Raw genomic sequence first — 72,089 nt, 5'->3', positions numbered from 1 at the left:
CACTCCGCTGAAGTACAGTGTTAAACAGGAGTTTCAGTGACGTTTCTCCAGCACAGAGACTTAAGACTGGAGCAGCATTAGCATTAGCCACTAACCAAGCTAGGCACTAGCTCTTTCACCATTCAGAGGTATTATCAGCCTGTAGTATCAGCCTGTGCACCATGTTAAAAGAAGCTACATGGGACAAACCGCTAGCTAATATCGCCCTGGCTTTCTGGAACACCCAGGGTTTCTCAGTGTAGCGCTGACGGACAGCATTAGCCACTAATCGTGGCTAGTCTTAGTAAAAATCTGCAAATCTACTCTTTCTGTAAATAAACAGAAGCACTTTACTTACCCAAATAAACAGTTTTCAGGAGAGAAAAGAGAAATTTTAAAAAGAATTTTAAACAGTTTTCTTTACTTAGCTTAGCTTTACAGATCTTGCAACCCAGAGGCGACATCTGCTGAATTAGAAGCAAAACATGGCGATTCCCCTATCTTACTAGTGTCACGTAATGCACCTTATAATTCGGTGCACTTTATTTATAAAAATAGATCAGATAGACGTGCGAAAAAAACGGTAATCAGGTGAATACCATAGACTTTTAGTAAATAGCACATCAACCCTCTGTATTAGTGCATGCATGGTCTTTGCGGCATGCAGCCAACAGCCACTCTCAACAGTGGAGTGTGTGGTAACATGTTCTTGTAGCCTTTAACAGCGCAGCCACATAAGTTAATACATAAATACATTGGTAGAATTAAGTCAACACATAGGGTAGGTTTCATGGTAGGAGTTACTACACACTGAAGGTGAGCAAGTGGGAGAAGATGCATCCACTATGCAAATGAATAGTGCCAGGAGCCAATGGAAAATGTGTGAGATTTACTAATCAGTTTTGCACTGTAAATTTCTTACCAAGCCCTGAAAATGCTCTCTCTTAAGCGCAAGGGCGTAGGAGCGGGCTTGATATTGGGGGGGGGGGGACACATTTGCCAATATGAACCCAAGCCCACCCAATAGTTTCCTAGAACAACATTTGTGGAAATTACTTTTAATTAAAAGTAAATTATTATTATAAGGTGATTTTACAACCTAAACATGCTACTCCACATTACAGCTACTGTTGTTAGAAAAATTATGCAAGCAATGTCTGAGTTATCACCTAATATTTAAAATAATATAACAGATTATTATTGTTATTATTATTATTATTATTATTATTATTATGTATTGGCATGTCAATTCTGTTGTATATTTACATTTTCTCCTGCACTTTTATTTTTTTCTACTGAGAGCTCTTCTTAAGATGGTGTCCTTTTATGTAAAAGAATGTAACTTTACGTTTCATAGAGACTTTTATAAACGTCAGGATATGTGGTCTTACTGTGAAATACAAATGAACAGAAGTCACGTTACAGCAGTGTTTCTCAACCCAGTTCTTATATATTCTACTGCATATTAACACTGTTCTGCATATTCTAGAGCTTCCTCTGGTGGATATACATGATTAATTTAGGCTCCATAGGGGGCTAAAGGATTTTAACAGGTAAACTCAGTAAATGACTGTTTATTAGCTGATCAGGTGGAAAACACTAGTTTAGGGCAGTGATCGGGGTTAAGTAACTGCTTTAAACTACCAACTTAAAGTACTGTACGAAATTCTGGCGATCATCTACATCCAGCTTCTATAACTCAAAGTGTCAAAGTCAAAGTCAAAGTGGTTTTTATTGTCATTTCAGCTATATACAGAGTACACAGTGAAACGAAACAACGTTCCTCCAAGGACCATGGTGCACATAAACACAGTGTAGACAGAACAATAGTGCAACAGTACAAAAGTGCAGACAGACAATACAACACAATACAGACAAAGAATAATAAATAACAAGACAGTGTGCAAATTTTGCAGTGTGCAAAAAAGACCAGGTGAGGTAGTAATTACTCTATTACACAGTGTGCAATAGAGTCCAGTGAGGTAGTAGGGTTTTTAGTGCTTTCCATTTTCTGGGGTAAGTGGGGTAAGAGTGTGTGTGCATGTACAGAAAAAACATCAGTTCAGTCTCTGCAGTTAAGGAGTCTGATGGCTTGGGGATAGAAGCTGTTGCAGAATCTGGTCGTGCTGGACCGGATGCTGCGGTACCTTCTTCCCGAAGGCAGGAGGGAGAATAGTTCGTGTGAGGGATGAGTGGGGTCATTCACAATGCTGGTTGCTTTGCGGATGCTGCGGGTGGTGTAAATGTCCGTGATGGAGGGGAGAGAGACGCCGATGATCCTCTCAGCTGTCCTCACAATACGCTGGAGGGTCTTGCGGTCAGAGACGGTGCAGGTCCCAAACCAGGCAGTGATGCAGCTGCTCAAGATGCTCTCAATGGTCCCTCTATAGAAGAGTGTGAGGATGGGTGGAGGGAGACGGGCCTCCTCCGGAAGCTGAGACGCTGCTGGGCTTTCTTGGATGTAGAGCTGGTGTTCAGGGTCCAGGTGAGGTTATCTGCTAAGTGGACACCAAGGAACTTGGTGCTCTTAACAATCTCCACAGAGGACCCGTCGATGTTGAGTGGAAAGTGGGTGTGTTGTGCTCTCCTGAAGTCAACAACCATTTCCTTTGTCTTGTCCACATTCAGGTGAAGGTTGTTGACTGTACACCAGTCTGTCAGCCGCTGCACCTCCTCTCTGTATGCTGACTCGTCGCCTTTGGTGATGAGACCCAGCACGGTTGTATCATCGGCGAACTTGATAAAGCTGTTAGAACTGTGTTTTGCAGCACAGTCATGAGTCAGCAGGGTGAACAGCAGAGGACTCAGGACACTGCCCTGGGGGGCCCCTGTGTTCAGTGTGATGGTGCTGGAGGTGCTGCCCCCGAACCGGACTGACTGGGGTCTCCCCGTCAGAAAGTCCAGGATCCAGTTGCAGAGGGGGGTGTTGTGACCGAGCGAGCTTAGCTTCCTGGTGAGGTTCTGTGGGATGATGGTGTTGAATGCTGAACTGAAGTCTATAAACAGCATTCTGACGTAAGTGTCCTTCTTCTCCAGGTGGGTGAGGGAGAGATGAAGGGTGGTGGTGATGGCATCGTCCGTGGAGCGATTGGGACGATATGCAAACTGCAGGGGGTCCAGTGAAGAGGGCAGTTGTGTCTTGATGTTCCTCATGACTAGCCTCTCGAAGCACTTCATGATGATGGGTGTAAGTGCAACGGGACGGTAGTCATTGAGGCAGGACACTGTGGACTTCTTCGGCACGGGGACGATGGTGGTGGACTTGAGGCACGTTGGGACAGTGGCGCTGCACAGGGAGATGTTGAAGATGTCCGTGAGAACATCTGTCAGCTGGTCTGCGCACTCCCTGAGCACTCTGCCGGGGATGTTGTCTGGTCCTGCAGCTTTTTGTGGGTTGACTCTGCGCAGAGTGTTCCTCACATCCACTGCAGTTAGGCACAACACCTGCTCGTCCGGCTTGGGCATGGTCTTTCTCGCCATCGTGTTGTTTTGTGCCTCAAACCGTGCATAAAAGTTGTTTAGGGCATCAGGGAGGGAGGCATCACGTTCACAGGACGGTGGCATTGTCCTGTAGTTGGTGATTGCCTGGATGCCCTGCCACATGCGCCGCGCGTCACCCGTGTCCTTGAAGTGGCTGTGGATTCTCTGGGCGTGTGCGCGCTTTGCCTCTCTGATGGCTCGTGACAGGTCGGCTCTCGCTTTCCTCAGGGCCACCTTGTCACCCACTCTGAAGGCGGAGTCGCGGGTCCTCAGCAGCACACGTACCTCAGCAGTCATCCAAGGCTTCTGGTTTGGGCGTGTGGTGATGGTCTTGGAGACAGTGACATCATCAATACACTTGCTGATGTAGCCAGTGACTGATGCTGCATACTCCTCCAAATCAACAGAATCGCCTTCAGTAGCAGCCTCCCTAAACATGTCCCATGCAGTGCACTCAAAACAGCCCTGAAGGGCAGAGATGAACTGGTCTGGAGCGTCTGATGAGTGGTGTGTATAACTAGTGTATAACTAGTTAGTTAAATCAATATTCGTTCATTATAGCTCACAGTAAGTCCTGTAATCCTAAATGAATAAACAGTTTGAAAATTAAAGTGATTAGCTGATCAGGTACAGGGAAACATTACATATATATTTTATTTTTTTCCTTTAACCCTGACTCCCAATCTAGCTAATTCCAAAGATAAGCTTACACACTAACACAGCTGCAGTTTATTAATCACAGTGGGTTTAAACTGTGTGCTGATTCAGAGACGTGTATTTTTAACCAGCTATCAGAAACATATCATCACAGTTGAAGTGGTTAGCCTATTGTTACCTTTCTTTTAGAAAAATCTCCGTATATCCATATCTGTTTTAAAATCAGCTGAAGCTGCTGCGTCCCGATCCCGCTGCTAAATCTCACAGCGAGGGGGCGGGGCTTCCCCAACAGCAAACTGCCTCTGCTCCGTGCGCCGCAAAACCAGCAAGCTGATTGGCTGTTTCTACTGAGAGGCGTGACTTAATACCTGAACCGGCTCCGTGATTGGTCCGGTCTGTCTCCTCATTAATAGTACAGCTGACCTGAGCGAACTGATATCATTTTTGGGGGGGACAAATCCACCTGTTTCTAATATTGGGTGGGACATGTCCCACCCATCCCCCCCGGTTCCTACGCCTATGCTTAAGCGTCACAAGTGCATGTAGCTATCCTAGATTGACCCATAGATCTTGCTCTATGTAAAACCAACAGACACTCAAAACCTTTTTTTCTCAGTATGGGGTAGCTGTTGATGCATGTTTAATGGTAATAAATCCCCAGAAACCTCTATAAGGCATTATTATGTTTTATTGTTAACCAATAGTAAATTCTGTTGAAGTTCCTTGGAAACACAACAGCCTACGCATATCCGTTACTGTCAGTATCAATGTGCAACTGCATGTGAGAGAAGTAGGTCCAGTGCATGAAGGAGAAGTTGGCCCGGGATGTAATGTGAGACATTTGCAACACATTATCATATTTCACTTATATAAGCAGGTTAGAGACCCCACTGACCCATTTTCCCTGTCAAACTAGTCCCAATCATAAAATCAGTGAAGTGTGTAATCTCCAATACACTATAACTCTACAAAAAATGAAAAAACCTGAGAGAAAAAAAAACTGATTTTAACCTTAACTTCATTGCTGTAACCTTAGCTATAACCCAATACTTTAACAAAACCTTCCTAACAATCAAATGATTTTCAGCAGAAATTATGAAAATAAAACATTATAATAACTTGAACATCTGTAAACAATGTATAGATGACCATCTAAAAGATGTGTGATGAAAACCCGTCTTCTAGACAGACATATAAATACCCCATTATAGGCCAAAGGTGAAGACCAGTCTAATTAACCTTCACAGTAAGTGGGTTTTCACACAGTAAAAATCTGCTTTCAGAATTTTCATTCATCTTCAGACTCAAAAAAGTCTTTGTTTAGACAGACACCAATTTTCATCATTTTTGACCAAAAAAATCACTCACAACAGGTAAAAGTGGCCAAAATCTAAAGGTATTCAGTTTTACTCTGTTCACATCTTTTTAATGTGACCCATATGTGACATCTGTCACTGCATTTGGACAATTCATTAGGAACACAGCCTGACTGTGACACAGGCCTTATAATGTTATTGAAGTAAACAGATCAGTCCAAATATTTGTAAGGTCTGTTATCTCGTTTTGTTTGTTTGTTTTTTTAAATCTCAAAACACAGCTACTGTCCATTTTCCTGTCTACTCATGGTCACTTTACATGATTGACACTGTTGTTTTTGCTTTGTATGAATTCTGATTTGGCCGTTTAAACAGAGTCGCATTGCTGCAAATCGGATATATGTAAGATGTCAATACTACATATTGAAGTGACCCAAATCAAAATTGAAAATGTGAAACACTGCCACACAAATGACACACCTGTGTCATATATGATGTAAAAGATCGGATTTGGGCCACATTTACCTGCTGTGTGATCATAGCCTTTGCCCTCTTAAAAAAATGTAAAAAATGTATTTCATGTGTTTTTCTATTATCTTCTGGTGTAGTGAATAGAAAATGATTGCTACGGTTGTTATTTGAACTTCTATCACTTGTACATCACAAAATGTACATTTTAAATAGGCTATATATGTGATATGTGAAATGTGTTAGCTTGCAAACTTTTGCTTGGCTTTGTGCAACGCTTACAAAGTTAATTTTACAGGAAATATACTGAGGACTACTGTTATTCTCAGCAGTATAACAAGCCAGGAGGGAGTGACTACACACTGAAGAACCAACAGCAATCCTAATGACTCCCATAATAAAACATAAAGCAATGGCCCTTTCCCTGTTGTGAGCATAGTGCTGATATTCAACCTCTATAGCAATACTGTGGGCCATGGACAGGGAGCAACTGATCCATAAAGTGGACAACAGAAAGCTGTACAAGCCTATTTTTTTTACTTAGTAAGTACATTTTCCTTTTAGACATCTGCGGTTATAGCATGACATCTCATGTCAGTCAGAATCATGTCCTGTTGCAGAGTTAAATAAATAAAGCAAAATATAGTGTTTTTAAGTGGTGCCATAGATTAACCTCTGTAAGCACATGCATTTTACCTGTTAGCTTATGCCCACCCCCTCTCTAGTATGTGTATCAGATCTGGTCTCTTAAAATATTTACAACAAAGTGTAAACAGAGCCTAAGAGTAAAAAAAATCTATATCTGTGATCAAACTCAACAATGTTTGCTAAAAACAAGCTTATTATATACTAAGATACATCATTCAGTAACTACATGGACTGTGTGCAAACTGATTGAGAGTATTCTTCAGTTCTAGAAGGGTGTAATGACATTTTTCCCCGAATGGTGAAGGGGTTAAAACTTTGATTAGGTTGAAGAGCGGCATAACCATTGGCCACCATGTGATCAGGAGATTGCAATCACTGATAATTCCACAGCCAGCTGTGGCTGGGAGTCCAAATGAGCTAAACTGGCCACATATGATGATCATTCTCTCCTCGATCATTAAGTGCGTGTGATTCTACAGAACACAACAGAATACTGTAGGCAAACAGGATTCTCCTCTAAGCGTGTTGAGGTGCTCATGACAATGCAGTTGGAAAAGCACATTCTACCCTTTATGCTCTTGCTTTGGTGGTATTATGTGATAATGGGAAACCTAGCTTGTAGGTGGGATTTGAAAACAACAGCAACATAAAAAAAAAACAGAGAGAAAATGTCCTCCAAAAACGTTGTGTTACAAGAGATAGTAATAATTTAGGTGGAAATACTGAGGAAACTGACTTTCTGTCCAGGAATTCTCTGATCATGTATGAAGAATATTTAATGCAGAGTCTTTTGCCGTGGCCCTTCGCAAACTATGCTGTCTAGCATGTAAAGACAGGTTTAAAATGTACAGCATCAGCACACTGTAACGTGGGCTGGGTGATGTGGGTGAGTCATATGTCTTGTCTTCTAAAAGATTTTCCTACCAATGCTTTTATTAACTTTTAATGATAAGTAGGCCACACAATGTAAATCAATGATAGAATTTAAACAATCTGTGTATGAAGGAGCTCTGCCTTGCCGATCATGATGCAGGAAAGACAGATTGGGCTGTGTGTGTTTGTGTGAATGTGTGTTGTTTTGCAGGGGCTGCAGCTGGAGCAGACCCTGTCTGATGTGAGGGTTTGAGGGACAGTATGGAATGTGGCACGCCGCATTCCTGCTGTGCAGAAACTGACGGGGTGGCTGTTTTTACTGTCCTCTCTCATTAATCCAGGACACGCTGCTTTTCACCACAGCTACAGGACTACAGTACGCCATAGCAGTCCGTTACCCGCGCCATTGTTAGCCGAGATCTCGTCTCCTGCTGTGGCATCATAGCTGTGCAATGGAGGAAAATGAAAACACTGTGCAATAAAATGTACAGTAAAATTTCCTTTTGTTTTTGAAAGATACTGTAAAATGAATTTGGTTTACAGTCAACAGCTTAATTTTCGAACAATTCATGGAATGTCAATATTTACACTTTCCAGTGTTCTTGGTTTGAGCCTACACAAAAAGGTAGCTAGGTTAAAAAATCAATATGACATAGAAATATATGTATTCATTTTCTTGACTTAATTAAATTTAGTATAGGAATACTATGGAGCCCCCTGAAGGGACCTGGTGTATTTTTTTTTGTGATGAGCACCAGATACTAAATGGTTAGCACCAGATAGTTTATTCACTTTTCTGTACAAGACTTCAAAGACTGCTATGTTCACTTCTAATAAAAGTTGGCTATCATTAGCTCTGGGCTTATAGCTCCCTTTAGCTACATAGCTAAAACATTCCACACTGAAATAAAATAGTTGACATTAGCTACCCTAGCTAGCCAGCTAACATCTTTATTTCACTGTGGAACATCTACTTAGCAAGGCAGGTTGTTGTAAGTTGTTTAAGCTGTCTGTCAGTTTTAACTATAGCTACCATTATTTCCTGTTTGGTACAACTACCTGCTGGGTTTCTTAAACTGCAGATAAGTTACAACTTGCTTAGACGTGGCTAAAGACACTACACACAAAAATAAGCAAAGACATTTCCCAGACATGCCTATTCCTAGACTAAACTAAAGAAAAATAGAATATATGATGTACTGAACTACTGCACATGCATGCAGTAGTTGCAGTTCTCTATCTCACTTTATGTAGGCAAAGAAAGTCTGTCATGTAAAACTTTTGTATCTCCAATACAGAAAAAGAAACAGACTTTTTTATTTTGGGGCGTCAGTGTAAATGAGTACATTAATTTTTTTTGGAGCATTTCCATTTTTGTCTATTCATTATGAAATATGGTCAAAAATGCAATTACAACAAATTGAAGATTCAAGTTAGCAGAATCATTATCAGTCGATCAATATTTGATTAAGTTCATGATGATTGCTTTTATTTACAATGCAGTATATTTAAAATATGTATATTAATTGCAATTATTGTTATGAATTATAGTACAATTTAGTGGTACATGTCGATCAAATTTAAATAATTCATTAAAATGCTAAAAAACATTTCAGCACAGAAGCTGTTTAGCTATTTCATAGTTGCATTTAGACAGTGAATGTTGAGTGTTTTCCAGCTCTTTTGAGGCACGTGTGGACCTTAATGAATCTCACATGCCCGTGTGTGTGGCTCCTAATTACACAGATGGCGAAAGAGGGTTTTGTTAACGAGGCTTTTGTTATTGGGGAGACCTCATCATCCTCCCCTTCACTGCCATGTGAACATCCGAGCAAAACACTCCTGACCCCCTCCCGATCCCCCCACCTTCCCGTCTGACAACACGCCGAAGAAAAACAACGGCCTTCGAAAATATTATGCAACGTTACTTACATAACGGCCAAAACAACCATAAAGAAATCAGACGAGCGGAAGAATCAGAAAATTCTGCACGACTGCGCCCGAGCCGAGGCGCTGGACATCCGTTAGCTTTTGTGTGGAGATGATGTTGCTGTCATTGTCAGCTTCTGCCATGTAACATTACACTGATTGTCCTCCACTATGTGCCTATACCATCAAAGACAAGAGCAAACAACAGGAAAAAAAACAATGTGTTCCAGGAATCTGTAGGAAACAGGGGACGTCTTCATTAGCAGCACAGGAGAAGAAAGAGGAACACCTGGGAGTGAAATACACCACTTTACAGTAAATAGTGACAAATGATACTGTCTAGGATTCCTCAGAAAGCTCTGATCTTTAAGAAAACTCATTCCTGTGTAACTGTGCTTATCTTGCCAAAGGTTAACAATAGTTGAGAGTTCGATGCATGAAAATGGTATACCATGAACTTTCAAAACCAAATCAGAGCTGTAAAACAGAAGAATTTTAAAATCCCAAAACTGATACATCACAGTCTAGACTTATAAAACATGATAATTAGTTTCGAAGAACATAGTGTTGTTGATACTGGTGAGCAGCACATCACCACCAGACTCCAACAGCTATGTATGGAAAAATTATTTGTTTCCTGAACTAGGTCTTACAACCGCAGCTTTTTCTGTGCAATGCGCCAAAGTCAGAGCGTATTGACATGCTGATTGGTTTATTGCATTCTACAACCAAAACACATCCATGATTAATTAAGAGAATGAATGCATGTCTTTTACTCTTGAGCTGCACAAGGCAAACTTTTCCCTGCGTGGTGGTCTGTCAAAGGATCGCTAAAATAGGATCGCTCAGAGTGTTTTTGTTGAAGCAAAATAACAGGGTTGTAAAAAGGCTTGTTAAACAATATTTCCAAATTTTGCAGCACAGCCAAAGTTATACACTTATAAATTAAAGAACAACTGAAAAAACTCCTTATGGGCAGTGATGCCCCAGTGTACCAGGTTATCTATGAGAGGATTCTCGGTTTAATACTGAGGTATGGTAAGCTGCCACTTATCGGCACTTGAGCAAGTCCCTTAACTTGAGCAAGTCTCGACCACTGCTTACTGGGTGCCACAGCAATGGCTGCCCACCTCTCCAGGCACGTGTGCTTACTGTATGTCACTGTGTGCATGTGCTCACTAATGTGTATGTGTGTGTTTACTGCATAAATGGGTAAATGGTGGAGGTCAAATTCCATCTGTGTCCAGCACTGTACTGATGTGACGACTGTATCTTACAGGGATTTACACCAACAAAATGCGTGGCTCTGAATCTTACATTTGTACCTTTGTTAGTATTGGCAGATGGGCAAGAGTATCCTATGTGCCAGACTCTCACCATGTATCCAGCTTTAAAACCTGTATGCTTACAGATGTCAGAGGCAACAACATTGTTTATGCTTTACAATGTGGTTTGTCTATCATGTGAAATACAGTCAGAGGCGGTTATTTACTTGCCTAGGGCCTCAACCAAATCTGTCCTCCATAGGGGCCCCCAAATCTGAACATCATAGCTACAATAAATACACCAAAAACAATGTTAATTTGTTACTTATGTAAAGTAAAGAAAAAACATATTTATATTAAAAAAACAACAGAAATATCAGTAGAATACCGAATTAATGTCTAAATACTAATTGTCCAAACACACATACCCCCCTCCGTTGCTTGCATTGAACTAGTCCATAATATGATGACGTAGCAACGTGCCACACAACGTGACTTCAAACCAAAACAGCGGGAACTGTATGCGACTAGAGTGAGAGCTGTCACAGTGAAAATGTAGCAGAGTTATGAAAGTGGTTCTGCTAAACGAAAGAAACGGGCAGAGAGCAAAAGAATCGCAGATGCACTGCAAAAATTCACCTCCTTTTTTACACCTCCTGGACCGATCAAGGTTTTTGGGGCCGATTCCAATCGCCGATCGTCTTTCACCACGATGGGCCGATCGCCGATACTGGGCGGGGCCAAATGCCACATTAATGCCACACAGGTGCCAGGCAAACCTTGTACAGATTCCCCTAATTACATCCACACCAAAGCAAACACTGGTAATTTACACTGATAGTAAATAAACACGAGTGTTACTGACCAAAATAAACGCTTTTCAGAAGAGATATAAGTTATGTGTAAATATTTATAAGACAATACCTGACAAAATCTGTTTTAATGACGTTAATAAACATCACTGTGACAGCGCTAGTCGCAGTTTCACCGCAGCAAAGGCTGAGGACATGAATCACTTATCTAACTACCTATTACTGATTTCTGCCCCCAATAACCCTTTCAATAACCTCCAATAGCCTTTAATAGTCTTCAGTATCCTTCAACAGTCTAACCTTGCAGCCGTGGTGTGTCCACTAAACTCCGTAGTTATAAACATCATGAGGTTAGCAGCGCGCTAACTGACCTGTTTATAATGTAATCCGAGCAGTGACTCCGTGACGGCTGCTCTAAACTGCTGCTGTTAGCTGCTTGGGCTGAAAGATGAACTGTAGAGAGCTGTATTATCCGGTTAGTGGGGTTAAAACCTTTATTTCCTACACAAATAAACCAGACTGGCTGAGCCCTGTAGCCCGTGGCTGGGCTGTAGCTCTGACTGAGTAAAGACAGCGGGGCTTGTGCTGCTGCTGCAGCTCCTGCTAGTGGTTGGATGAGGAACTGCAGCTTCCTGTAAGTGAGCAGTTTCACCGGTTTCACCAGTTTCATCCACACACAGCTCTGATAAACTGCTTAACCCTAAACTCCTGAATCAGATCGGCTAAAATCAGAAGAATATCTGCCGATCGCGATACCGTATTTTGGCTGAAAATTGGCCGATACCGATACACTGCCGATCGATCATTCCATCTCTAGTTATTTGGTTTATGTGTGTGTTTTAAGAATGAGGGGCCCTTGTTTATATTTTGCCTAGGGCCCCAAAATGGCTAGATCCCCCCCTGAATACAGTCCAGGATTAAATGTTAAATGTTATTTCTTCTTTTCTGTTTTATTTCTGGCCAGATTGTCCATTGTTTTCTTCCTTTACCCCTAAGGAAATTACAGACAGAATTACCCACTGTTTTCCACTGATCTCACTAGTTTTACTCAATTCACTCTACACTGAGAGATCGTCAGCAGTAGGAGAAACTGCTAATGATTGTGACCTGCAGCATCTGGGTAGAATTGTGAAACAGACAGGCAACAGAAATCACATACAGAGTCAAGGACAGACAGACAAAAAATAGAGAAAAAATATCATGATTCCAAACATATCAGCTCACCTGTGAAATATAGTGGAGATAATTTATGACTTGGGCTTGCATGGCTTCTTCTAGTATAGGTTAAGTAATCTTTATTGATGTACAATAAACGTATAAGTCTCAGACACAATGTGGTCTTCTAACCTGCGTATCAGATCCAGGTTTAAATACCTGGAAATAATAACTGAAATGTTGATCTTTTAATCAATCAGCCAAGCTAAAATAATGAACACATTTTACTTTGAATGTAAATTAAAAATAGATGTCATTTTAAGCAGTCATATTTTTGTTGTTACATAAATTCTTGTTGGTATATAACATTTAAAATGTTCAGTTGAAAACCAAAAAACAAAATTTGTCATGCAAAATCTTGTACCTCCAAAGTAAAGATGGGAATACATTTTTTATTAGAAGTCATTGTGAGAGATTTTATTCTAAGTATGGAGAATTTGTATTGTTCAAGTTAGCATGATATTGTGAGACAACTTAAAATACAACTATGCAAAAAATATGCAAAATCCAAAACAAGGATTTAGATTTATAGCAATAGGTAACACTTTACAATAAGGATACATTAATTAACAGTTCCTACAACAGAATGTCTCAACTAATTATTAATTGACACTAGTTAAGATTTTTACTCATTACAATGTTTTAAATGAATGTCTCAATTCATTATTAATTACAATTAAAAATGAGTAATGATTAATAGTAATAGTAATGTAATAGTAGTACTGTCTTAACTAGTGTCAATTAATAATTAAATGAGACATTACTAACTCATTTAATGTTAATTACTGTCGTAATCACTGTTATTTGTGCCTTATATTGTAAAGTGTTATCAAACAATATGTTAGAATGAAGCAATGAAGCATTTTTAATGTGTTTTAATGTGTCTTTTGCACTTCGCACAGTCCAGTCTTGTATTTGTAATTGTATATTTGATTATTGACTTCCCATTTTTTATTAATATGCATTTAATTCTGATTTACTGGAGGACTCCTCTAAATGAGCCACACAATGTAAGGGAATTTAATTTCATTTAGAAGCGGCTAAAGTGAAGCAACTACAGTTTTATTTTTTATATATCGGATCATCCAGTAGCACCCCTAGTGACATTTGGCAGGGCATAACATGCGGCGTGTCGGCTCACTAATGGCTAATGGTATTTTTGGAAGGGGTTTACCTTGGCTAGAATGACCCAGTTCATAAAAATAGGCTTTCATCAGAGAGCATGGAGACGGACAGGGAGATGGGCTGGAGAGTGGAAGAGGTGCAGTTGATGAATTCGTTTCTTTTAAGACCTGCTTAGAATGCTCTCATTTCAGAGCAGTTCACACAAGTATTCACTTGTTCGGGGAGGTGTCGCAGCAGTGCTGGAGTGCTATGCCTTCTGGCAGAGCCTCTGTATGTTTCACACAAGCATAACATACCTTCCCTTTCTTGGACAATGTCTTGGTCCACTTATTTTTTACACTTTTTTCCTCCAAGTTATTGTTGATTTTAAGACACAAGAATAAGCAGAATAAGCTGCATTGGAAGTGAACTTGTTGACTTGTTGGGGAACATGACGCTCTGAAAATGTTGTGTATATATATCATACTCTACTGTGGCAGCTGTGACGCCTTATGCGCGAAGATGTCTTGAATGAAGAGAAACGGCCTGTCAAGTGTCAGGAATAGTTTAGTTAGGGCAGGCTTGTTCTCTTTGAGGGAATTTACTAATGTGTCAGTGTACAGGTGTGTGCAGGGTTTTCAAGTATACTGAATAGATTGCTGACTGCGTAGTAAGAAAGTGTTTCACTCATCAAGACTTCACTAAAGTAGTACAGAGTTTGTTTATGGTTCCTTAGTAAAGGTACTGGCCCAACAACAGACCATGCCGACTCAAAGAACCATCTGAATGCTTGTATAATTAAAGGAATAATCGGTACTAAATGAGAAATGTGAAAAGGCTATATCTGTCCAAATTTCCAAACACTGGAGAGTGTTGTCTGAAAAAAGGAGTAATAAGGCTATTTTAAAATGTAAGGGGTAGAAAGTACAAATAATTGCGTGAAAATATAAATAGTAGAAAGTAAAATGTTCTCTGAAAAATAATTACTCAAGTTAAGTATGGATAACCAGTATTTCTACTTAAATAAGGTAACAAAATATTTGTGCTTTATAACTTCTGACACCTCTGACTACCAGTCATACTCTGTTAGCTGACCAGCGTATGTCTACATTCGCAATGTTTTATCGTTTGCACATTATAAACCAGCTCATGTGGATTTTATATAACCCTGTTAGCTTAAAGCACCATGGGCTGCGTTAGTCAAAGACCATTATTCCTAACAAACCAACTGCTCTAAAATAATACACTTTGGGTTTGAAGTTACTGCTCCAGGATTTTGGATTCTGTTGTATATTTCTGTCACACTGTTTGCTGCTGAAGTAGTCAACAGCTGTCTGTTGTGACTGATATTAGTTCATGTTAGCATGAGGTAGAATGCCGATGTTAACCAGCATTGTTCGGCTCACTTTATCTAGCTATTTCAAGTACTAACTGGCTGCCTTGGTAACGCTGACAGTTGTGACAGTTGTACACTAACTTATGCTCCAATGACCAATGTGGAAATGACTTAAAATGCCCATCTCTACTATGCTAGTGGTGGTGGTTCATTACCCAGTTATGGTTAGTGAACCTTACTGAAGCTTAGTGATTACCTGTTCAAAAGAAAAATAGCCAGCTCGCTTGTTTCCACAACTGCAGCACACTGTTTTCATGCTGTTGTTTTCTATACCTGGCAACCTGGGTTGAGAAGATGGGACTGGGAGAATGGCGGTGGGCAAGTTCGGAGGCTAAACCCCACACAGATTACCGTGACATACCGGACAGTTCAAATTTGTACAAACTGGCTAAAACACAGCTGTTAAGAGCTGCCAGTCCTTAAACTTAGCATATTTCTTTAATATCTGATGATACATCCTAAACATGTTACAAGTTACTACATAAAATATAATCCTTAATGGTCCTTTAAATGGTTCTTCTATCCCAGGAGATCTTAACCATTTTCACTGTGCAAACCCTTTTTAGGATTCAAAATATATTAGCCCCCCCCTCACACCACACAAACTTCCATCTCCCCTCACCAATACTGCTTAAAAAAAATCTTAATCTTATTATTTAAAAAAAAAATCACAAAATATTCTACATGTTTCTTGGCAGGGGTCAAGAGTGAGCCCTGTATTTGTTTGTTTTTTTATATTTGAGTGCAGAAAATCCTGATTCGCAGATAAATTCTGGAGTCAGGCGTTTCTGCACATTATCTTTTGCATGAGTCGAAGACTCTAGCAGAATATGAGAACCGCCTTGTTTTTTTTTATATCAAATGGTTTATACTAATCATAAAGTAGACAGCTTTGCTAATTCAACATTCCAACTATTCAGAGCTACTTTAGTTAACTAGCTTTCCAATCCAACATAAAAAGTGTCTCAGAGTGTATTTATAGAACAACATATACAATCATCATGAAAAAACAGTTTCATTCAAAAGTCAGTCAACGTTAAAAGAGCCAGATTACAATAATATTTGAAATGAAGATAAAGGTCACGATGAAGAATGAATGATTTAATTTATTTAATGATATTTATTGAGCTACACATCATACAGTGTGTAGCATGTGTAATGCAACAATGGAAGATGTCTCAGGATAGTGTTGTAGAGGTGTTGTAACAGTGTCCTGTGATAATCCATCCCATGCAGTTTTATTATTTTTGCAGAATTATGTGGTAGGGGTGGAGCTTTTAGAGCATCTCCGATAGCATTCCACACATTTCTAATCAAGGATAGGCCTGGTGAAACTGCTGGCCATGGAATACTCTCTTGAGACAGCATGGTATGTGGATGAGCATTGCCCTGTTGATATCGAACATCAGAGTGTGCATTCAAAAAAGTTCAGAACACTGGTTGCAGGCTTGAATTTAAGTTTGGTTGCTGCAGTGCTTATCTTTCACTCTTTCAAAGTCCCTCATATCTTTCACCTTAAAGATTTTAGATCTAACAGCATAACAAAAGAACTGCAACAGTTATATATATGATTAAAATGATTGGCTGTAGAGGGCCATTACTGCAGACCCTTTAAAATAAAGGTTCCAAGCTTTAAGTGGTATCAGAGATTTACATTATGTAGACTTTTCTTAAACATTTAAAACATTTTTGCTTATTTTTAAAATGATCTTTATTAACCTGTCTCTTGGTAATCCAAAGTTTTTATGGCATCACTGCCAATTACCTGCTTTGCATGTTTTTTATTAGTTTTGAATGTCGTTTGATTAATAAATTGTATATGAATAAATCAAACTCAGACCTGCTGTACAAGTTGCATTCCATGATACTGTGGCCAAGGATAGGAGTATTTGCCTGAGGATCATCTGTGTCCTCGCTCTCAGTACAAAATGCAGTGCCATCTAATCTAACAAGGCCTTTTCTGAATACCCAGCTGTTCTTCCCGTAAACTCAATGGGCAACATCAAATAGACTGTGATTATTCTAATTACTAAACTATTCCTACTCCTTCTTTGCCAGGTATGCACAGGACAGAGGTGTGGAAATCCCTCCTTGTGCAGCTTAACCCTTTAAATGCCTATTTGTGAGCCCATATTTTAATTTCATTGCCTTTAAAAAAACATTTGTTACATATTAGTTTAACTGTAGTTCTGAGATGGTTTATAACAGTGGTGTAAATGATTAGTATTTACTTAAGAATAGCTCTTAAATTAAAACTCAAAAATATCCCCAGAATTTAAGGGGTTAAAGTGTGATTGTATTTAAGTAAATCCTGATAGGAATTGTGCTAACACCTGGAAACTGGAAGTACATCTGGAAAACTGTGCTCTCGGGTGGTGTGACTTTTATAAATACCGTAAGACAGACTTGATACAGATGGATTAGGTATCTAAATACAGACAGTAGGACAAAAGCAAGAGCCTTTTATTTTAGGATTTGTTAACTTAATTATTAACAAACTATGCTGAAAATTAGTCTCGCCACAGCATTAGATTCAGGGTTTGGGCTTTAGACCAAAGTTAAGTATAGGAGCAGAGTTAGGTTGGAATGCAGTTTTGTTTGTGGTTAATATAAAGTTTAGAAAAGAAAATTGTGAAGTTAAATAACAATTTACAAACAGACAACTTTATTAAAAGAAAAGAAGTTGAATGCAGGTTAAGCAAATCCTTATAGGAAGGTTGTGTTGACCATAGAGATATGAGATACAGTAGCATACAAAATTAGCTTAAAGCCTTGACCTTTGCCTGGTTGTGGACAACAACTGAAAACAGATTTGCATTTTACTGTAATGACTGTGACAATTTGTGATTTGAAAAGACTGAGGCAGCTGCTTAGTTTCAGGGAATACAATAATGTAAGTAACTCAGAATGTTTGGTGCTGTTATAGATACAGTTACTTTTTCTTTGTTCACAGTGGTGATGATAATGCTAAAAATCAGGGGTTGTGAGTCAACAGTGTAAAAACAAGTAGTCTGAATGACATTGTTTACGGCTTATCAATGCAATTATGCAAGAGGATTCATATTAAGTAGACCTAAGACCCATCACATATTCAAAGGTAACATGAGCTGGAACTTGACACTTATGCTGCTGACAATGGAAAATGAACCAGTGAGATGTTACAGCCATGTTGCTTTTAACTTGATCACGTACCACCCCATTAAAATTAAAACTTTCTTTTTGTAAACTGCAAATTACTAATTATATTTTCTGGGCAATGTCAGAGACAAATACTATTATACTATTAGATCTATATGTCTCTATAGCATTCCATTAAACCATGTTCAGTCCTACTATTAATCCTAATGCAGAAACTGTTGGGAATTCAGCATATAAATATTAAGTTACAGTAAAGACTAATTCATCTTTTGTACACTAAAGAAAGAGAGATGATTGGTTTATTCACACAGTTTACCATTAGCTTGGTCAGCAAAAGTGACAGACACAACATATTGTATATTTTCTTAATAAATATCAGAACATTTCACATTTAAACTAGGGCTGTCACATTAACACATTTATCTTGATTCATTACTCACAGAATATTCATTAATCACACTATAAAAATGTACCTACGGTTCTGAGAGATATACAGAATTTACATCTGATACAGACTGAGGTTCCTCGCAGGGAGCATAAATACTATGCAAATACTTAGTTTATTAATCTGCTCCTCAGCTAAGATTTAACTAAATTGTACAGTTTAAAATATCTTGACAATGAATGTAATTAATGGCATTTAAATCCCACATTTAGCTAGGAACAGGAAGGCGATATTTTTGATGCAGCATGAACTGACTGAGTTGTAAGGTAAACACTTTCTAACCTGGCTGGGAATCTAAACAATGTAAAATATAAAATATTAATGTATGAATGGAATGTTCACAATCTAATATTTTGTTGGACCACCCTTAAATTGGATTGCAGCATGCGTTCACTGCGTAATTACTTGGATAAGCTTCTGCAACGTCACAATATTTATTTCAATCCAGTGTTGCATCATTTTTTACCAAGATCTTGTATTGATGATGGTGGAGTCTCACCACTGCACACAGTCTTCTCCAGCACATCCCGAAGATTCTCAATGAGATTAAGGTCTGGACTCTGTGGTGAACAATCCATGTGTGAAAATTATGATATCATGCTCCTTAAATCACTCATTGTCATCTTGTAATATGGCTGTCATCAGGGGAAAAAAACAATTGATGGAATAACCTGGTCTATATTCAGTAAATTCAGGTAGTAAGCTGACCTCATTCTTTCAGCACATAATGTTACTGAACCTAGACCTGACCAACTGCAGCAATCCCAGATCATATGCTTAGTTAAATCCAGGTAGTAACAGTTTTTTGTTGGCCAGCCATTGTATATGACATTTAGCATAAAAAAGTAATTATAAACATACAGCTCTGGAAAAAAACCCACTTAAAATGATGAGTTTCTTTGATTTACCAAATTAAAAACCTCTGGAATATAATTAAGAGGAAAATGGATGATCACAAGCCATCAAACCAAGCTGAACTGCTTGAATGTTTGCACCAAAAGTGGTGTGTAAGCCTGGTGGAGTAGAACATACCAAGATGCATGAAAACTGTGATTAAAAAACAGGGTTATTCCACCAAATAGGGGGTTCTTAACTCTTAAATCTTGAATTTAATTTATGAATATGAACTTTTTTTCTTTGCATTATTTGGGGTCTGAAAGATCTGCCTTTTTTAACCATTTTTCATTTTCTGCAAATAAATACTCTGAATGTCATGTCCTGGTCTTGTCTCATGTCTCTGTGTGTTATTCCCACGTTACCTGTGCCCCTCTGTGTCTCCTGTCAGTATTTTTCCACCTGTGTCAATTTGTAGCTCCGCCCCCAAGCCCCAGGTGTTTCCACTTCCCTTGTGTGCTATAAAGCCTTCCTTTGTCTCTTGTCCTTCGTCGGTCTTTGCACCTTCCCCTGTTGTTTTGTCTCTCTGTGTTCCATAGCTTATCTCAGTGTTTCCTTGTCTTCTATAGCCTTAGTCATTTGTTTCTCGTTTATTTCTTGTTTTCTTGTTTATAGTTTATTTCCTTGTTTATTTCTAGTTTCTTCCTTTATATATATATATATATATATATATATATATATATATATATATATATATATATATATATATATATATATATATATATATATATTCCCTGTTTATTTATTATCTCTAGTTGGTTTAGTTTAGGTTCTCTGATTTGTTTTGGTTATTGGTTATTTGGTTAAGCAGCAGTTCCAGTCTCCATACCAGCACCAGCTCCCGCTGCCAGAGTCGCCGCGCCGCCAGCACCAGCTCCCGCTGCCAGAGTCGCCGCGCCGCCAGCACCAGCTCCTGCTGCCAGAGTCGCCGCGCCCCCAGCACCAGCTCCCGCTGCCAGAGTCACTACCCCACCGGTTCCTGCTCCCACAACTTTGTTTGGCCCCAGGGCCCGTTTACCCAGGCAGGCACAGAGGCCCCCGGACTTTCACTCCAGAACTGTGCCCAGGCTGGCTCCTTGGACTTCAACACAGACTTTTGCCAGTCCTGGGCACCCACCTATGTTTTTTGTACCCCTGTCTCTCCCTGTCTTGGTCCCCGTGTCTGTGTTTGTTCCGGTTCCCGTCCCTGGTGGTTTCTCCGTGCCTGTCCCTGTCACTGTGTTAGTGTCTGTCCCTGTAAATGTCCTCGTCCCTGTTCCCATGTCCAGTCCCGTCCAGTCTCCTGTCCAGTTTCATGTCCAGTCTCCTGTTCAGTCTCCGTCCCCTGTCCAGTGTCCTGTCCAGTCTCCATCCACCGTCCAATTCCCTGTCCAGCCTCCGTTCCCTGTCCAGTCTCCGTCCCCTGTCCAGTTCCCTGTTCAGTCTCCTAGCCCTGTCCAATCTCTCGTCCAGTCTCTGTCCTCTGTCCTGTCTCCGTTTCAGTCCCCGAGCTCAACTCCTGTTTTCCCTGGCCTCTCCCTGCCGCCAGCCCCCGGGGTTCGTTTTTACGCGCCTCTGGAGCTGCGCGTTTAGGGGGAGGCAATATTTTTGACAATATTTTTATTTGGAATTTGGTGGAAACATTGTGCGTAGTTTATAGCATAAAACAACAATGTTCATTTTACTCAAACATATACCTATAAATTGCAAAATCAAAGAAACTGATTCAGAAACTGAAGTGGTCTCTTAATTTTTTCCAGAGGTGTATATGTTAAAAAACAAACACATGAATGCAACCAAGTTGGGTGAATGAGTTTCACCTCAGAGAAACACACCTTTTGAAATGCATTTGAATGTAGCATTATTTTTGCATTCTAATTAATTTACTGAAATAATAATCTATAATAATCTAAAGATAAATTGACCGCCGAAATTATAGTTCTTTGCAGCTCTATTGGGAATTGTAAATTTCCACAGGGCTCTAATGTAGGGCCTGTGAAACTTGATAATAGTAGTTAATAGTACTGTACTTATGAGATTGAAAACCTATTTCAATTATTAATATTTAAGTTATTTAAATTTCTGAGGTAACTTGGCGTACACCAGTGTGTTTGAGAGACTCTAAGGTAAACTTGGTTGAGTAAAGAGAGGGGCGTTGGTTAACCCAAACATTACCATAGCTAGGCTAAAGTTGGTTAGCTATGTGAGTGTCTTGAAGACAACGCCGACAAGTAAATAGTCACCATGCGCTCAGTCAAGCTCAGTTAGATAGCTATGTGTCCCTCAACCACGAAAACGACGCTTCAACAGGCGACCCCCGGCCAGCTGGTCCCACCAAGTGCCCCCAGCCTGTGGGTGTAATTTGATGCTCGAGGAGGGCTGCCATCACATGGTGGAAATTTCCACGGTGGCTTCCCTGTTAAATGGGTATGGTCTAGAAGAGCGAGGAGCAGAGTCGTCCGCCTCCTTCCTGCATCGCCTCTCAGAGAGATCTGCGGTCATATCCTCGACCAAACCAGGTGGGTACACTCTCTCTCTCACACACACACACACACATATACAAACACACAGTCAGAGCGCGCGCTGTTTATGATGAGTGTGATCAGATGCACATGTTTATATTATCTTATATATAAACGTTAAGCTTGGTGGGTTAGTTATACTTCAGCAGCCACATGCACGAGCCGCGCTCCGCTTTATTACAGCTCACCTCTGGAAACCCGTTCAGAAACTGGTAATAGAGCCCATTTAAACCAGTTTAAACCACCTGTTAGCGGAGGAGAACCTTCTGGAAAAGAGGTGATGTTTATGTGCTGAGGTTTACAGCCATGCTGCACGATGGAGAGAGAGAGAGAAAGAGGGGGCTGAAGATACTGAGTGTGTGCCTCCCCTAACAAACCACAACACACACCCTCTCTCCCTGAGGGTCTCCGCTCGACTGTATATACACACACATATATGTGTATGTGTTTGTATTAATGAGAGATACCCAATAACTGATGGTTTTCATGCATTTTCTCAATTTTATAAGATAAAAAAGCTACAGCTCTTGTTGTTTGAGTGCAGGTGAGAGCGCTGTATTAGCTGTGATGTGAGCGTGTTGTTTGTGTGTGTGTGTGTGTGTGTGGGCGCGTGGCGCGGCGGAGCGTCGTTAGCCGCCCTTATAGCTAACTATATGTGTTTTATGTAAAAAGAACTGTTCACACCTAAGGGTTTATTTCTGCATTTGACAATAGTATACCAGGTTTATCCTGAATGAAAAGAAAGGAGGAATATTAAGTCTGACAGCGTTTGGCGCCAATGTAGCTCCTCTCTCTTTCACACACTCACAGAGATACACAGAGACACACGCGCTCACGGAACAGCGCTGTGTGTGTTTAGCTAGCTTAGCTAAATATGGTCTACTTCCGCGGTAAAGTCAGGTATCGATGGAGTTTGGGGTTTTAAAGCTACCAGAACCGCCTGAGGCCATGTTTATGTAGTGTTTTATCCGAGTTTACTTTAAGAGGACATGTTTATGGGGGAGAATGAGGGTCTTTGCACTTTTACCTCAGAGTAGATTTAGCTAGTTAGCACGTTTCTCTGTGCGTAGGTTCACGTATTTGTGTGTGAGAAAAAACACACCTCAGACAGGTTAACTAAGTTTTTTTTGTTTAGTTTTTTTTTTGTCACTGGAAGCATGTTTAAAGCTCTTATTACATAAATAAAAAGCGGATTTAAATAACACAAATCTTTCCAAGGAGAGTTGAAAACTTAGTTCTGAAAACTATTTCTCTCTTCCACTTTTTAACGTGTGCCGTAAAGTTTAATCCCAAACTGATTCATGGTTGGTAAGTTAGTTTACACTCACTCTTGTGTAATAACCATTTCTGTGTCTCTCAATAAATAAATTAGCCATAGTTAGCTAACCTAGCTACATTTCCTGTGCTGCTGATCTTCTGGAGAGGTGTTGTGATTGTGAAGATCTATTCTAGAACATTCAGTAGGAGAGGAGGAGTCCCACCCACTGCCGAGAGACTTCAATACACATAGGCTCTCAGAATAATCTTTAAGTCTCTCTTTTTAAATATTTACATATTCTCATTCACTGAATCAGCTACTGTTTTGTGTTATCTCTCAACAGTACTATATATATACAGAGAAAATATGAGTTTTTTTGATTGTACTAAACTGAAAACCTCTGAAATATAACCAAGGGGAAAATGGAGGATCACAAGCCATCAAACCAAGCTGAACTGAAATGTTGTCTGAATGTTCATTTTACTCAAACATTTACCTATAAATAGCAAAACCAGAATCTAATTTTTTTCCAGAGTTGTACATTTGTGATAAACCCTGAACATTTCCTGAAATAAATTAATGGAAACACATACACAGAATCGTGCATAGTTTGTGTAGTTAATGATTGCTCAACAGATGTGTTCCGATAGACACAAAACATAAAACTTAAAAAAGACAATTAGGAGAAGTTGGTTGGCAAATTTTTCTAAATTCTGGATGCATTGCTGTACTGTCTACTGTAATCACTCCTGAGCAGGTTAACATGTTTCTGATCCAGAACCATCAGTTTAGATATTAGGCCACATAAAAAGTGTAGCAACAGTTCTGTTTGAGGAAGATTGCTGAAAACAAACTGAGTACATGAACTTTACACTGAGGCCCCTTAATACAAACTGACCCGAACGCACGTCATTGTCTGTCATCTCTGCTCATTCCAACATGAAAATCAGTAACTAGCCTCATGCTTTCCTCCACAATTCAGTTTTTTTCAATAAAATATATACATTATGCATCAGTATATGTTGTAAGTTTAATAGTTTCATAATACTGAATGGTAAACAGTATAAACTCTAATAAGATTTTTTTTTATTTATTCAGTTTCTTTTTGCCATATTATTATGTCTTTAAGATTTTGTAAAACTAGGCTCACACTCCTGCTTATTCTAAAGCATGATGACTGATTAGTAACTAAAAAAAACAAAACAAAAAAAAAACATGCAAAAGGCATGTCTTTAAGGTACCATATCAGAAAGGAGAAGGGCCTTTTTCAAAAGGTTTCCAAAATAATGAAAGCCTACAGAGGAACAAAATGTTCCAGTGTACTGAAGTGTTTACATTTCCCTTTACTATAACTGAGGGGTCTGGGCCAATACAAAAAACAACTCTATAGCATTATCCCTCTTTCACCAGTTATCTCAGTGCCGTCTAGCAGGTAACGTTCACCTGACAGGCACCAAACTTAGACTGGTCCATTCAGACCAGATAGAAAAGAGGGATTTATCACCACTTTTCTACTGCTCCAGTGTGTAGTAGTGTTGTGCTTTACACCACTCTATCTGATGCTTGACGTTGTTTTTGGTGATGTAAGGGCTGAATGCATAAAATATGCTTATTTATTTTATTTTTTAAAAAATCCTTATAATGCAAAAAGATTGCTTTAGTAACACAGAGACAGACGCAGAGACAGCAACATACACTACTTAGTAGTAATAAGTAGTAGTAATAACTAGTAATATACAACAACATACTAAAAACATACAACCTAACTCACATTTTTAAGTAAATCTAAGCTCTGTCAGTAAGATATGAGCAATTTCTACACAGGCTCTGTCTCAAAGCTCTGTTACAACCAGGAAGAAGGTTTATAATCTATGCATTAACATGCTACTTCAAATAACTGGTCCTGTGAACTTGAAATGTGAATCATTGATAGATGGAATGAAATTGTAATTCTGATACAGACTCCTCTTGGTTATACAGCAGTTTGATAAATTAAAAGTATTTGCATTGTTTAACCTCACAAACAGAAATGTTTAACAGTCCTGTGTATTTATTATGAATGAATACAAGTAGTGCTATTTTTTAAGCCTGAATTTTGTTTTGATTGAGCTAAAGATAATTCCCAAAAAACTAGCTAAAATGCTTGTTCATCGCCCGTGACGGAGCCTGATGCAACACCCTCACATTGTTGCCTAACAGGCTTGTTCTAGTTCTGCATGCAGCGTAATGTGCACAGGTAACTCATGTAACACAATTATCCCGACTACTTCATGTGTGTACTGTATTCTTTACACATCCCACCACCTAATTGTAGCAATTGTGAGACATTGTATTGAGGATAGTTCATTTGTCTGTGGTTTATTTGTGTGTTTTGATGTTTCATTGTGGAGAAGACTACACGTTGTGCTTCTTTGTAGCAGCTCTTGATCTAAACCCTCACTCAAAGCTCAAACCAATTAAATAATACTTTAATCCCATTAAACCTAACATCTCACCTGCAGTCCTCTCAGTGACTTTGGCAGTGAGCCCTTTTAACTTATTAAATCTGAAACCAGAGGTGTTCCAGCGTGTGCAAGTCCACGTTGACTGTAGTAAAATGGATGGCCATGTGGAACTGGAGTTTTTTATGTTACTGTGATTTTATCACCACATAAAAGACACTTTAGTCTTCCTTTGTAGTTTGATGCACTGTGACGTTTTTCAAGTTAATTGAGAAAGAAATTTGAATCAGCCAACCTTTATTATTGTTTATTGTTTAATAAGAGGTTGATGATTGAGGTGGGATTTTTCTTAGGGATGTCAGAAGTGTTGTGTTTTCTCTTTCGATAATGACATAGAGTGTCAATAATGTTTTAAAATGATGACAATCTTGTATATCTTTTCAACATAAACATTTTTGGTCCTATCAGTGTTTTTGAGATCAACAGCTATCAAGGTATTTCAGCCAGATTGGCCAGTTATCAATGATTGATTGAGGGCATGGCTGGCAGGGCCAAATGAAACTTTCAAGGCAAACATGGCAAAGCATCTTTGTGCAGAGCTTATGTAATATTCTTAATTGACGAAATCCACTTTTTTGGAAATGCAATTTTTTTGGAAACAACCAGATTTAAAATTTTAAAAACCCAAGCATCAGCTAAAGGTAATGGAATGTAATTTCGAAAGAGGTATCCAATAAGCGGTGTCCTACATTAGTTTTTATAAATGTTATAAGTATCTGAGTTCGAGTCAGAAACAACAGTAAGCCAACAGACTGGTTCTATACACATTCTATCCACACACAGATGATTTAAACACTGGCTTTCTTGGGGTTCTGCAGCTGTGAGCAAATTCTGTTTCATCTTGCATTTGCATAAGGAGCTGGAGCTTGCAGAAGCAGAGGGACACCCATTAGCCATATTGTCTGTTGCAACTGACCGCACAATACAGATTGCCACAATTAAGAGAGTGACAATGGTTGAAATCTATCTGATATGTCATTTTATGTGTAGAATTGGAGATGCTATGCTAACTTTGCTAACAGGCCACAGGAGTGTTGCCTAACACAGCTCTGTAAATACAACAAAAATCCTGTAGTAAAACAACATAGCTGAATTGGATTAGAAACATTTCTGGGTATGCATTTAAAGAGATAAGAGTCTCTAAGTTCAGTGTTTGTTTGCAGCATAAGCCTAGCATACAATCTAAACATGCAAACTTCAGAGAAATCATGTTCATATGATTTTCCACCAACTTGTTCCTTTAAAGTTGACCTATTATGCTTGTACACTTGACTACCCCACAGAAGAACCACTTCTTTAACATATCAAATAAACATTAATTAAGCAATATGAAGAGATATTTCTTTACATTTTGAGATGGTCTTAAAGGAATATCTGAGCTGTCTATGAAGGATGTACTGGTGTGAACTAATTGCAGCTGCAGATGTGAACTGGCTGCATTCAGAAAGTATCGGTTTACGCCGGCTCATCCAACCCAGCGTGCCATCATGGAATCTTCAGTCTCTGTAGTGTGCATTGTGAAAGGCTATAGTTAGATGGCCATTTAAATCTGATTGATTTCACATGTCCAATGCATATTTCATTTGTAGCTCAAAATACAGACTGCAATAAGATTTCATGTGATTAAATTGGTTCTGATTGCATTTGCTATTTGGCAAGCGCACTTACATAACTTGTACATTTAAACAAGTAAAGCCCAGTTTTTGAAAAAATATGTCAGCGTTTTTGAGCCTGGTCTCTTATCTGTGCCCATCTGTATCATACGTTCAGTTACAAAAGACAATAATGCTGATACTACCTCTATACACGCTCATAAGAGAAGCCAGCATGCAGTTATTTGGAATCTAGGACCTGCTGGGTAGATGCAGTCTCAGGACAGGAGTGGTTATGTTGCAACTATAGCAATCCTGTCCTCAGGCCCTGTGATGAGGAACCTGAACTTGAGGTTACCTCTGAACATACTGCCTTTCTGGTAGGATGTGGAAATCTCAAGCTGAGTGAATTCTAGTGGCAATGGCACGATTTTGCCCCATTATCTTATCTACAGTTGGCACAGACATCAATCAAATTCCAGTCTGATCTTAATGAGATAGGACAGCATACTGATGTGAAAATTGCGTTGAAATTGTAGCCCATGGGAGTATGTGTTCTTTTATGCGATGGTTTAGCTTCCTGTACTGAAACCAGAAATCAGATGGTTCAGTTATCTGTGTATAGCAGCATCTTCTAGTCTTATTGTGGTTGCATGTCTGGGGTCAAACAGTTTTGCTATGGTTACTACTGTTAATGCATAATAGGCATAAAAGACGTGACATGCATCACACTGCTGTGTATCAATTAAAAACAATAAGACACTCTTTTATTAAAGGATTCTTTATAACATGCTGTGTTTCTACATATAACCACAAGCCAATGCCTAAATTGTGCTTTTCTTAGATAAAAAATTCAATCAAATTTGTGGAAAATCTAATAAAGATTTTAAAAAGGATTTTAAAAAGTACTAACAGTTTTTAGTACTAATAGTAATAGACACATTTTTGCTAAGAGTGTTCTCATCAGTTGAACGCTGTTTTTCAGGGCATATTTACAGTGTGTGTAATAGTGTATTTTTAACATTTTTAACATTTTTTTATTTTAGAATAGACAATGCTTAACTGGATGAGCTTCTTCTAAAATGCCCTTTACTTACAATCCTGTCTTATCTCATTTCTAATCAGTGGCAAATACCCGTGGGAAAAAAATCCGCTCTTTCTATGTTACTGTATTTGTTTGTTTATTTAATGACGAAAAACTCATCTTTCTCAGTTAATTTATAGGCACACAATTGTTACTAGCCCTGCACTAGGCCAGTCAGTTCACTTGGTGGCCGTCTTTGCAACGTGACTGGGTGCTTATTTCAAGTCATGCAAGACCAGCTTTTTATCTGATTGAATAGAGAGACAAAAATACTGGAAACCCAATGTCAGATTACTATTTCAGGAACATACCTAAATCACTGATAAAATCTGATAAAACATTAGGAACAGTTTATAGTGTTTCAATAATGCTTCAAAACCGTACTGCGCGCATCTCCACACTGAGGGGGGGCTCCTCACCCACCTCTCAAATCCACCTGCAAATATGCATATGAGCTCTCAGGATCAGCTTAATTATCAGCTGGATGCAGTTCACACATATGCGCTGAAAAACAGCTGATACTGATACATAGCTGATAAATCCATCCATCTCTAAAGCAAGTCCACTACTGCAGTAATGATTAACATATACTGTACAGTATGCAGTACAGTTTCACCTCTGCCCTGTGCGGAACATCAGAGGACATTTCCTGTTTCAAGGCCATAACAAAATTTCCCCCAAGAGCTGTTCGTTTTTTATGTTTTTTTTTGTAGATTTGCTGTGTCACTGATGTCCCAAAAGATTAGCAGATCAATAAGTTCAGTAAGGTCACAGACAGAGTGTTTGCAATCAAGGATGTGACAAATTAGTTGTAAAAACAGATTTTCTTCACTTTTCCTTAATCTCACTTTTTATTTTGCACAGAAGCCCTCCCTTTAGACCTCCACTTGAGCAAATGTACAAAAGTATTTGCATTTAATGAAGTACTGAAAGTATAAAACACATGATTTATAATGGCCCTAATTTCATATTATAATTTTGGATAATAATATTTTTTTATAAAATTTGTTTAGGGGAAAAGACACTAGTTTCTCTCTTGGTTCAACACAGTGAACACAGGTTCAACTACTTACCTTTCCAACATTTTATTAATTCATTTTTGTAGGCATAGCAGGGCTCAAAACTTTTTTCTCAACCCAAACTGACACTGTTGTTTTTTTGTGTATTTTTTAGACTTATGTTGTATCTATTTGTGTATTTTTCAAATTCCATAATGTATTCAGTTTTTTAAAGTGCATTTGCTCACCCTATAAGTTGCATAGTATCCCTGATTAGCGTTGTCACTTTTGTAGCTCCCCAGTTGAATGACATGGAAATCCAGCAACCATTTTTATTTCCTTTAGGGCCTTTCCCCATTAGTGCCACATTGACCCCACTCCTCTTGCGGTGTTACGACCAAAAAGTGCTCAGAAAGCGATTTAATCTCATTCAGTCTGTGTGCTTTATTTAACAGCCTTGGGACAGTGGGATGGGGTTAGTTTGAAGTCATGGGCATAGGCACTCCCAATATCTTACACTGTTGCACTAATGCTGAACCATAAGCTTGCACTGAGTAGCTATATCCAACAAGTCGAAACAAGTGCAAAACAAACTGTACACTCTACCCTGATTAATGAGCTTGCTTCACACTTCTTTTATGCACACATACCAGCGAAAGCACTTTTACTTGATGCATTTTTAAATGATGCATTATGTCATGGAGTAAAAAGTTAGATATTTGACTTTGAAATGTAGTGGAGTTAAAGATTAAGTCACCTGAAAATTACACTTTAAATTACTAATTTATATAGGAAACAGCTAACCAATTACAATTGCTACAATCCACCACTGTTAGTGGATTCCTATATTTTAAAGTGCTACTTCTTCTATAACTAGTGTCTAAATTCACATATACAAGCATAGCTTGCATAGCCTCACCATAGGAAAACATTGCATTGGCTTTCTCTGCACATTGATCTGCACATGAGCCTAAGGCTACATTCACAATGTAGGTAAATGTGACCCAAATCTAATCTTTTACATCAAATGCCATCTCTGTGATAATCCCAGCTGTCAACCTGCACTGCTTTTAGCCTCTGTTGATTCTGTATAAAACTGAAACTTGATGCTCAGCAATGACTTTCAGGCAGATGAGCAGCCAAAAATAAACATCAGATTTGGTCATAGACTGTATATAAGTATGGACAGGATGTCTCTATTCTCTCTCATTACGGCATTTTGAAGCCAAAAGATGACCGAAATGGAAGCTGACATCTTGCGTGCCTTTGCGCAGTAGCCAGCGCATCAATCACTACATCGCCACACCCCCTTAAATATTTGAAATAACTCCTATAAAACGCATTACCTGTCAAAAAAACACTCGGGGTTATTAACACAGGAGGGGGGCTTGCAAAATGTACAGAACTGAACTTCCAAAAAGATTACTGGATGTGTAATTGTAGACTAAAAATTCTGTCATCTCCCATTCAAATAAATAGAAATAGGCGAGGTTAAAAGTTGTACTGGAGCCAGCCACCAGAGGGTGTAAGAGACATAGTAGCTCCAATTTTCAACCCTGTCGTCCGGTCCATACCTATATACAGTCTATGGATTTGATCAGAAAATCTTGCTCTGTGAACGTAGCCTGAGATCACCATGTCCAGCAATAAAGTGGAGCAGTGAACTGTGTTAACTATGGAATTATTGCAGTCCACTCAGTACCTGTGGGATTGGTTGTAGTGGTGTTTAGATTCTAGAGCCATTCAGCATCACTAATGTTCTGGTGATTGGTGCAATTAGATCCTCACAGCATCGTTACAACATCTAACGTGTGAAAGCTGTCCGACTTTGATCAGACTGCAGGCAAACTGGATTTGTTACTCAAATCAGATCTTGTGAGATGACCATCTAAAATGTTATTTTTAAGTGATCAGATTGTATTTGCATGTCTAGACATCACAAACGTGTCTGTTAGACGCATTTTTTTACAGATTTGTTATAATCACATTTAAAATAACCAGTTTAAATCAAATTAGCAAAAATTGCTGAATTATTGCTGACTAGACTATTAAAATCATTCTGAATAACACCTAGATATGACAGAAATTGAATTTGGATTGGCAGTTTCAACATAGCTTTATTGCAGCAATGGGGTGTGAGCTCCTTTTCATATCCCTGTTTATTTTTTTCCTGTATTAATTTATATCACTAAAGATTCTTGTGCAGAAGTACTAATGAAGAATATTTGCACTTAACTTCTCAATCTCTAAGAATCGATTTCCCGGTCAGAGATTAAGCCTAGTCTATATAGACTTTACTGTATTTTTTCTTAACATGGAAAATCTTCATTTAAAACACTGTGTAGTCTTTGACTAGACTTAATCCTTGTCTGGGAAACTGCCCATAAGGTTCTGTATATAAGCCTGCACTACCCATCAGCTTTATCATAATTACTGAATAATTTATATCATGTACCATGTGATTTACACCAGTTACATAAGATTAAACCAGAGGATTCATTAATGATTAAAACGCTGGATGCTTAAAGGGTTAAGGACACCCCTAACTGAGCCGAGCCTTCTGTCCAAGCACAGACAGAGGTGGTGCCTTGAGCAATATTTGCATGTACACTTCAAACTTACGCCAGCGCACATGTACAGACCCGTGTGAACGTGAACGTCATCTCTGTTCAGAACTCTTTAAGTAAGGGTCTTAACACAATTGCAGTGAGGTTTTGGGGGTCTCTGTGCAGCTAATTAAGAATGAAAAAGGTCCATTAATGTTATGTAAGGGTTCTGAAAAGCTGTACTTTCATGCAGGCATTTCTACCATGGTTCTACCTGGTGCAGATCTGTCATCAAAGCTTAATGTGGCTACCTAGAAGAATCTAAAATATAAAGCATATTCTGGTTTGTTTAACACTTTTTGTTTACAAAATAAATCTGCATGTGTTCTTGTATAGCTTTAATATAGTCTTCGGTACTAAATTTATGATGTAAAAAATCATTCAAAGAAAGAAAACACATTGAATGAGAAAGGGTGTGTCAAAATATTGATTGGTACTGTATATTATATCATATGTGAAATAATATATGTTCAAGTAATATTAGAAGTTTATTTAGATATGTTTGGACTGTATCTAGAACAAAACAGGACTATGTATACTTTCATGCAGATGATCTGTGTTCTAGGCAGATATTTCGACAAGAGCCTCAATATGCCAAGAAAATCATATTGTTATTTTATTGCAATAACACAATTTACAACAATACCAAGAAAATGTCATTATACTGGCCATCTCTGGATTTGTTTTTCGCTCATTAAACAGCAAAACATATTTCTTATAGTTTAACTTTGGCTGAAATAAATGCTGTGTCATATTTAGCCCACCCAATATTGTTTTGGGGTTTAAAAAATGATTTGCAATAGTTTAAAATGGAAAATGGGAATTATGGGGTAACCTAAGCTTGACCTTTGCGTGGCATGTACCATCCTCAAGCAGGTATGGAGGGGTGGAGTGGTGTGGAATGTTACATTACAGCGAGAGAGAGAGGGTGGGTCTGAGGCTGTGTAAATGCTAATTAAGATTTCTATGGCATTTGAATCATGTAATTTTGAATGAGAATATAATGGTTATTATTTTGAATCAGTATCAGAAACTGAAACTGAAATCTGAAATGAATCTGAACCGAGCAGTATTAAATCTGAGCTAAATCAGTACTGGAGTAACCCTCAGGAACTAACTACCTTTTGGTTATTACAACATTCCATCCCATACCATTTCGTATTTTTTATGTATTTATTTATTTTGTTTTTAACATAATGTTACAAGGCGTCTTATACAACGTCCAATACAAGTGGCTCATGTGTAAAAAAAATTACATTTGGCTGCTTACATTCCTACTATTCTTACATTCTTTTTGTAAATGTACTTAAACAAGTTTTATTTTTTATTTGTTGCTTTTAGGCAACATTACATAGATCACTTTTATTTGGTCCATTATAGTAAAGAAAGGATGATTAAAATAATCTTGTATTCAAAATAAAAAAATGGTCTGAAAAAAGTTCCTAAAGAAAAATCTCCCAAATAGTGATGTGATTTTTTTTCTCCTCAGAAATATAATTAATCCCATAGAGGGTTTATCCAAATTCTACAATTGTAAACACACCTTTTGTAAACATGGAAAATTTTAAGATTTTTTTAATGACATTTCAGCGTAGTTTAATTTGAGAAGCTGTTTAAATTTAGATTTTTTTTAATTTACACATTCACTCCTTAGATCTAGTCTAGTTTATAACTCTTGTAATGAATCTAAACTATACTCTGTTGATAGAATAAAAGGAAATATTGGTTATGTAATTGTTATACAAAGTGCTAAAAGATTAAAGAACAATGTGTAATGTATTTAGACTTTCGGGTATTTGACAAACTCAGATAGTCACAGAATTCAGAAACACTTGTCTGATAGTGCTGTAGCTAATGCTCTTGTGTAGAACACCTGGCTGGAATGAGGGGCAAGTTATAACCGGATCCACTTGCAGAAACCGGATTAGTATATTATCACTGTTTGTGTTGTCTTTTAAGTGCTAACATTAGTGTTAATCCAAGCAGAAACTCCACCCTGTTGCTACTGATTTGTACACTCTTTCCTGCCTTTAAACCACACAATGATTTTTGATGAAGGGATTTTGTTGGTGGTTACGGTTAAGACTAATTTACTCTGGAAGGGAATCCTCTTTGAACACTTTAAAATCTTAGAACACCTTCCATATCTTATACCAGTGTGTTTCCAGTGTGTTTGATTCCATGATATTTAAACAGACATATACAGAGGCACAAATCACTGTTGGTTGCTGTGTAATTCAGGGACAGAATAATGATTGATAATTTAATTATTGTTTTTTTTTTATGTTTGTTAAATGTAGGGTTGTACCACTATTATTAGTATTCAGTGTTGCAGAGCACAGCAGTAAAATCACAGCATTAAAATCACTGCTAATTGTCTGAACACCAATGGTCAGATTAACTGAAAGAGGTGCTAATAGTGAACAGTCGGCTGACACTTTGCACCAGTGGGGACAGTCTGTTTAAAAGGTTAACAATTGTAGGAGCTCACATGCAAATAATCACACAGTCTCATAATTAGCATATGAGCAGAGCTATATAAACCTCTGTTTTACTCACAGACTATTTGGACGGAAGCCCATTTCAGCCAGGTAAGAGGAAAAAATAGATTTTATTTTTCTGTTTTTGGTCTGTTTCACTAGGTCAGAATATTGTCTTTTTTACAGAATTTGAATAGAATAAATATATAATATTTAAGAAATTTTGATTGTGTGTCAGAATAATGTTTTAACACAAAATGATATATGTTTTTTAGAAAAACAAGAATTTTAAAAATATTAACAATTAATCATTGATTTTACTCAAATGCTGGCCTGAACTTGAGGTGTCCAGTAAAAACAAACACTGAAAATATACCAAAACTTTGTAGAAAATTGCAAATGTTTGTGTTGTAGGACTTTGCTTTATATTAAAAAACAATCTCAATATTCTTTTATTATATTATTTCGATTTTTAAATCTTACATATCTTCAGTTTTGTATTTGTGAACAAACAGCACAATTTAAAATGATTTAAAAAAAATGCTTTTGTTTCCTTTACATTACCTTTCATTTTAATTTTAATTTTATTTTTACGAATAGTAAGCAGCCCCTTTTTAACCTTAATTGCAGCTTTTATATTAAACACACTATAAACATTACATAATGGGCTTGTATTTCAGTTAAGGGAAAGTGTACAATATGAAAACCACTGCCTCAAAAAATATTCCTTACAGGTTTCAGACAGAAGCAAATGTCTCTCTACTGAGATTCTTTCTGGTATCTTCTGTATGTAAAGATGTACAATCTCCATTCAAAAAATTATTAAAACTAATTTGTTTAATCAAATAAATTAAATTAGTTGAATTCAATATTGTGTTGTTTAATTCTACCGATGATTAGATAATGCAGAGCTCAAGGTAAGCTTTTACCTACATGCAGCACAAAAATCACAGTTGTGACATCACACATCCGGCTGTAGTAATAGAGTTACCATATAGTATCAGAATTGCCTCATGAATGGACCAATAAAAAAATTCAAATGAACTTATAACAACATATAAATGTTTTTTTACATTGACTTCTCTTTTTGGAGAAAAGTAAGTATGGTATTAAATTGTGAATTGCCAGATTTTTTCTCACAGCTCCAATACCGCTAGATACAAGCATGACATGTGTGACAGTTTTCTTGTTTGTTTGTTTCTCTTCTGAAAGAGTGAATATATGTTTCTTAAGGTTTCATTAGAATTGGAGCTTTGTTAACACTTGGTTTTTGGAAGCGTGTGGGCTGCTATAGCTCCAGGGAATGATTAGAAAACTGACATTCCCTCAGATGTGTCCATATGGGAGAGATGTTTGAGCTTGTTTTGGTGTTTAATATTTGCCCTCTCTCAGTTCCAGGTAATTGAGCTAGCCTGATTTGGTCTTTCTGTGTAACTGATGTGGGCTGGGTTGTTTTTGTCTTATTATCAGTTTCATTAAGTGTGACCAGGTAGGAGCTTTCCTTTTTAACACAAGAAATATTGTGATACAAGAAAACGATGAAATACATTTACACCTTTTTCACAATGTTTAGAAAATTCAGCCTGTTTTAAGTACTGCAACTGAAAAGGTAAAGGGGCAGAGTTGCAGTGCATTCAATTATTTATTTAAATATGAGTTCTGTTAATTAAGCTACAGAAATTTTATTTTTTTGTGTGTTCAGTACAGTAAACAGTTCCAGGCTGGTAAACCAAAATTAGACTTACTGGTAATCAGTGTGGAGAAACAAATTCAGTCAGTGATTTATTGATGTAGTACGGCTGCACAATATTGGAAAAATACTCACATTGTAATATTTTATCTGCTATATATGTGATATAAAAAATACAACATTAGTTTTGGCAAAAGTCAATGATCGTACATGGCATGATATTATTAATTTAGTCCATTTATTTAATGTAAGAGTAAAATAAATTATACTAGGTAGCTAGGACTTGTCTATGGTAGGTATATCATGGTATAAAATGTGATTTTTCCTTTTTTTCCCTATTTTTGTAACAATCAGCAAAAAAGTTATAAAATTGTGTTGAATATCATTTAAATTGCGCATGACTAGGTTTTATACGATAACTACGTTTGTCTGAACTGTATATTGTCCCAGAAAAAATGTGTGTGGGGATAAAAATCGGACCTATTGCTAAACCTGCTGCTAGTTGAGGAGTGTGAGCTTGGTGAAGAGGTGAAGGGCGTTTATGTGAACCTGGTGTGGGTTTTAGCTTGATATCAGGGTGAAGTGTAAAATTCTTTGCTTTGTTTTGACCCTTGAGCCAAAGCTGGTGATTGGCTCTGTGGGTTTAACTGCGTCCGTCTGCGAGGGGTCACTCCATATAAGGAATGACCCCTCAGCCCAGGAAAGCTCTTTCTCCTTGAGATGAGAAAATGCATCTGCGTGCAGACAGTAAGAGTGCGCTTATTTTGATCACATTGGGTTTCTGTTTGATCTCAGTGAATCTCAGTGGAAGGGAATGAAGATATGCGCTGGAGCTGTTTGTTATTGTGAGAAGCTTTAGGGGCTTTTGTGTCATTTGACTGATGATGCTCTTGTATTATTGTAATGATGTGTGTGAAAATTGCAGAGTTTATGATGTCAGTTGGTGCTTTTTCGAGAGAATGGTGGACTTTTTTAAAGCTGTAGGCTAAATACATGTGTCAGGTTTGCATAGCTGAAGGCCTAAGCTCAGAAGGTAATCTGTGGATTTGATTTAATTTGATCCAGTTATAGCTATTTTTTGTTCTTTTTTCAGCTAAATTATGTTAATTACAGCATTTTTTTCAGAGCCTTAAGCATCTCTTACATCTTGTCTGAGGTGTGTGCTGTGATTTGGGAGGATTACCTCTTGCAATACACTTGAGTTGTGATTCAAAAGGTCAGGTTAAGTGTTTGTGTGTCTTATATCTTGAGCAGACACTTGCTTAGACCTCTCTAGTGTACATTATTAGCCTTACAGTATGTGTGTGTGAGCGTGTGTGTGTGTCTGTCAATGAGTTTGAGAGGTGCTGGCTCTGCCCCCCAACAGCCGAACAGCTGCTTGTGGAGTGCATGTCTGCAGCTCTCTACATGTGTGTGTGTCTCTGTGTGTGTGTGTGTGTGTGTGTTCTAGTTTGTGTGAGCCTGTGCTTTAGTGCAAATTGGGAACAAATATCGCAAAAAAAGTGATTGACCCATCCGTCTCATCCCAGAAGACCAAACAGCAGTTGATGCAACAATATGCGTTATCTTGTCTTTTAGAATCCTGTGTGCTCTGGTGACGCAGATGGGGAGGGGTAGGGTAGTTAGTGGCAGTAAACGCTCAGAGCAGAGCGGAGAGCCCTGATTGGCTGCGGATGGCCCTCCCTCCGCTCATAATAGCTGCCACTCACCTGCAGGAGTAAAAGCTTGCCTTCTCCCTCCTGCTGTCAGCACGGAACTGTATAGCCAGACTGTAAGTACTCGAATGCAGCATGAATTAAGCGCACTTCATTTACACCACACATTTAGGGCCACACACACTTTGTTCTGTGCTAATTTTAGTCATTTTACTCATTTCAGCGTGTAATTGATCTTGTACGTGCAGGTCAGCATTGTTGTCTTGTTAGCGACAGCTGTGTTTACTGGTGGTCGGGAGTTCATTGAGAATGTGATGCTCTCTTTTGTCAGTGTCAGGACTGAGCATGAGTGCGGGATATTAGTCTTAGCAAAAGTTCACTTTGAAGCCTGTTTTTCCTGTCGTAAAGGGTTCGAACCTCACCCAGCTGTCCTGCAGTGTTTGCAGAGTCACAGTGTTTGAGGTTCTTCTGAGCATGATTAGATTTTCTCCTGTGGAAGTTTGTCGTTTTGGCGTTTTGATGTTTCGTTGAGTATTGAGTTGGAGTCAGACAGCCTTTTAAAGCAAGACAAATGCATTCCACAAATAGGGTTGAGGAGTACACTCTTAAAAGTGAGGCACTTTTAAAAGTAACCACAAAGAGTTCTTTAAGCGATGCCATAGAGAAACACATTCATTTAATGTAGATCCATGTTGTAGATCCACAACAACAATGTCTTAAACTTGGTTCATGGTTCTATAAGAAGCCAAAAGTGGTTATTCGGTGGCATGGCTTAAAGACCAAAGGCTTTGTCGCACCATTATTTTTAAAAGTGCTGATAAAAACAGGAGATGCTGACTGGTGTATTACAGTGACGCACTCAATGACATACAGTTATACTTAGACTTTTTTTTTTAAAGGGGCAGTTTTACAGACACAAATTGAGCCTAGTTTAAGACAGGGCTGGGAGGTTAATCTAATTAGTTTGATTAGTTGAATTACTGTTTTAATGTGAAAAATGGGATAATGGAGATTGTACATCTTTACATATAGAAGCTACCAGACTGAATTTTAGTAGATTGACATTTGTTTCTGTTAGAAACCTGTAAAGAACTCTTTTATGTGGCAATGCTTTTCATACTTTATACTTTTTCTACAAAGAGGTTATGTTTGCATCGTGTTTAATATAGAAGCTGATTTTAATGTTTAAGGGGTTACTTACTATTCATACAAAACAATTACATGTAAAGGAAACAATAGCTCTCTAATTTAAATGGTGTTAAATGGCATTTACAAATAAGTTGTGTAAGAACAAAAAATCGCAATTGAGAATCACTTATTATATTGAATATCAAGGGTTTCTAGGAAACTGACACTAAACGTCTTGTACTTTATTAATAGACCAGCTAATTTGTTTTTCATTTATTGACAGTTATGTTTAATCAGTCGTGATTGTAAATCTTTGTCAACTTTTATAACTAAGAACTGAGAAAAAAAATGAAAGCAAAAAGCACAGTATTGCTATGGTTGACTTGCTGACTGCTGTCACAGGGTTTGAGATAGGGAAAAGTCATGGGAATACTTTGTCACTCATATTGGCCAGACCGGTTCAACAAGTTTCACTGAGCCTGAACACAGAATGTCAAGCTCACACATCTTTTTAAAGAATTCTTTTGTGTGCGTTACACGTGTTACGCTATGTATACACGCCCTAAATATAAATCTATTGGTAAAAAAAACCCAAAATGGTTTCATACATTTGATTTTGGTAATGTTTTGTTATCTGTTGCATTAAAGAGGTTTGTAATTTGGCGTAAAATTAACATACAAAACGAGTTTGAGTTGCTCTGGTTCAGATGGCAGCCTTACTCAGCTCTCTTCCCGTTAACATGCTCGAGCCAGGAGTGCCTCAGTGGAAAGTTTTCAGCTTCCCATTAACGTGTATCTCTGGGTCCCAAACAATTCTGCCCATGCTCATTAAACCTATCAAAGAGGGCTTTGTGTGAGGATGCGGAGAATTGTGGGTAATTTAATGTACGAATGGTTTTGGCAGTGTTGTCTTGTTTGCTGCTGCATGAAGTGTTACATAATACTGTTCTCCACACTGGAACAGAGGGAAACCTTCCTGGTAGTCCAACAGTGTGCCATTCTGCTGCAGATCTAAATAACTGATCCAGGACCTGGTTTCAGAGGGGCTCTGAAAAAAGCTACTGACTACAAGTGAAGGTTTATTACTTTTTATTTACATCTTTTGTCACATTTAAGTTTGAAGTTCTGTTGAAAATCTGAAAGCCCTCTCATATATCCTCAGATGAGTTTCTGTTGAACTTGACAGTCAAGAAGTCAAGTTCATGACAAGTCAAGCATAGTGGGGTTGTTCCTACAGGACCCTGATGGTGCAACATGGAACAATACATTACAATACAGACTAAACAAAGGCCAAACAAGCACACATACATGTGCTGCCTTAGGTCTAGAACAATACATAAGCAATAAGCTTTACTCGAGTGGAATGTAAAGATAGTTGATAGACATGTAGTTGTCTGACCTGTTCCTCTGGCAAGAAAATGCACTGATAATGTGATTTTCTGCTTTTCTTTGACTTTTTTTTTTAGAAAGTGCACAGCTGCAGTTAGACAGCTTCATCATGTTCATGTTATCTGCAGAACAAAATGAAAGTTAAAAAGCTAGACTTTAAGGCAATTTCAGGGTTTCAGGTATGCTTTTTTTAAATAAAGTGGTTACACTTCATGTTGAATTTGCTAAAACTAACTAAAATAAAAAAATCGTATTTTGAAGTTAAATAAAGTAGCAAATAAATTAACTACAAAGTTGAAGCTTCAAGAAGAAGCAGGCAACTAAACGCCAGCTTTAGCTTTATGGCCCCAGAGACATTATAATAAGATACAAAACATGATGGTTCAATTTCTGGTTTAAAAGTAAAGGATTTAGAACCGTTTGAGGATGCTTCTGACAGCAATTTAAGGATTTTCTGTATGTTGTGGGGAGACAAATCAGTGAACTAAATATATGATCCAGTAGAGTTAAAGACTCATCATACTGATGGAACTGAAGTATTTATGGGTTCAGACCAAGCTATCAGCATGTGATTACTGTTATGGTGTGGTAGGATAACACAAGACTGGCAAGGAGGGAGTTCTGAGAACTTGGGCTGGAGTTCAGGCAACTTCTGCTTGAGATAGCAGGCTGGATGCCCCCCAACCCACCACATTAATACATGGAACTTGGACTGAGTTAAAGGGAGGGACAGGATCGTAGTGGAGAGAGAAATGTAGAGATTACAATTGAACAGTATCCTTCCAAACATGTATTATTTATATAATATTCTGTATCTCCATTTTAATTGAAGTTTAGTTCAGATTAGAGCTCTATATGAAAGTTTGTCCTTGTTCTGGGTTCTGTGAGACTGTAATAGTAGTTAATTTACGCTCTTTGTGACATTCTAAAAAAAGGATTTGTTCATGGTAATTCAAATCTTACTCCATTGTCCTCTATCTGTTCTTCATTTAAACCGATATTCACTTTGGCTTTTACTGTTTTGGGATTTTAAAGCAAACTTGCGTTAAAGTTTGCCGTGAAGCAGGTTCACGCTATGGTGAACTGTATTTCTTTGTATACATATAACAGATTGTCAGGGTTAGTGTGCAGTGTCCACAGATAAGAACTCCACACATAGCGCTGTTATCTTTCTCACCTGGCCTCCCTGCTTCACTGCTATTACCACATAGGCCCGAGCTGTAGCTAAATATCTGCAGACTGCAGTGTGCAATTGAGCATCAAACCAAACACTCAGTGTTTAATTGTGCGGCATGATAGTCTAGGGGTGGGGAATGGAGGGAATCACAGTATTTGTTATGATTTCCCTGCTTAAACACACAGAGCAAGTGAAGAAAATCAGGAAATTATCAGTTGATAAAAACAACAACTGTGGAGCAATCCAGTCCTTCAGATCAAGAGTTCTCTGTCGTTGATTTAGGTCAATCCAAAAATTATATATTTCCAAAATAGCAGCTTTTCAGACTTTCTTTAAGATTCCGTGGAAAACAGGCTCTGAGTGGTCCAGTAGACTACAGTGCTGCCTCTGTGATCGGACGATCGCTGGTTTGAATCCTGTTTATGTAGCTTGCCTTCAGCTACCAGAGCCCTGAGAGAGCACAATTGGATTTGCTCTCTCTGGGTGGGTAGATGACTTTCTCTTCCCACATCACTCCAAAGGGTGATGTCAACAAGCACAAGGCGTTTGTGAGCTGATGCTTTCGTCTGAAGAGTGCGCCGTGATGCTACTCGGCAATGCTGCATCAGCAGTAGTTGAAAAAGAAGCGGTGGTTGACTTCACATGTATCGGAGGAGGCATATGCTAGTTTTCACCCTCCTGGCATTATTAGTGGTAGGGGAATGGGTTGGGTAATTGGCTTTTTAAATTGGGGAGAAAATGGGATAAAAATTAGAATAAATGACAAAATAAAAAATACATAAATCAGTGAAAATCAGTGTAATTTTTGAGCATTTTTGTTGGTCCATTAATAGTGATTTTTTGATACAATGTAACCACAGCCAGATGGAAACAAGTATTGGGACACATTAGACTTATAGTAGCTCAATCCATTGGCCTTAGTAGAAGCAGCTCTGTAACCTGACATGTTTGACACGTTTCTGAATAGGTGTGGTCCTTAAACACTTTTACTGACTATTTGGAACAGTGGCTCCTTATTATAGTACCATGGCTGGTATTCATTGAGCTCCTTGGAACAACCTATTAGTTAGGTGCTTAATTTTATGCAATTATGACAATGGGCCTGAATGAAACATCTCAACTCAGTAATTAAGAGATGTTTCCCTCTATTTTGTCAATACAGTGCATGTCAAAATGTCTAAAAAAGGCAAAAATAAAAGATTGTTGTTTGACAGTGATGATAGAAAAATATCTTGGTGACAATATAACTGTGTAAAATAGTATTTTGTATTTCATATAGCAAGATTCTTTCTACAGAGACTCACAAGTAACTGAAAGGAAATGCTGCTCTTAGCATTTTTTGGTGTAGAGTTTGTCTACATTCTGTGGCTGTGTCTTATCTTTTTAGTTTGTTGAAAGTCTCCCGTGCGCTGATCTTGCTGCTTTAGCTGTTTTATTGTGAAATGTTTTCGAAGTCCTTCTGGTCATACTTCTGGCGCTCTCTAACCCACTTCCCTGTGCTTCTGTTTGCAGGCAGCGTTTCCCTGCATTGTCCTGAGAAGAAGGTACTGTCCTGCACTATCCTGCCAGTTTAGTCTTCCATCAGTTTAAGCACCATGGACCGTATGGAGCTGAAGCCTGTGAGTACTGAGGCAGATGATGAGAGCATGGACGAGCGCTACCCCACTCCCATCGAGGAGAAGACCCCCATGAGCAGGTCAGCAGCCGAGAGCCCACACACACACCAGCTCACAAGGCCACTTCACATGTATCTTTTTCTGTTAATCATTCCTCTGCTGTTCTGTCCTTTCTGGCAGAAGGTGTAGTTTGATGTGTCGTCTATGCAAAAACTATAAACTAGTTAATTAACTATGTAACATCACTTACAGTGGAGCTGGTGGTGGCGCATATTAAAGGAGAACTCGGGGTGTAGTAAAACCTGAGAACAAGTACAAACTTCTGTTGAATAGCCCACCTCTGTTTGTCCCCAGCATTCCAAAATAAAACGCTTTTAGCCAAAGCTCCTAACAGACCTACAGTGCTAGAGAAAGGGGCATAGCACTTACCATGCATAGAAATAGCTATTTTTACATCATTAACAAGCTCAAATTAGCTCCAAACTTTATTTGGTAGATTTCTGAGGATCTTGAAATTAATTGAAATTAATAACAATAAGTTACAATATGTCGACTGATTTTTTTTAATTGCCATAGACAAACAGCTTCATTAAAGGGTCTGTTAATTAAACACCTTCAGTTGTAGGCCTGAAGGTCACGATAACCAATTTTTGAACTATATTGTCCCACTGCATTAAACAATTTTGTCACTGATAGAATAACAATAAATCATTGTTAGACGTTGTAATGATGATATACTATTTTTAAATATCCTTGAATTAATGAGTTGTTATGTCAATTAAAGAAAATTCCTACGGTTCTTATTTTTTATTACATTTCTACCAAAAGGGCACAATATATGAATCCATGGTTATAAAAATGGTTCTGACATCATTTGATTATTAACTTCCGGTGACTTTTCGCAAAGGAAAAAAAAATTGTATCCCAGTATTTAATATTTAAACCCCTACTGTTTAACTATCATGTCAGTTTTGCAATATTAGGCTAACATACAGCACTGTAAGAAAGTCAGAATGGTTCAGTCCCAGCAGTTAGCATATTTTTGCCTAAAAAGCTATAACCAACTATATATTTATATTCTATATAACACTAGTATAGATAACAATTCACATAATGTGGTCATCAGTAGTCACAATGTACTCTGTATTTGTTTATTTATATTTATTCCATATACAGTGTGAACTGTAAAAACACTATGTTCAGGTAGACAATGAGATGTAAGTATAATTATATCACCTTTTCCATGTCAATAGATTTAACACCATATAATGAATGCCGTATTTCTACATAGTTTTAATCCTCTAGTAACAGTCTTCTAAAACATTCCAGAGAGTGCTCCCATAATAACCTGCCCATTATTTTTTATTCTCACAGCCAGTATATGGATGAAGCAGATGATGCAGAGAGCCAGAAGTTCCTTGCAAATGGAATTAAAAAGAAGAAATTTGAGGAGTATCATGAAGAATACGTAAGTATATAACGCACTTAATATTAAGCAATAAATGTTAGACAGAGACTTGCCTCAGCTATTGGGAGTGTCTTGACAATGTTGTTATTTTGCAGAGCAGAGAACATATTTTAACACAAGTTAAAGAGGCATGACGGACTAATTTTACCACAGAGACACAAAGAGCCAGTATTTTTCCTTGCTTTTGTGGTGAACGCTGCCAGCCTGGTTCATTTATTGGGTTCAATTAGGAAATTACAGCTTATCCAGGCATTTACGTAATAGCACTTACAGAACTCACGACAGCTGTATTTAAGGCTTAGTAAGACTAAAGAAGACCATTGACAGGTCAGCAGAATATTAGATTATAAGCTGTGATAAATGTGCTTACATTCTGTGTGGGAAAATGTGGTCACGTTTAAAAAATATATATTTTCTCTTAGCGTTTCTGCTACATACATACTGCAGCGGCTCAGAGGGCTTTTAATTTGAAAAGACGGATGCAGCAGATGCAGCAGAGAAAGTGAGAGAAGAGGTAGATTAAACTAGCTAAGGTTAGACAGATAGATTTTATAGTTTAAAAAACAGTTGCAATGTAAAGTAAAGCTCTTTACTTCATTAATTTTCACAAAAATTGTCAGTGTGCCTTATAATCCGGTGCGCCTTACGTATGAATTTCACCAGTTAGGTTGTAAGGAGCAGTAAAGCCACTTCGCTAAGATGCAGAGTTTTACAGGAGTTTCTGTGAAGTTTCTCCAGCAGTATTAGCATTAGCATAGCTGCTAACTGCGCTAAGCACTAGCTCTTTGGACGTTCAGAGGTGAACATTATTGGGTTGTAGTCTGCTGTTATCCCTGGTTAGCACTGCTGGAGCAGCATTAGCTGCTAGCCCAGCATTAGCTCTTGTGCTGTTTAGAGGGGAGTATATTGGACTGTAGCCTGCACATTTACCATATTAAAACAAGCTACTTGGGACAAACCAGTAGTTAATATGGTCCTGGCTGTCGGGTGGATAGTGGTTAGCTTTAGTGAAAATCTGAAAATATAAACTTACTATAAATACACTTAAATAAACAATTTTCAGGAGAGAAATATGTGTAGATTTACATCCGTTCGTTTGACTTGTCTGGGATGTTTGTTTTTTTTTAAGAATTACAGTTTGCTTAGCTTTACAGTTCTCGACACCCAGCGGTGAATGCACCATATATATATATATAAAAACGACCAGAAAAAAAGACGTTTAATGATAGTGTGCCTTATAATCCAGTGCCTCTTATAGTGCGCAAAATTCGGTAGTAGTTTAAAAAAAAAATCACAATATTCACTATTTATCACACTTTTTCTTCTTTTTAAGGCTCAGTCTTTTAATAGTGGATATGAATAAATGTAAAATTGGCAAAATGTAGTTATATTTATATTAGTTTTATCAGTTGCTTAAAAATTTAGGGAAAGAAGTTGAGAAACAGAGAAAAGGACAATGGAGGAATATTGAATGTTTTAGATTATAATTTGTATTTTACAAAAAAAATGTAATCTACCTTCTAGGTTCCCACAAAAAAATGCTAATACGTCACCAGGGTCTGAGAAAATAGTAAATTATGGAAGGAGGCTGGGGCATAACTTGGTAACGTGATTCACTTGCATGTTAATGTTTCCAGATTAATTGCAAGTGTTAGATTGACAGCACGCATGTTTATACTTCAACACTGTGGATGTTGTGCTTTCAGTCACATTTGTGCATTTGTTAAATTTTGACAATTATTGTGAATGATACTAAATAATCAGTGAAAGTATATTAATTTATTTCTCTCTCTCTCTCTCTCTCTCTCTCTCTCTCTCTCTCACAGCACCCAGGTCATGCCTCGTTTGGGATGTCTGTTTTTAACCTCAGTAACGCCATCATGGGAAGCGGAATCCTGGGCCTGTCTTTTGCCATGGCCAACACGGGCATTGTGCTCTTTGTGTAAGTGCACGTGTTTCTGTCTGTAGGTTACATTCACATGTGTGTGACATAGGAATGGAGTGTCAGTACAGCAGTGTGGGGTCTCCTAAGCAGCATCTCAGGGTGAACGTCTTTTGGTTATTCTGGATATAGGTAACATAGCTTAGGCAGACGCCAGCCCTATTTTTGGCAGAGGAACCCCTCTCAGTGGCCTCTTCCTCTAAACCCTCACTATCTCCTGACGAGCCACAGACCTGACTGAATAAAAGTGAGAGAGGGAGAGAAAAAAAAGAGAGATAGAGGTGAGATGGGTAAAAAGATATAGAGAGATTAAGCAATGAATAGAAGAGACTAAGTGATAAGGGGATACAATTAATCAGAATAATGTGTGATGAAAGAGAAAGGGTTATCTTACTGTTCGTTTAGACTCAGTAACCCTGAACCTGCTCCGACTGACGCCAGGCAGCTGGACCCCTGACCTTACATTCCCTCCATAGCGTGAAGATGAACACACCTTCATCAGCACTCGGTCCATTTAGTTTTCACCTGACCGGTAAAGAGGTCAACCATCCCCGTCACTCTTCGCTTCGTGCCCGCGTCAGATGGCTATTTCTGTTGGGTTGGTGTCCAGTGACTCCAGCGGCAGACTGAAGTACTCTGAGAGGATTCTGTGGATTCCCTTCATCCCTCTCTCCTTAGATTAGATTTGCATTTGATGTGTCTTTTAAATTTTAATGAAGTGAGTCTGTTTAAATTACAGTTTTCTATAATATATTTACAAAACTAGTAAAAAAAAAAACTAATAATTAATGGTTCCCCGGAGGACAGCTTGTGAACGTCAATCCCTGTAGATGTGGTAAGATGTTATCTTGTGAGTGAGAACACTGGCTAGCTTGCTTATGGTTTTAGAGAGTTTTAGAGAGGACTGTTAGTGAGTGCCAGTGGGGGAAATGGAACATTACAGGAGGAAAAAATTAAGAGTCCACTTCAGTTTCTGAATCAGTGTCTCTGATTTTGCTATTTATAGGTTAATGTTTGAGTAAAATGAACATTAATGATTTATTCTATAAACTTCAGACAACCTTTCTTCCAAATTCATGATAAAAATATTATCGTTTAGAGCCTTTATTTGCAGAAAATGAGAAATGGCTGAAATAAATAAAAGATGCAGAGCTTTCAGACCTCAAATAATCCTCCACCAGTCTTCTTTTGGATAACTTTATGCCACTCCAGGTGCACAAATTCAAGCAGTTACACAGGAAATTTGGCAGTGTTAAATCAACACTGTTAGTGTTAAATCAACACTTATTAGTGTTAAACTTTACACTCTCAGTGAGAATACTGCCAAATTTCCTGTGTAAGCTTGATTTTATGGCTTGTGATCATCCATCTTCCTCTTGATTATATTCCAGAAGTTTTCAATTTGGTAAAATCAAAGAAACTCATTTTCACTCAGTTTTTTTTTCAGAGCTGTATATCCTGCAGGTCAGTGTAGCATTCTTTATTGTCCATGGGACATAGCCAAAATCATGTGTCCCAAGACTTTTCTCATGTCAGTGTGAACTCGCTTCTATGGTATAACCTGTACTTAACAAAGTATTAGTTTATACATTCTCATAGTGTGAATATTTCAGTAGATTTCAGTACTGCACTCGGCAAACAACTCAGATTACTAGTAATACTTTATTTAAAACTTCTAGAAGAATTTGTGCTGGTACAACAAACGGTATATTTATTAGGCAGCGAAAAACACTTACTTACTGCTCAGAGTCGTTTTAGAGCATATCTGTTGGTCCGTTCATCATGAAATTCTGACATAGTGTGAACAATTACTGTCAGATTTCAATTCATTCACAAAGAAAAAAATAACAAAAGTGGAGATTCAAGTTTTTTTTTTATTGGACAGTGACAATATGAAAGTTTATATTGTCACAATTGAGTTAGTTGTCAGTTTCTATAAAGTACAGAAAAAAAGGTTATTTGACTCTGAACAACACGTGAAATAGGCAAAAAGGAATATTTTACCTATCCAAGTCTATATTGTTCTATATAAACCAATTGCATTTAGAATAGAACCATAAAGAAACCAAGGCTAAACTCCCCAAAAATGATCAAACTAGATTTTCAGCATCATTTTTTCTCTCCTTTATTTACTCCAGTGCACATGCTCTCTCACCCACTGTGCTGAGTGATGGCTCTTGATGTGCCAGGGCTATAAGCAGACCCAGTATACAGTATGAGGATGAAGTTAGAATGAAAGCTGAAAGATTGATGGCCTCATCTGTGGGAATTGTATATATAAATATGGCTTTAAAAATAAACAGAGTCCAGATTCCAAAGTCAGCTAAAGAGTGTGTTACTTCACAGACTGAGAAACATGTGGTTATTAAAGGACATGAACTCAGAGTACAGGAAGTGTACAGTTGGGATGTATGATGATAGCAGAGGCAAATCAGTTTTTTCTCCTGGTGACAATTCTAGTGCTTACAGAAACCCAGTAAAAGAAGGCAATAAGAAAATTGTGTCTCAGAGTCAAATATATAGTGTTTTATTAGAAAAATGTAAAGCCACTCATTAAAATGTTGCTGTTCTGGTTTGTTCTGCAGGATTCTCCTCCTGGCTGTGGCTATTCTCTCTCTGTACTCTATTCATCTGCTACTGGTGACAGCTAAAGAAGGAGGTAAGCCCCTCAGCTATTTACTTACTGACACATAGCACGCAGAACTGGTAACGCAGTGAAAAGGTAACTCTGTCTTTGTGGTTCTCCTCTCAGGTTCTCTCATCTATGAGAAACTGGGTGAAAGGGCATTTGGCTGGCCGGGGAAAATGGCAGCATTTGGATCCATCATTATGCAGAATATAGGAGGTGAGAAGACCTGAAACTGTGTGAATCTTCTTTTTTTACTCTTTTAAGATACTGGAATTTACATTTTTGAAACAAACAAATAAAATAAAACAACAGACAACTAGAAAAAGAGAAAAATGTAAAAAAAATTAAGGGAGTCAATGGATATCTTATTGGTTTATTAATTACAACTCCTATATTCACATGTTAAATGGAAAAAATGTAGATTTTAGATTTTGCATGGCAGCAACAATATGGATTTGTTGGAATAGGGACAAGCTTATAGAGTCAATAAATCTTGTATATTATCATAGGTTTTTTTCAATAAAATATACATATTTCTTTCCTGTAAAATAAGTGTTTTCAATTTTATTTTTTATGCAAAATTTTGGCTGCTGTTTTAATGTATTTTTATATCTTTATATGTCTATACATTTTATGATGTTTCTCAATATTTTTTTTTTTTGTAAATACTGCTGTTGATCAGATCATCTACTGTATTAAGTGATGTAGTTTGTTTGTTTAGACAGGGGGTGATAGTTGTTGCCCCATGTGAGCATGTTGTGACTGATGTTTGTGTTCAGCTATGTCCAGCTACCTGTTCATAGTGAAATACGAGCTTCCTGAGGTCATCCGAGCCTTCATGGGAATAGAGGAGAGCAGTGGGTAAGTGTGTGTGTGTGTGTGTGTGTAGGGGGGGCAGTGTGTTGAGTGATGCACAAGTGGTGTACATGCATGTGACAAGATTACATGCATAGCAGAAATCAGGATGGAACATTTCTTTGGTTGTTTGTTTTTTCAAAATTTTCTCTCAATTAAGTTCATTAATTCATCGATCAGACTGATTTTACTCAATATGGCTGAACAATATTTATACTGTGTCAGAGGTGCAGATGTGTTTTAAGAAAAAGGTAAAATGAAGGGCTTAATATGCTACGCTATTTATACGTGTGTATGTTTTGTGCCTCATCACTCTAATGTAGAACTAGCAGCTTTTAGAAACAATGAGTTGTGTTGTTTTCTAACATGCTGAATCATTACATTTATTGTAATAATCTACTAGCAGACAGCGGTCAGCCACTGCTCTCCACTCTGCAATTATATTTTTGGGTCCTAAAAGAAAACAAAGACACTTTTGTTACATTGTCTTTAAGCCCGCTTGGATTGAATTAATTGATCAGGGGACAATAAAAATCATCACACGGTTACATGGTTTTATTATTATTTTTGTATTTATCTTCCTGTTAATACTTGCCCTTGTACAGTACATGGTCAAAATCTTGACTAAGGAAATATTTCAAAGCACCTCTTTTGCTGTGAATTGTTTTTCCAATTTGACAAGTATTTAATATTTTAAGCAAAGGATCCTTTGGCATGAAAAAATCATTAATAAAAATGTGAATCCAGACAGGACCAAAATGATCATACCACAGAGTCTTGTAAAAATCATTAGTTAATTCAGTTTCATTGCAATTCATTGCAAAGGTATTTGTAAATTACTGTCAAAAATGAGCTTCATAGAGATCTAAAACCAAGCCTCAGCTATAAAAATAGAATGTAAAAACTCAGTAGGAATCATAGTATAAAAAATAATCTTTTCTGATCATTGGAGAGCAAAAATATGAGAGAAACAAAATTACGAGAAAGTATTTCAGCCTGATTTGACCCATCCAGACAGTAATACAATTATTTAGGAACTCCTGTTTACCCAGATTCCCATGTAAATTTAATCAAATCTAAATATGAACTAGAGAGACATTAGAGAATTTCTGGAGAGAGTTCTTCTGCAGTCTGCTACACTGGAAGGATTTTTTTTTAAATTGTTAATGAAATCATGTGGTTAAAACTGACTTGTATTAGAGTGTATGATTGTTGTTAGCCCCTTTGTTTTACCAGTTTGTGATGTGTCTCTGTGCTCCTCTGCTCCTCTGTAGTGAGTGGTATCTGAATGGTAACTACCTCGTGGTGTTTGTTTCCTTTGGAATTATCCTGCCCCTGTCCCTGCTCAAAAACCTTGGTAAGCCCACCGTCCTTACTGTCTTCAGTGTCTTATTGTCTCATGTATGTCTATATCAGGATCCTTGTTCTATCATATGTCATAACATCCATATATTTTAGCAAACTTTGTTAATTGAATTTAGTCTATTTATCTTTAATGTAGATTTATGTATGGATCGGAGAGTAATAAAATTTAAATATTCTGTATTTTCTTGTACATATTCAGTATTGACAATAATTAAACTTAAACTTTTGGCTGTTGTTGTTTATGTAAAATTTACTTTTTTATGCAGGCTATCTGGGATACACTAGTGGGTTCTCTCTTTCGTGTATGGTCTTCTTCCTGGGGGTGGTAAGTGTTTTTACTCTTTTTTTTAGTTTAAATTAGAGTCAAAAAGCTAATTTTAGTGGTTTTCACTGAACCCTCCAGCAACAGGATCGATAGCAAAACCAGCTGTACAAAATAGTGTTGCCTCATTGTGTCTTTAATACTAGTTATACTAGTTTTATTGTAGAATTCTTGATGTGTCAGTGAGGTCAAACTATTCAACTCTGACAAACTCATTAATCTGAGCATCTTGCCAGCAAGCAACCCCCATTAGTGCCCTCAGCAATGTCCTCTTTAACTTGATTAAATCTGTTGAACATAGGAGTCATGGCACGTGTCTGCTGAAGTTGTTCATATTGGTAAAAGGAATTGACTTGTCTGAGTTCCGTCTTCTATAAGTATGAGGCCTTCTGTGTTTATCTGGATGCTCAGTGCAGCCTTACTCAGATCCCAGTGATGCACCCAGTGAGCATGGCATGTACATTGTCACCTCACTTTAAAAGTATAAAAGACATTGTGATAATTTAACAATAAATGTGTTGATTTACCACTTAAACATTTATTGTAAAGTAAAAGTAAAAGTGCTTATAAAAACAGTATACTGTTTAGATGGCACTGTTCAAATTGTAATAAAACGTTATCTTTAATTGTTTCTCAGATTTCAGGCATTATGTCCCTGTAATGCAAAAACATGCATGTTTTTAATAATGTGGCAGTTGTTCCTCACATCATGTCAGAAGGTCATTGAGAATGGCTCAGTAGAAATGCTTTTTATGGAATATTTTTCGTTGACTCCCATTGAAACTTAAGAACAGTGTTTTTATTTTTCTGTAGTTGAGTTGTTATTTTGGAGTGTGATCCAAAGTAGCAGAGAAAGAGGGACAAACGCTGGGATCAAGTGAACTCAAGACGTACCTTTATTTTAAAATGCCCTCCACCACACTCAATGCAAACTCAATTCATCATGATAGCATCCTTATAGTATTTGCAAAAAAAATCAGTTTTGGTCACCTGAGCCTTCCTGCTCTTATCGAGTCCTCCCATCCAGAGTGTGGGCTGAGGTGGCCTTTAAATGTGCAGTGGTGCCCAGCTGAGCTCAATTGACTAATCGGCTAAGCACCACTGCATGGGGTCGTGGTTTTCTCGCTTTGCCATGTGACAGGAGAGACAAGGTTCTTGTACGGCATATTTAAAAGCAAATGCATACAGTATCGAAATCTATTGCACTAAATTAAATCATAACTCCTGAATGTATTAAATTGTAACTCTGTGTTACTATCAATCATCAACTCCAGTAAAAAAGTTTAATAACCCAATCACCTCTCTCTCCCTCATTCTCTCTCTCTCTTTCTCTCTCTCTCTGTCTCTTTCAGTTGATTTATAAGAAGACTCAGCTGCCCTGTCCGCTGCCGTTCTTCTTTAACCACTCTTCTAGTTTGAGTCTGAATGGTTCGGAGTTGTTAGGACCGTACGCTCTCCACAACAGCTCAGCACTGATGGAGTTTTCACGGGCTGATATAAGCAGTGCACATGTGGACCCTCACTCACCTACTGTGGCCCACAGTGGGGTCCACTTTACCCCCAACCCAGAAGACTATGAGGATATGTGCACACCCAAATACTTTGTGTTCAACTCCCAGGTAAATCCACAGAGCTGGTGTGTGTGTGTGTGTGTGTGTGTGTGTGTGCGTAAGACATTATATGACTTGGCTAGAGCTGTGTGGATGTTGACGTTGGTTGACGTTATTTACTAAAGGTGTTTAATGAAGTGCAGCTCTGAAATGATTCATGTGTTTATGCTGCAGGTATGAACTGTGCTCATTTAATGGAACTTTGTTTAGTTTCATAGTTTCCCTTCTGATGTTTGTTTCTCCAGACCGCATACACTGTTCCTATTCTGGCCTTTGCTTTTGTGTGTCACCCTGAAGTCCTTCCCATCTACAGTGAGCTGAAAGAGTGAGTAGAACCTTTTTAAAATAATAATCACTGCATTTAAAATGCTCTGTTCTGGAAAATCACACTCTGTGTTTGTATTCTTTTCGCAGTCGCAGTCGAAGGAAGATGCAGACTGTATCGAACCTCTCCATCCTGGCTATGCTTGTAATGTACATGCTGTCGGCTCTGTTCGGCTACCTCACATTTTATGGTGTGTTCCTTATCCCCAATCTTAATATAAACATACCCATAATAAACACACGCACACACGAACACATGTCCTCATGCCATCAGTAGCAATAAGCCAGCCTGTCTTTAACAAACATATTTATGCTTATTTTCTCTTTACTCTAATCTATTTTTTTCCTCTCTCCCACTCGTTGATGCACAGGTAATGTGGAGGCTGAGTTGCTACACACTTTCACTAAGGTGTATAAGTTTGACACCATGCTGCTGCTTGTGCGTCTGGCTGTGCTGACCGCCGTAACGCTGACCGTTCCCATCGTCCTCTTCCCTGTGAGTATTTTAGACACATACCCCCTACAATTTTTTTATATTTCTGCATGAATGTGACCTAAAACATCATTCAATTTTAACACAAGTCCTAAAAGTAGATAAAGAGGTGACTTGGTGATCAATCTATTTATTGAGGAAAATGATACAAAATTACATATACCAATGTATGTGCTCATATACTGCTCAAAAGTAAGAAAAATATTAATTACTTTTCAAGTTAAATAATGTATTATTGTTAAATTAAATTAATATACAGAAGTCTGTCCAGATTCTTGATTTATCAGATTTCAAAGTCTACACTTGCTATATAGTGTTATAAACACACTCCTTTGTTCAATGCTTTTTCAGAAGCTTTTCCACCCAAATTCATACATTTATTCACATTGTGGTTAACAAACTATTACAATAGCTACAACTGCTGCTGTTGAGCAAACCAGTTTGGATTTTTGTATAACAAACATGCCTTTCAACGATTGGATGTCCCACCACATTCGGACACCTTGCAAACATTTAAACATGCCTTTGCCTTTGCCCCTGCTCCTCCCCTTGTCTAGCCTGTATACAAGCATGAACGCCCCCTGTTACTGATTGGCTAGAACAGGGTTGTCTGGCTTGGCACTTAGTTTGCTTTTTATTCATCTGTGTTTAGTAGTGGAAACTTTGTATAAATGTGATACATTGTCAATGTCCTGCAAAAACCTTTTTTATTCTTTCTCATTTTTCCCTTTTTAACACTTTTATCTGGACCTGAATCTGGCAGTGGGCACTTGTCTGTACAATTTTTAAAGTTACTGTTTTTGGAGGTGACGTTGCTTTATAAAAGCAACAATATATGAGAATTGCAGATCTTTTCACCAAATTCGCACACGCACGCACTTTTACGCCCCCAGAACTTGTCACTGAACTGTCGGTGTTTAAGCAATTAAACATATACGTCAAACGGCCCAGATTACGTCTGCACAATGTTTAATAGTGCTTTTGAGTGACTGGGCAGGACACAGTCTGGGTGTGCTGCCGTGTTCCCCGTCACCCTGGCCAACCTGTTATGTGCTGACCAAAAGCACACAGTGTTCCATCATGAGGTCAGTGAATGGCAACAGTATGAACAAGTCTTAGTGGCTGTGCGTCAGCTCCCACTCAACACACACTTTTGACTGCTCCAATTCCCCAGAGATCACACTGCCCACAGTTTTAGAAGCACTGTAAGGCTACTTTACACACAGACGTTCTATTGTAGCATTAAAACACAGTATGCCTGTCAAAATTAATTGATTCGGCTGTGTATCTGCTTTTATTGCAATATTAGATATGAGTAGATAAGAGTTTGTCCTTAGTAAATATTTTGCAACCTTTGAAAGAACATTTATTATTTGCTATTGCTCAGTTAAGTCCATTTTATTGTTTGGCTTTGTTTTACAACTCTAATTCCTCAAGTAATTGTGCAAATAATCATCAGATTAATCAGTTAGTAGTTTAGTTCACAGTGACAGCCCTTAAAAAACACACACATACATTGATTTACCTCAGTATAGATATGTGTGGCCAGCAGCTCTGTGTCAGGGTAGGTTTTTAGCTTCAAGCCTGACTGACTGAGGGAGGTGATTGAGGCTGAGGAGTGTGATATCTGTCACTGGAGCTATGGGACCCTACATGGCTGCAGCTATATTAGGGTCCCAATTCCCAACACCACACAGCACTCCAACAGGCCAACAGGAACGTGACAGAATTAGGGGCCTTTCTAGACGTACTTGCTCTAAAACACACACACACACACACTTAAACTTACATCATATGTTTTCCACTTTCCCTGTTTTTACCCTTTTTTGTGTCTGAGACAGAGCTCATTTTTATGTGATCTTGTGTGAATGCACCACTGTGTGCAGGGAGTGAGCTGATCTTTATAGAGCCGAGTTCTGGAGTTTTGTACGAAGTAGGGCAGCCGTGTTTAAAGGCCAGAGTACACTGACAAACCAAACACAAACAAACAGGAACATGTGGTTGGAGCGCCCTACCTGTGTTTGAGTGCAGATTGAAGTCCCCAGAATGCTCTGTTCTACTTTCACTCGTGATCATTTGGTTTATATGTTGTTGTAATGGTAACTATTAAATAATTGCTTTTTTTTTGCACAAATTGTCATTATAAGACTATTTTCGCACCTGTTTAATGATATTGACAAAATATAATAATGCAGCATTAATGCAATTGATATGCTTTTAAAGCACAATTATTATTTTGTTATTAAGATTATTTAAACATTAGTTATTTTTATTTACATAAATAAAGTAAAAGTGTATTACAATAAAAACTGTTTTTAGACAGAGTTGACATATTGGCTTATGCATGTTATTAGGCAGAACATTTAATGGTCAATAAAAAAGGATTGAGCTTATGTACAGCTCAATAAATAAGATACACTTTAGTTTCTGAATCAGTTTCTCTGATTTTGCTGTTAATAGGTATATATGAGTAAAATGAACATTGTTGTTTTATTCTATAAATTACAGACAACATTACTCACAAATTTCAAATAAAAATATTTTCATTTAGAGCATTCATTTGCAGAAAATGAACTGCAAATTACTTAAATAACAAAAAAGATGCAAAGCTTTCAGTCCTTAAATAATGCAAAGAAAACAGGGTTCAGAAATCAATATTTGGTGGAATAACCCTGGTTTTTAATCACAGTTTTCATGCATCTTGGCATGTTCTCCTCCACCTCAAGCAGTTGCACTGCTTTTGGACAACTTTATGCCACTCCTGGTGCAAAAAATAAAGCAGTTCAGCTTGGTTTGATGGCTTGTGATCATCCATCTTCCTCTTGATTATATTCCTGAGGTTTTCAATTTGGTAAAATCAAAGTAATTCATAATTTTTAAGTTATGTATATTAAATGGTTTAATATGTAAAGAAGTATATTGGGAAAGCCTTTTTAAAGCCTTTTGACTGTTTTGTTTTAATTTACCTCCTAAAACAGGTTATAATTTGTTGCTCCAAAGCAACATTACATAGTTAGATTACAAGGCAATCGTGCTAAAGCAGTGGTTCTGATTTTTATTCTCAACAAATAGAAATATCATGCTATAGAGGGCTAATTATCCTCACTGCAAACATTATGATCTGGCCTTTATACCTTAACTGGTGGAGTAAAACTATTTCTACACACATCTGTAATCAAAGAATAGCCACCAGTCAGTTTGCACAAAAGTCTATGTGGTTACAGAATAGTACACTTTCATTAATATGTAATAAAAAAAAAGTAAATTGCAAATCATTTTCTTATCTGAGAGGTGATTTACAGTAAAACATAAATTAGTTTAATTATTTCTTCAGTGTTATTATATTATTATTCTTTATTTGTTATTCATTTTTGTATGTGGAGATCTGTTCATTTCTGCTTGATAGAAATCGCTGCCTATTTCTGATTGCCTGACAACAGTTCTACAAATAGAGCAGACTAGCAAGTAGCAGACAGGCCTGTAAGTCATGCTGTGTCCATGAGGGGGTGCTATTGTACAAAAAGAATTCCCACTCACAGATGACTGAATCTTTCTCATATTGCAGCAGACTGAGACTGTAACAGCAGATTTTTTTTCTAAGAATTGGAAAAAAGACGGTTAAAGCAAGGCATGTCCACTAGATGGTGCCAGTGTACAATCAATTAAATGCTATTTTCTGCTGTAAATATCACTGATTAAACATAAAAACGTCAGTGTTTTTTATCACCTTCCAGGAATCCTTGCTCTGTTGTCAGAGACCATTTAACGCTATTTTGTTTTTAGAAAGATTGACCTATAAAATGTTGGAAGGTGTCTAACAGAGGACACGTGAGTGTCAGATCAGCGCAGTCAGATTCAGCACTTCTGAATGTCAGCTGTCAGTTGGAGAGAAGCAGCGTTCAGAAAGGGGTTATAGTTTGTCTTGGGTGTCAGTCCGGATGGCCTAAATATTAAATGTATCACTGTTACGTCCAGCAAACACAAATTCCCCAACCACGCGTGACTGCAGACAAACATGGGCATCTATGATAGGAGTGGAGATGCCCAGGGACACCGAGGGGGGGTGGGGGAGGCAGGGGTGGGAGTGTGGAATATTCCACTGTACCGAGAGCTGCGTGTGTGCAGACAGATCGACCTTGCAGAGAATCAGACAGTGCAGTGTCACTCTCCGGCCGCTAGGAGTGAAATGAGTATACACTACACTCCTTCCAGAGTCTGTAACCTGCACCCTGCTGGAGGTGGAACTTGGCTGGAAGTGGCTGTGGAGATTTTAGGTGCTCTGGAGTGGAAATGTAATTAAATGTAATTACATCCTCCAGCTTAAGTCTCAAATAGGATCTTAAGTGTGATGATTCAGCTCAAATCACAAACCGAAAACCCAATACTCCTACATTTCCAACCAAATCTACCACAAATGTAGCAATTACCACAGATGATAATCTGTTTTTAAGTTTAGAAAGGAACAAAAAAATGAAGTAAAAACACAATTAAAGTATATACAGTTGTGGGTAAAATAAGAGACTACTTAAAAATTATGAGTTTCTTTGATTGTACTAAAACACATAAGGCAGATAATGACAACAAGACTATGTTAAAAACATTGGCAACCAGGTCAGTGCAGAAAGGCCTTGAGCACTAGTGAATTTAAGTCCTTGTACTATTAAAATGTTGTTATTAGGGCTTTCAACATTAACACATGTAGTTAATCTGGAAACTTAACACATTTGTATGTAATCATGATTTTATCCATGATTTAGTCACAGAATACTGTTGTGATTAATACAGTTATTTTTAAGCAATTAGAATAACTTAGGTAATTAGCAATTACCAATAATACATTATACATACATTTTTCTAGCACTGACTCTTTTATTCACGTTTAAATACCCATTATCGAAAGCTTAATCTTGCTAAAGAAAATGTGTCTTGATCATTATTAATCACAGAATTTTATTCTAATTTTATTTTATTTTAATCACACTAGTTTTTATACTTGATTAAGGTAAATTAGTTTGTGTCAAAATGATAGAAAAAAATGGTGACACCGGGTATGTTTACACAGCACGTGAAAGTGGCCCAAATCTGATCTCTGTTGGATATAAATCACAAATAAAAAAAATAGTGTGAACAGCCCACTTTAACTGTTGTGTGAACGTAGCCAAAGAAGAGAATGTTTGCTGTACATTCAGTGTTTCATGAAACGACATAGAAGTAGGATTACAGTGCTCAGTTCATGGCTGCTTGCTGTAACACTAACTGAAATGTTACATATACAGTAATGTACAGCTGATAGAGGGAGGATAGGGCTGGCTCACCATGTGGTGATAGCCTGCAATGCTATCTTCAGGAATTAGCACACTATTAAGCACAGATGATGTTGTTTTGCATGTTTTTGAAAAACAGTTTTATATTTGCTAAGAAGCATAACACAAGCACATACAGTCTTTTTGCTTGTTTTTGTTGCTCCGTTTCACTTCATGTCCTGCAAGCTGCTGCAGGAAGCTAGCTGTTAGGATAGCGCTGTGGCTAACACCTCTGTAGCTTGTAGTTCAGCTTTCTTGCCAGTGCTATCGCCTCCTGCGTGATTAAGCTGTAAGTCTTCCTGAATAAGAGTTAAGTGTTGGTCTAATGGCGTAGATGTAAGTGATCTGTGTCCTTAGCTCATTGTGTTAGACAGAGATAGCATTTGGACGCTGGCAGAGGGGTCTGTGGATATACGACAGAACAAGACATTTTGTGTTTCTGGCAGTCCTTGCCCTTCACATTTCTTAAAGGTCACAGCTCTTCACAGAAAGAGAGAGAGATTACATTTGCTTTGTCTCTGGGCTGCAGAGACCTTGGCTTAGCAACAGTGATACAACGCGATAAAGCATTTATCCTACCGGTCGGCACGGGTTCACTTACTTGGCTTTTTCCACTGTGATACGCATGTGACTGCAGGAATACGTTAATCTCATGACTTCGCTCTTACGACTACTTTAGCGAGACAGTCGGAGATTCTGACTGTGTTTTAAAAACCACAGACATCAGAAAACATCATACATGTTTAAGTCATCGAATGACGACTTCTGCTCAAGGACATATAAATAAATACTTATTTATATCTTTTGTTGTTTGACAACCAAAGCCTATTGTTATTGTTAGCTTCATATTATTTGGTTGGAAAGTATTGAAGTGTAGTGCAATCATTTTCTGTAGTAAATTGTGTTGTTTATTCCAAACTGCTGTATCTGTCATATTGTTTTTGTAATAACTTAACTGTGTAATTAAAACAACACACTTTAATTGAAGTCAAGTTTAAAGAAGATTTCTTTCTTCTTAAAGTTGTCCCGTAACAATATGTATCTTAAATTGATGTTTAGTGATAAAAGTGTATAGTTTAAATAGTCAGTTTCAGGTATTTATAACCATTTCATGCTGTAGTTTTCTGTGATGTAGCTTTTGCAGGGCGTCAACACCATGTAAACAATTTTGACTTAAATGCAAGTGCCTCTTAAGTGATTTTACACCAAAACACTTGAAAGTCATTTGTTTACATCCTACCTATTTAATTCTTAAAAAAAATAAAATGTCTATTGGTCAGTTCTGGACAAAACATAGATGGACACAGATATCTACCAATTATAGATGAGAGTAAGATGATTGACACATAAATCCAACAGTTAAACTTTTTTTTAGCTGTGCTGTAGTATTCCAAGGATAATATTAATAGAAGCATTGAGAAACACTGAATCTGACACTCTGATGTATTTGTCAATTCTAGAAGATTTATTTGTCCACTCACCAATGACTATTAACATCTGACTTTTAAGCTTCTCTTCTTTCAATGAGTGAGAAATAATTAATAGAAAATCTGGCAAGTCATCAGACTAATGGTTTAAACATATGTGAGGTACTTCCATTAGATCATGTGTTCTTTCTGTAGTATTACTGGATGGTGCCTGTGGAGGAAAGCAGAATGGGTCTCTATGAGGTCAGCAGTAAGAGACTCTGAAGTCCTGTCTTTAAGGTCATCACAGGGTCTGCCCACAGACCCTCATTGTCCACTGTGAGTTTGTCCAATTTAGGGCATGATGCAGTGCACTGCGGTCAGATAAGGACATCATTAGTTTGAACAGAATATGAACTCAATTTTTGATGGTATTTGAATCGTTAGCATTGCAACTGTAAGACATAGGAGCAGACGGATTTCTCTAATTAGCACAGTGCAAAAACTGTTCCAGGGACAGGATTAATAAGCACTTATTCCAGCAATGCAAAAGTGTGCAGCTGTAAAGTGAAGAATAAGACTTCGCGCATAGCTTGGGACTTGTCCCAGCATACAAAAAGATCAGGAACTCCTTTGTTGTGGATCGAGCTGTTCCTTGACTCTGGCTGCTCTCTGAGAGAGACTCTAGCATTAGCTTGAAATGAACAGTTGTGGAATTTGTGCCTGTTCAGTTGTGGACAGGATAATAACAGCAAGATGTAGGGACTTACAGACAGTTATAGTTTCCCCCGTAATGAGCTGCTTCTGTCTCATTTCTGCAGTTTGATTACTGTGTCTGCATGAGTTTTAACATGCTCGCACCACCGCCCCGGTGATTCACTGCAGTGGCCTGTAGCCACATGCTTCACCTCCCTGGCGACTGGTAGACAGAGAGGGCTGCTGGGTGAATATCACACATGCACCCTCTAAAGACTCCCCGCTGCTCACCAGCAGGCGCCGAATTCCATCAACCCAAAGTACTGGAGGTACCGAAATGTCACACTCATGTGCCAACCAGTAACAAGCCCTTTATGTAAGAGCCCGTGCAAAAGAGTGGGACAGTGGCATCACCCTGCTAAAAATACAACCCAGACACCTAGCTGAGAGAGAGAGAGTAGTAGTTAAACGCTTTACCAGATGTAGAGGGTAATGAATCAGTTATTCTATCTGTAAGTTAAGCTAAAAATAAACTTCTTCCCCAGCTCGTTTTTTATTCAGTTACAACATGTTCAGTTAAATTTTTTTTTCTCTTCTGGTTGTGCTTGTATTATTACATTTCTATATTTAATAATGTGATCGAGAGCAGACTCAGACTCACCTTATCTAATTTCTTTCTAGCAAAGTTGAGTAACTATTCAAATGTGAGTCAGTGTTGCAGATTAAATTGTAACTGTATGATTATTGGTCATATGTCCATTACATTTAACAAGGAAAATGTGACTAGTGATGGTGATGTTAAACATTGCTGATTAGGTCTGTACATCACTCATCAGTGAGATTCTATTCCACCAATCCGTGGTCTCTTACAACAGCATTTATTGAGCTCCTTTACTACCAATGTACAATGATCTCTTATACCACAATTCTGTGAAGCCTTAAACCACCCATTAGTGAACCCCAAGACCAATGAGTCCCTAGACCACTTATCAGTGAACCCCTACACCACCAATCAGTAAAAACATAGACCACCAATCAGTAAGCTTCAGTACCATCAGTCAGTAAGCTTACACTACCAATCAGAGAGCCTCTACACCACCAATCAGCAAGTCTCCACACCACCAATCAGTGAGCCCATGGATCCACCAATCAGTGAGGCCCTACCCCACAGATTAGTGAGCTCCTACACCACTCCACCAATTAGTGAGGTCCATACCACCAATCCTACACCACAAATCAGTAATACCAAAGACCACCAACCAGTATGCTTCAGTACAATCAGAACCAGTGAGCTCGCTTACCCCCATTTAGTGACCACTACCACAGTTATAAGTGAGTGAAATATCATTTGCAAAACATGGAACATATTTTTTGAACATTTATAACTATTTACAATCATCAGTTATTTGTTAAATATGTTTTTGATCACTTCAGACAATTTTGCACAGCATAAAATTAATTTCATCAATGAACGTTTTAGAACTATACAAATCTGATGCATACATTTTTCTCTTCCTGTGCTAGTGTAGCTACACAAAGCTGACCCTGGCAGTATTTTATACTTTACCTAATATTTCTCTAACAGTTGTGGGTCAACTGGCCTATGCTGTGTCCCACAATAATGAACTATAGTTCTGTCAGTGTATTCTCTACTGTCAACTGACACCAGACGTCAAAGACAGCGTGGGGGAAGGTGTACTGCGATCTGGCTGATGCAACTCTCCTAGGCTCTTTCACAAGCTTCACACACAGAAAGTTAATCCACAGGCCTAGGCCCCGCCCTGTGCCCATTCTTATGTGTGTGTGTGTGTGTGTGTGTGTGTGTGTGTGTGTGTGTGTGTGTGGCCTCATGGTGGCTTCACTTTACCTCACTGGGTGTTGAACTTTCACCCAGTGTGCTGGCGTTCCCAGGCCTTTACTCTGAGCGGATCAGCGCTGGTCCTGTGACCCGCTTTAGCTCATTAACTGATCTCTTTTAAACACCTGCTTTTACCGTGTTCTTACACAACCCTGTCCATTCAGCTATGTAGCCTGTGTGTGTGTGTGTGTGTGTGTGTGCGCGCGCAGGCATGCAAAAAATGAGAGGGATAATGCTGATGGAATTGTGTTTTAATATGTTAATGTTTCCATATTCATTTCATATAATTTGAGCATTCAACATTATGAATATACATAATTTTAAACAAAAGCTACGCTTTATAGTGTCTCAAGCATAAGCTTACATACACAGTATCTGCAATGCTTCAATGGCAAAAGTCATGGGATAGCAGGATATAAACTTATTATAAAGCTTTACCTCAGGGGATGGCTTAAGAACGCACACACCTGTAAAAGTTGTAAGGTGCTATCTAGTGACTGAACTAGAGGTTGAACACCGTCCAGTGTGTTTGTGGCAAGATCTGACCAAGTGGGGGCCAGATCAATGGAATATTTTAAAGTTTTGCTGGTATTTAGCATTACTAAGCCCACAGTGTCACGTGTGTACCGAAAATCCATAATAAAGAAAATTACCACCAACAGTGGGCAGCACAGTAGTTGGTAATGATCATGCCCAGTGGTATCTCACAGCCCAGTTCTTTTAGCTTCTTTAGCTTCTTAGCTTCCATGGAAAATTGATTCCTAATGAACATGTATGTCTTAATAGGTGGGACCAGATATCTGTACCTTGTAATTTCACACTGCTGAATTATTTTATTTCGAAGCTGTGTAGAGCACTGTAACCTATGCTGCTATTAAGATCCTTCCCGTTGCTTTTAATCTTCAAACCAAACCCTATGATAATTTATCACACCAAAGTACAGATCTTTCGGCTTGTGGTACAGGTTGAGCCACTAGACCTAAAAAAAACCTCATTAAACATCAGCATTATAAAACACACAGAGTGGAATGATAACATCAAAAATAATAGGTAATCTGGATTGGTTTAGTTTTATTTAATTTCTTTTTCAATCACATGCACTGAAAATGAAATGAATGTTTCCCCTGATATTGAACGAGAATATTTAAAATAATGTGCAGCATAGATCTGTATTTGATGCAGTAATAGATAGTGAGCATTATTTGGTCTTTTCACAGGTGTGTGTGTGTGTGTGTGTGTGTGTACAGTGGCGATGTGTAAATGTCAGGTCAGGGAGTTCTTCGGGATAACAGATGCAAATACGAACCTCATTCGGGTTATGATTTAGCAGCTGCTACAACAAAGCAGAACATCATCACCCTATTAAAAAATAAATAATCAATTTAATGAAAACACTGTATATATTGCTTTCATATCCTCTCACATTATCCACGCAGAACCCTTTATTGGACAAAAATCCATGTTCAGTTTTCATTAATGAAAACTGTTTGTTTTTCATTTACTTTCATTTTGCCATAAAACCACAATATCCTGTGTTCTTACTGAGATAAATACTGGTCCACGCTGGTCTTACAAGAAATGTAGACTAATATGGGGAGAGTCAGACAGTGGCACAAAGATCGGTCATGCTGTTATGCTGCATTTAAGTTATATATTATGTTTCTGTTAGAACTGTATTAAAATATGGTACATTGTGTGTGTGTTCATATTAGAAAAAACATGAAATACAAATACTGAATACCTAAGAGCTTTTTTCACAGGGTTTCATTTAATTAGCACTTTTTTCTCCATAAAATATATTACATAGCCTTAATGTGTATTTGTCTTGTTTCTCAAGGAAAAGCCATTACAAAATTACTATTTAAATATTTAATGTTATTAATATGCCCTCCCTGCTCTGTGTACAGTAGCAACAGCGCTGGTATGCACTGAGGCCTAATGGAAGAGAGGGGAGGGGGGGTGTGGGCCTCCTGCCACTGCTTAAAAACCCTAACATTAGAGGAAACATTCTTTTTTGCCATTTTTGTCCATTTTTGCAATTTGGTTGGCAAATTTTTGTTTCATCCCGAGCACTTTGCTAAGTATTCTTTTCTCTGTCCGTGTTTTATAGATTCGCTCGTCCATCGTCACGCTGCTGTTTGCTGGCCGAGAGTTCAGCTGGATCAGACACATCCTGATCGCCTTCGGCATCTTAATATTCAACAATTTACTCGTCATCTTTGTCCCAACCATCAGAGACATCTTTGGCTTCATAGGTAAGTGATGCTGATCTGTGTTCTGCTGCTGTAAGGATGCAAAGGTCTGAGCGAACTTTCCTGACATGTTATCTCACCTCTGTCTCTGTCTCAGGCTCATCTGCTGCCACCATGCTGATCTTCATCCTACCTGCTGCCTTCTACCTGCGGCTGGTCAAGAGCATACCGTTCAAATCCACCCAGAAGATATCAGTAAGTGTGCCCCAATAATAAAATGTGTGTGTTGTGATTAGTCCAAATGTCTGTACCTGTATTCAGATTTGAACCAAAAGTTCAAGGCCTGAATCTAATTTACATTTAACAGATGCTGTAGGTGGAATTTAATATTTAATAACATCTTTTGTATGAAGTTAGTTTGTATATTTGAATTAACATTTCTAGATCTTTTCCTAATCTGGTAGTCCATAAGTTCCATGATCAGCTCTGTAGTTATATTTCCTTATGTTTATTAGGAGATCAGATCAGGCAGAATAAAGCAAAACAATCAGGAAATACATTTTCAGTAAATTAGTCAGAATTAGCCACAGATACACGTGAGTAAAGAGACTTTATGGTGAAACTTTGTAAGACAGACTGCATTAGTAAGTGCTTGATTTTAACTTTCACCTGTGGCTGAATAATACTGAATTCAACACCTGAATTCAGTGTTTAGTGCATATTGTCGCAGTACAATGAAAAACAAGTATCTCCAAAACAGATTGGTTTATTTAATGTTATGTCTAAAACTCAACCATGATTAATTACAAGAATTTGTGGATTTTGAACTGTGCAAACTATTTCCTTCAGTACAATAGCAAAGACACACTCACACACATTGCCCTAAATCAAACTACAAAATGCGAGGTTGACGGCTCGCCTATAGGTCGCTAAAATAGGGCACACAAAATAATTTGTGTGTTTAAGTTTATGTAGTAAATTAAAATTCGATACGTATGTTTTCATTGGACAACAACAATATTTTAGAGCAGTTTACACTATAGAGTCATTGTGCAGCAACAGGAAAATTCCATAGCCTGCCTGTGTGTGTTTGGGAGGACATCAATACAGACACAATCAATACAAAAGCCAAGTCTGGTCCTTTACTATATTATTCCTCAGTGTATATTGTGTTTAAAAAGAATAGTATTTACTTAATAGTATATTACTTTTGTACTTCACTATTGTAAGTCGCTTTGGACAAAAGTTTTACAGATTGTCCAAAGCCTTTAGGAGTCATGGAAGCACTTATTATTATATAATTTCTTTAAATATGGAAAATAAGGACAGCACACCATTTTTTATCATACTCATAGTTGTGCATTACCAGTTTCACCACGACTTTGGATTTGTCACTCATGTAAAACTTCTCTTTAATCCACAGGCTCTCGTCTTCCTGGTGGTGGGCATCATCTTCATGATTGGCAGCCTGTCCCTCATCATCCTCGACTGGATCCACAACCCCTCTGGGTCTGGAGGCGGCCACTAAACAGCAGGCGGCCCACCCCAACCTCCCCAAAGACACACAGACTAGTGTTACTATGAGCCATGTGACCGTCCGTCACAGCGTACACCCTTCACACACAGTATTACAAGCGGATGTTCAGCCGTCTCTCTTTCTCTCTCTGTGTCCTCTGTGTCATCATCATCCTCGTCATCACCACCACCACCACCGCACATCCTCTGAGCGTGTGTTCTGTAGTTGTTTTGTAATGTTATGTACTGAGAAAGCTGAACCGTAGTGAATGTAGTTGTGAAACTCTGGCTGTGACACGGGGAGGCCGAACTGCTCGCGCTCCATGCGTCGCTCCACCAATGGCCTCTGTGTCAACAGCCTGGCTTCAAGTGATGTCCCCGAGAGCTCCTCGGAGAGAGAAAGAGAGAGAGAGAAAGGGAGATGAACAGATGACGAGACTGACCTAACTGCCTCAGACAGACGATGTGTCTCTGAGAAAAAGAAGGCCACCTCGATGCTTCAGGAGGTTGTGGGGATTTGGTCTATGTACAAAAAGCACTTCTAGATTTTTAATGTATGTTCACGCACTGGCGCATCCATACAAACATGCAAACTAACTAGGTTTTGTTTCACTGGCATCAGTCGTTTCTTGTCTTCCCAGGAGAGCGTTTTTTAATTCAGTTAAATTGTCAAATCCATGGCATTTTATTTCGTTATTGAACTGTAGCTAGAACAAATGGCATCGGTTTTATTCTAAGGGTTTTGACATCGTGAAATCTTTGCTTTGTGAAGGAAATGGTCCAATATTTAGATTATTTCACTCAAAAACAAAAGAATCATCTCAAATCATCACTGAAAAACTTGATACAAGAGTCGTGTCCATAGCTCTGTTGCATTATTTACATGCTGGTGTTGTGTAGCTGCTGAGCTTGGACTCAAAGCAAACTGTTTATTGTGTGTTGTCATTTGCTTGCATTGCGTTTACTCGTCAAGTCACAAGCTGACAAACTCAATGCAAGGTAGTGTGAAGATATGAAAGAATTTCACCTGTCAGTGCAGAGTGTGACCGCTAAATATCCAGCTCCGTTCTGACTCTGGTGCTGTCATTCTGACCCCGGGAGAGAGAGAGAGAGAGAGAGAGAGGAACGAGAACGAGACAGCTGGTGCTGATCGTATCAGTTTTAGGTGAAATCTGAGCACTCGGAACCAGAAGAGCCTCACAGCATTCGTCATTAGGCACAGAAGGTCATGTAGCAGTGGAGCTCTACTGAACTGTGCTCAAAGCCTTTTACTGTTCTTCAGAGTGTTCTATCGTACTGTACAGTTGTTGGAATGACGGAATGATTTACTGCCCACGAAGTAGCTCGTTTAGTGATGTTCCATCAGTCAGTGTAGCTAATCTCGCCCAGGCCACGTTCTACATTCAGTTTAGCTGAAATAACAATGATAGTTAATAATTTCTGTTGAGTAGTTTGCCCTTTTTGCATGGCATGATGATAATGCTGAAACGTAGAAGAGTTGTCTTTCTGTTTTCTCCTTTTACTTTGTTTTCTTTTTGTTCGCGACTAGCTGTATCGCTCTGCCAGTTGATTCCTTTGACTCCTTTGCCCTGTGTTGGAGAGCAGTTGTCTACTTGTTTGGGTGCAGAGACCATCATGCCATAAGCATAGCTGTTGAAGCCAAACACTGCAGGTTTCACTCTTGAGCGCGTTTCGTTCCGATCCAGCCAAAGTGGACAATATTTATAGATCCTTTGTTGGTCTACGTGGACATAAACAAATGAATATTTCAAATGAAATGGTATATTTTGTGCATGTCTTGGATCACAAACATGGTCAATTTTTGGACAATTGTATATTCTTTGTAAATAATCTGCTATAAGGTACACTTAGTTAAAGGGTGGGATGGGATAGGATCTCAAAAGTTTACCAATACAGTTTTTAGTATTATGTATTTTAGATCATGGTGTTTGTTAATGTCATCTAACTTACTTCCTCCCCTTCTTCCCTTTATTTCTTCCTCCCTTTATTTTTTTCTTTCTTTCTTCCTTCCTTTTTTGAGCTTGCTTTGTAAATTTGTGAAAAACATTTTTGTATTTCTATTGTTACTTGACCTCCTCGGCTATTTTTATGAATGAAAAACTGAAGTGTTTTTTATGTTACTTGAGTACTTGTCAGCTGATGATGGTACATATCAGTCACAGAAGCGTAGACGTCTGTATGGCACAATGCCGTTTTATGTGCATGTTTTAAAGGAATCATCCAGCATTTAGTTTTTTTGTAAATGATTTTTGTGTAGTTTTTAAAGAACATCATGTTTCTGAAGTTAAGAAGGCACAGAAATGGCTCTCTGTAGTCTTCCGAAGCGCAAAAAATAATAATCACCCTTCACTCCCACAAAAGTTTTACAACCATTTCATGAACCCCTGTGGTTGATCCCTATGGGGCTTAATAAAACATAATATAACAAATGGGAAATAATTTCCAATAGTTCTTACACAAAGATTAATAACTGAATTATGAATATAGGGTTGAAGGGTTTACCCTCTTGTGCTGTGACCTCTGATGCTATAATTCTATTTCTTCCAGTAGTTCTGTGACTTCTGTTCACTCGAAGAACTGAAGTTGTTATTTAGTGAAAACATGCAAAAAATGCAAACTGCCTAGCACTTTGATTGAAATAATGCAAAGAAAATAGTGAATTTAGATGATTAAACCTTTCTACATCAGTCCAAACCTGAAACACCACTACAGATCAGCTTCTGGCTTCTGTCCAATTAAACAGTGCAAATAAAACATCACTGAGTGAAATAATCCACAATTTGGTTATGTTACATTTCTGATGTAATTCTTACTTCATAACCATTTATTTCATTGTGTTGGAGAATATACAAAATATACAGTTTGTTTTACCACTGGAAGCCTGTGAGACATTTTGTGCCAACATTTAATAAAGCCGCCAAAATCATTTAAAATGTAAGAAAAATGCTGGACTGCTGCTTTAAACTCAGAATCCAGGTGTTTTGTCTTGGCCGTCTGTTTGAAGTCAGACATGTTTTGCACACCTGTGAGCTCAGTGTCTTATATCAATGTCATGCTGGATGGGCTTCGGCTCTGTGCCTTGACTTTCCCTCAGGTATTTAATAAACGGAGTCCAGCTGAATTTGTAGAGGGTCACGACGGTGTTCCCCATACCTCATTCACATTCTCAGAATTATTTATTACTGTACGTTACTAACTTCTGCTTAACTTTTAAAGCTCTAATAATGACACAGAAACTCAAAGCCGTCAGACCCTCTGCAGATGAAGCTCGAATCGTCTCCAAACGTTCTACCTGAGTGCCATCAAACCCACAAGAAGCGCTGGCACACTGTTAGCCAACCAGCGACAACCAGTGTCTTCCTCCTGTGGATCAACTAAGCGTGATTTGTATATTTGCCAGGTTAAAAGGGGTTTTTTGTATCAGTGAAGCTGTTTCAATATTATGTAACGTAAAAATAAAACTGATGAGAAACAAAATGTTGTCTTTGCGCTGACCTGGTGTTCTTCCTCATTATAAAGACAGAATCTATCCTCTGAAAGATATTACAGTAATTGCTTAACATAATATTAAATGAAATGTGGGGGTTCTTTCTTTCACTTCTTTTTTCTCTCTACTGCCGTTATCAAACAAACTTCATCAATGTTTTAGCCATTGCGCAATGACCAATCAGTGTTGTTCCAGTACACATTTAATATAAACTAGTTCAAAGTTTACAGTTCCAAAAATTAACTAGTTTTTTTTTCCCTTAATAAACAGGCTGGTATTCTTTTGTTTAATAAAACCCCTTTCTACCCATTCATCACCAGCCCAAAATCATTGTTACTCCTATAATAAATATATTGTCATATTCCACACTGATTTTTTATACTGAATCGTAAACTCATTTCCTCAACACAGAACATTATCAAATGTTTCAGAACTGCAGACTATTTTAAAAGCTTTTAAACTCCAGTTATGAACCTTTTAAACTCTGCTTTAATTGTAACTCCGGCATCAGCTCTCCAACCATCACAGTAGCAGTGATGCTTGCAAATTTACTGACTAAAACCTGTTTATTGTAAAAAAATCTGAAACATATATGTACATTTTCTTTGCTTTTTTTAAGCAAAATACACCCTTCTACGTTTCAAAATTAATATTAAAGAATATTCTGGCCAAGGGGGTTAGTTACTATTTAGAATGTGTTTATGCACAAAACTGTGACAAATGCATTCATTATGATGCTTTCATACACAGAGAGTTTAAATAACATTAAATACAATTTCATTGTATATTGCTATTGTGTAAATGCCTTATTATGCCGTTGTTTTACCATTGGCATGCATTAGTGGCATGAAATAGTTCTAAAATGACAATAATATTGTTTATTGCTTCATTTATCAAAACAATGTATTGCAACATGCTTAAGTTTAGTATACTTCTTATTTTAAAACACCTAATTTTCATATTTTTACGGGCCTGACATTTTACAGTATAGTTTCTACTTTTCTACATTTTTGATTGAACATTTGTGAACCCTTCAAAATGTTCTATATTTCTAAATAAATTTGACCAAAACCTTTATCAGATTCTCACACAAGTCCTAAAACTGAATAAGGAGAACCAATTTAAGCAAGTGAGATATTTTTTTTTTTATATTACATATATATTTAGGCTTAGACTTACTTTAGCTGGCTTAAACTAAAAACCCTGTTTGTGAAATTCACCTGGAAATCCCCTGGTACAGGGGCACCCAAGCGTTTAACGCTGTATAAATCTGTATAAAAGAATGTATGTTATCTGTTTTTGTACACTC

At 38.0% G+C, this 72,089-nt stretch overlaps 1 protein-coding gene across 3 annotated transcripts; it reads left to right on the top strand.

Annotated features, from left to right (window-relative positions):
* The first annotated feature begins 22,014 nt into the window (after positions 1-22,014).
* On the top strand, positions 22,015-70,770 carry slc38a4 (solute carrier family 38 member 4). Of its 3 annotated transcripts, none has more exons than XM_007237945.4 (16): positions 22,015-22,117; positions 43,191-43,374; positions 44,669-44,762; positions 46,589-46,704; positions 49,290-49,363; positions 49,457-49,549; positions 50,113-50,194; positions 51,463-51,545; positions 51,820-51,878; positions 53,228-53,494; positions 53,731-53,810; positions 53,900-54,000; positions 54,181-54,305; positions 65,676-65,820; positions 65,915-66,012; positions 67,181-70,770. In XM_007237945.4, exons 2-16 carry the CDS (start codon positions 43,274-43,276, stop codon positions 67,283-67,285), a joined length of 1,623 nt encoding a protein of 540 aa, XP_007238007.3. In that variant the 5' UTR covers positions 22,015-22,117; positions 43,191-43,273; the 3' UTR covers positions 67,286-70,770. The 3 variants fall into 3 exon arrangements, with proteins under 3 accessions (XP_007238007.3, XP_022527125.2, XP_007238006.3); XM_022671404.2 differs by lacking the exon at positions 22,015-22,117 and adding an exon at positions 37,059-37,076; XM_007237944.4 differs by lacking the exon at positions 22,015-22,117 and adding an exon at positions 37,995-38,100.
* The last annotated feature ends 1,319 nt before the right edge of the window (positions 70,771-72,089 follow it).

The sequence above is a fragment of the Astyanax mexicanus genome, chromosome 2, assembly GCF_023375975.1.
Source record: "Astyanax mexicanus isolate ESR-SI-001 chromosome 2, AstMex3_surface, whole genome shotgun sequence".
Lineage (NCBI taxonomy): Eukaryota > Metazoa > Chordata > Actinopteri > Characiformes > Acestrorhamphidae > Astyanax > Astyanax mexicanus.
The sequence above is the reverse complement of the archived record's forward strand: the minus strand, read 5'-3'. Positions and strand labels throughout refer to the sequence as shown.

Bases quoted from the DNA above. Each gene is read 5' to 3' on its own strand.
- slc38a4 (XM_007237945.4), top strand. From the start codon at position 43,274: ATGGACCGTATGGAGCTGAAGCCTGTGAGTACTGAGGCAGATGATGAG. The intron at 49,364-49,456 runs GTAAGCCCCTCA...TTCTCCTCTCAG, and splicing joins GGTGACAGCTAAAGAAGGAG to GTTCTCTCATCTATGAGAAA. The intron at 66,013-67,180 runs GTAAGTGTGCCC...TTTAATCCACAG, and splicing joins AATCCACCCAGAAGATATCA to GCTCTCGTCTTCCTGGTGGT.